Genomic DNA, 60,948 nt, shown 5'->3' with positions numbered 1-60,948 from the left:
GAGAGGAAGTCCTTTGCAGATTACTTTGTGTTCACACAGCTCACAAGTGGTTGTATAATAACTGGAGAAAGTGCTGCTACCAGTAAGGCTCTCCATCAAACGTAAACACCCTAATGTGGTTTCCTGAATCAGATAAGGGGGTTTTCTAGACAGAACTTTGTAACATTTTTTTACCTTTAAGGCAGACTTTCAAGCTCAACACGCCACAACTTTTTCCTTCTTTTCTCAAATCTATCAATTCTTCATTCTTTCAGGTGCATTAGGACCCAGGACCCGGCTTCATCACTCCACTGAAAGCCTGGACTTCCTCAGAGAGAGAGCCGATCTAACTCAGACCATTTACCACTTTCCCTCATAAATCAGATGCGACGGTGTGTGTGTGTGTGGCCTGTAAGCACCTGAGAGGAAGGTCACAGTCGGGCAGGTTACCCAAGCACAACCTTGGACCCTTTGCGGTCTGACTGTGCTTCCATTCCATCCTTGACTCTGGCTGAGATGGGGGTTTAAAATATGATTAACCTTGACATTACCATCAAAGAGAAAACCATAAATATAAACCAATGCAATGAACCGGCAAATACAAATCAGCACATCGACTGAGCCCGGTCCCTCGCTCCCCTCATGAACCCTGGAACAACCAGCAGCAACACATGCACCGTCAATGTCATATACTTAGATTACTATACTATACACACACACACACACTTTTAGATAATAGGTTATTGAGCTTTGAATAAAACAAATGTAAATGATCTTTGGACAATGTATTAAAAGGGCTTGTGTGTATATGTGTGTGTGTGTGTAAGAGGTAAGATGTCCGCTCACTCATTTTGGAATAGCTGGAATATAAAACTGCGTCTTTTGTCATTTTATCTGAATTGATTTAATTTACCGACTTTTTTTTTTTTTTTTTTTTTTTTTTTTAAATAGTATTTATTCATATACATACATTTGATCTATTTTCATATTTGATTGGAGTGGATTGCCACTGAACAAAGTTTCATTGTGTTTTATTATACAATGACCAAGATTATCTTCTCTTTACTGTTATAAATACTGAATTTGTTTAAAATGTAAATTCATGTGTTGGTTATCATCTACACATCTACACAAAGCAAACACAATAACATGGAGACACGTCCCAACACGTTCTGTACACATGACACTGTACACACACACAGCATCCACCTTTGCTGGTGCTCAAGCATAAGCAGTTGCAGGCCTCGATATCACCCCCTAGTGTCCACGTTTGGACCTGCAGTGTGCAAGCGTCCACTGTAGCTTGAGTCAAACCGATGATAAGAGGGACAAAGCTGGTTTCTGAGGTCCGACTGTCTTTAAGAAGAGCTCTTATTGGGCTGATTCTTACTGTTTAAGGACTCTATCAAGCTCTTGACTCTCGCCCCGGTGGTCTCTGATCTCCTCTTCTTGCGAGCTTTCATCCGTGCCACCTGGGAGGGCAGGAGGAGAGACGCCAGCCCCCACGGTGCGGGGGAGCTCCCCTTGGTGCCGCCTATGGGCCCGTTCGTTTTGCTCTGTTGCAGCAGCCAGGAGCTCTCCTGACACAAAGTCACGAAGCGTTGCAACAGGGTGACGTTGACGTTCTTGCTGACGTTCAGCGAAGTTTCAAACGGGTTCTGGATGTAAAGTGGAGACGTTTCTGGTTTGTGTTGCTCTTTCCCCTGGACAGAAGGAAGGGGGACAATTCAATGCTCCCTGTTTTAACCATAACAAACTCAGGCTACTGTACAGGAATTAACAGGCTTCGTCTTCTCCTCGGGGTGAAATGTAGAATAAAAATCCTCCCATTAACAAACAGGCAACATCAGGATGAATACGGATCCACACAGAGTGAATATATGATTGTTTACGCCTAATTAAGCTTCTAATCGGTCTCACGGGTCAAATTGCTCGGCTCGTCCGCGTTTGCATCAATCGCCCGCGACTCAGACAGCTGTCATCCGTCTGTAAACACAACATTCATCAAACGCTGGCATCATTACCAGCCATTTCCTTGTTGGAGCTCAGCCTGGCGTCTACAGGAAAGTGATCTGTTCCTGTCCGACCGCTTCTGCTTGTCTTTTGGCTTTGATTTCTCAAATGGAATTGAAAGCCGTCCAAGTTGCCTGCGGGTTGTTCAGATAACCTAAGGACAACAGCTTCAGCTCTAACAGCGTCAGCAGAGTCCACACAGCAAAGACACTGAAGTATAGGAGAGCTTTTAAAGAGAACGCTGAGCTCTATTATGGGATGGAGGTGTGCTTTACGTACCTTTCTGATATTTATGGACATCGTGCTGAATGAAAACGTGGCGTAGAAATCAAAGAATTCACCCAGCAGTTGCTCTGACAGAATGCAAAAAGAGGAGAAATTAGTACATAGACACATTTCACAGGAACATCGACAGCTATGGAGCTGAGCTGAATAGCCTCAGCTCGTCCTCGTACTGACCGAGTGTTTCAGTGTTGCTCTGAGGCGGAATCTTGCTCCAGTCGCTGACAAACGTGCAGTCGTGCCCCTCGACGGTGCACTCGTCTCCGGGACCTTGTGAGAGGAGAGGAGAGATGCAAGATAAAGGCACTTGATGCATCTTTGACGACCATAAACAACAACACACAAACGGGCCTGCATGCAAGCAGGAGAAGAGCGAGCCGGAGGGAGAGACTGTAAATCTGTGCTGTGCTGGGGGCTGTGTGTGTGTGTGTGTGTGTGTGTGTGTGTGTGTGTGTGTGTGTGTGTGTGTGTGTGTGTGTGTGTGTGTGTGTGAACGGGTGGTAGTAAAATACAATCCTGTCACACTCACCAAGTTGGTGCATATAGTAGGCCTACCCCACTGTCTGCAGCAGTGAGTGTGTGTGTGTGTGTGTGTGTGTGTGTGTGTGTGTGTGTGTGTGTGTGTGTGTGTGTGTGTGTGTGTGTGTGTGTGTGTGTGTGTGTGTGTGTGTGTGTGTTTCTCGAAGGTTATCTACCAGATTGAGGATCCTTTTATTATTCTATATAACTGTGTTACATTCTGCACTTAAGCAGAGGCTGACAAAGAGGAGGGGTGTGTGTCTGTGTGTGTGTGTGTGTGAAAAACTGTTCACAAAACGAGCAGCCCTGCTACCTGCGAGGTCTCTGAGTTGGTCCAGTGTGGGGATGATGGGCGGGCTCCTCCTCTGCAGGAAGAACAGCACCATGATGGTGAGGGAGAAGTTGGAGATCCAGGCGCCGGGGATGCTGCTGGTGATGTTTAAGGTCCGGGCCCAGCTCCTCACTGTGAACACCAGGCAACGCACCCTGGGGTCCAGCTCTCCGTACAGATACAGCAGCTCTGTGCTCTTCATCGCCACCCTGTGGAGAACATGAGGCGGTACACGTCAGTATCTGTTTGAGCTGTTTCATAACCATGTTTGACATTTATATCCTCCTCTTTTATCAACAACAAGCCACGATGAATGACTGGACACAAGGAGAGCCAAGCCTCTGACACTGGGGCCTTTTTGTCTTGAGGGCAGCTTCATATTCTTCCTCTTCCATTTTTGGATCTTAATGAAGAGGATCTACTCACACTCGGTGAGGCAGAGAAGCACGAGAAGAATCCCTGACCTCACCAGAGCTTCTGTATCGACCCTCTGACACCGAGCCAGGAGTTCTTTTCTCACAGTATCTCTATGTGGAATGTGATTCCTTGAAGGTCATTCTGATAAGGAGCACCGACAGGCTGAGAGGGTCTGTTCCCTTCCCTTTACTCGATTCCTCTCACGACGCCTCCATTCAGGGATTTATAAGGAGAACACGGGACAGGAGGAGAACAGGTGCTTCAGGACCGTGAAGGCATTTTAAAATCTAACATCTGGGGAAACCGTCAACCCTGAGGAAGGTTTCAACAAGTACAAGTTCTGACTTTGAATTGGACTAAACACCATCAGAAAATCTAATTACATGCCATATATCTATCTATTTTATATGAATACCCTCAATAAAGACATTTCATTGCATGGAAACATAAAGAGCTGGATTGTAGCTCCATACTTGGACGGTGAAGGTCCTTGATTTACTATTTTAATAAATAACAGAAAATACAAAGCCTATAAAAACCTGCATCTACTTGATTCCAACTCTTCAGAGCCTCACATGAAAATAAGAATAACATATCGCACTGGGTGCAGAATTTCATACACACCAGAGTGTGTTTATCCTGGTTCTTATCAGGAACGTTTGGCTTTCTCCACAGTGACTGGGCTGTTTCTGTTTCTGTGCTCTCTCTCTAAAATAGGCTTTCATACGGTGGACTGTACGTAAACGAGGACATAACATAAGTGACAACATGCAAAATATAAAGTATATGACTCTGACCGTTTGCTCGTGTACGCAGAGAACAGGAAGTTATGGTGACAGAGTGTAATCAACCATGGACCTGACTTTGCATACTGACTCAGGAGGAAAGAGTAGACGGTTACAACATCTTATCCAAATCCGAGCATTTAAACAACACATGCCACGTCTGTGATTGTAGATCTGTAACATGGAACTGTATAATAAGTGTGAATTTAACTGTGAAGTCCGGAATACACACACACACACACACTTCCTTCCACAGTTCAAGTCCACTTCCTTAGAAACCCGAGTGTGGTTTTCTGTAAATGAGCAGGTGTGTGTGAGTGTGTGTGCACGTTTTGCCACCAAAAGAGAGAAAAATGTGTTCGACGTCGGAAAGGAAGAAGTGAAAGAGAAAAGATGTGATCAGAATGTGAATCAGAGGTCACGGCGTTTCCTGCTAAGCGCCGGTTTCTAGTTCGGGTGTTTTGTGACGTCAATGCGGCCAAAACAGTGTGAATGTCAAGCTACAACTCAGAGTTTCACTGAAGCAACAGGCCAGCAGAAACTGTACAGGGACTTAGATACAGATCTGTGCGTCTGTGTGTGTGTGTGTGTGTGTGTGTGTGGCGGTTACCCGTTGTTGGTGGTGAGGTCACACTGCAAACCGGAGGGCTGGTGTGTGAAGCCGACCAGGGGACATCGGGCTTTGAGGATCTTCTGCACGCCGACGCAGCCGGGCACGAACTGATCCACACACGTCCCGATGACAGACAGGATGCTCTGTGTGACCAGACGCTCCGAGCTGCTCTGTTTCATCTGGTACTCCAAGGAGAAGCCGGATTTGGGCTGCACAGGAAGACAACGGGAGAAAGCACGGTCAATACATGTTTATGAAGTGTGGTGCATGACATCATAAAGACTGGAAGAAGAGTCAATCAACAGCAAAAGATTTTTTTAGTATTTGATGCTAGAGAACAATCTGAACCATCCCAGGGTCAGACAACAAGAAACTACATTCACAATTCTCAGGAGTGGCTGAGTGTGTGAATGGCTGAGTGTGTGTGTGTGTGGCTCTGACACTGATCTGACCTGCTGAAATGTAGGTCTTCATCTCTTCACCATGCTTCCAAAGTTTGCAACTTTTGCAATTTTTGGTGTAAATGAGAGAAAGGCGCTCGTCTGTGCTTATTGACGACCCTACAGTCAGCTGTGCTCACTGACAATGGGAGTTCAATCCGCTCAATAGAGTTTAAACAGATCAATATCAGAGTACACACACTAATACTGTTCACACAGATTACATTACAAAAAGGAAGATTATTCTAGAGAAGGATTATCATATTGTAAAAACTCTAATTCAATTTCATCCAAAGAGATGGAAATATACACACACACACACACTCACCAACCAAACATACACAAGCACTCACTCACTCACTCACTCACACACACACTCACTCACTCACACACTCACACACACACTGCATCTACTCCCATGTATCCTTCATGTTAGAGAAGGATTCATTCATCCTCTCAGTCAGCAGCTTCTCTCTTCTCTTCATGTACGGAGCTGAACACAGTTACAAACAAACCTGCTGATCTAAATCCATCTGGGCCGCTTCCTTTACCACAATAAAGAGAAATACACCCTCACCTCCACATTGCGATCCCCCCTAACCCTGCCCTCTTACCGTCTTGGCGTTGTGTCCGTTGATGCCGTTCAGGTCCAGGAACATGTCCAGGTCACAGCCTAGCTTCCCAAAGCCATTCACCGAGGAACCGAAAGGCCTGATGGCACATTCAGAGAAGAAGACGTTGGCGATGTCCTTCAGCAGAGAGCAGACCAGGAAACGCAAACGCACGTTCTCCTCCGTTAACTGGCAGGCTTCGGTCAGCGCGGTCATCTGCCGGTCTATCTGAGGACACACACAGGACGCACACACACATACGGGTTGAGACAGCAGGAGACGACGTGAACTGTAAGACGTTTATAGCAAGGTCGTTGCTGATCACTCACAGTTTCCTCTCTGGAGAGTCTTTGGACGAGCTCGTTGATGGGCATGGATGTTTGTGTTTGGCTCCGCTGTCTTGACTGAGGACTTTGCAAGTCGGAGACAGAGAGACTCTTCAGGGACAGCAGCCTGGATTTAAAAGGCAGGACGGCCTCGTGAACGAAAGAGGGGACGGCGGCTTCTTCCAGTAAGGAGGCCACGCTTTCCTGGCTGGCAAACTCCACCACTGCATACGTTCCCTAAAAGAACACACACACACACACCGGGCAAAGAACGTTAAAACACACTTAGTTATGAACACACACACATTTCTATGGTCAAACTGAATCTCGATGCTTAGTTTGACTTACAAAGCTTTCGTAATAGAAGTATTTCTGGACGTCCCCGTGTCTGGACAGGTACTTGAGGAACTTCTTGTCGGTGGTTCTGCCCTGACAGCTGATGAGCACAGATCTGTCAGCTTGTTCCTGTCCCTCCTTATGGACAGTGTGTAAAGACTTGCGGCCATTCTTCGCTTCTGGAAAACAGAAACACACAAATGCACAAATGCTCTGCAGAACTCATGTGTTTATGATCACAGGAGTGAGGTTGTTCTCCTGCAGAAAACCTCTAGGCTGGACTAAAGTGAAAGCAGCCTGATCCCTAACTCCATTACTTTGTCCCGGACACACTTACCGGCTTCGTCTTTTCCGGGGGCTTGAACTTCCGCAGCGACGTCTGTTCCGATACTTTGTAAACATGTATCAAACTTGTGAGGGCACGTTAACAGGCTGCCCCGCCGTCCCCTCATGTGTAACCGGGAGATCGCAGTCATGATCCCCATGGTGGACGCCATTGGTACTCCGGAGGAAGGGGAAGAGCGCATGCGCGTCGATTTTGTCTACGGCAACTTGGAGAGGCCAAAAAAGCTTCGTTCGTCCAAAATGTTAAAAATCAAACGCAGATAACATTGTAAATGCTTTTATTTTTAATTTAACGTAATGAATAGTAGAAATGACAAAGGTCTCATGAAAGAACTGGGAGAATCCATATACATCATAAAACATTTTTGTAAACGAATATTCAACTACAAATAAATATTTGTGCTAACATAAAGAGTGGGCTCTAAATTAAGCAAATTCCAAATAACTGTGATAGACAGATATCAGACAGTCTCATACTTAGCTGTTCTGTATATCAAGCACACTATCTGCATACGTGCCCTTCATGTTTCTGTTATTAGCAACAATTACAAATGGTCTCAACGAATCTATAATCTGCAATGTCACACTAATACTGCAGTCACACTGGTTTATAGTAATAGTAATAGAAATAATTTAATTAATTTAATTAAATCAATTAAAATGAAATCAAATAAAGTGGATTTTTTTTTAAATAAAACAACATACAATACAATACAATACAATACATGAAATGAAATGAAATGAAATTATAGTATCAGAAATCATGTTACCGCGCGGCGGCATGCACCATACTATTTCGACCAGCAGATGGCGCCCACTCGCGCATTAAATGCTGCGCTGAATGAAGCACCGAACACAGAGTCAACTTGTTTCCAGGAATGGTTCAGATGGGATCAGTTCTTCAGAAATCACATGACGTCACATTATTTGCTCTTCGTATGCGTTTTTAACCAACATGCATTCGACTTCCATAAGACGAATCTTCGAGTGAAAGAAGTCGACATTTAACCTCGACCAGGCTACGTACATTTGTTTTTCATCCGTGAAACCCACAGAAAAGGAAAACGAAAGCAGCAAAGAGTGTGCGTGTAAGTGTGTGAAGTTCAGCCTACGCCGCCCACTGATCGGCATCACTTCCCCTGTTGTTGTGCTCAGTCGCCAGTTCCACTCTATTCAGTGTGTGAGTGTGTGTGACGCTGAGGACACCATGAACCGCTGAGCTACAGGTAAGAGTTGTTTGTTTATGTCTCATCTAACTTTATTAACAATAGACGAACCAGGACTTGGTGACATCTACAGTAGCATCTTCATATTCTTTTCTATTCCACCTCACAAGTAAAAAGGATCTAAACATAAAATTACGATAAAGGCAACCACGTCTTACTTATTCAGATTTGCATACTGCGGTTGGTGTAACAATGTTGATACATGTATGTGTCACACAACTACCACAAAGTAGTGTTCGTCCGGTACACTGACAAACATTAAGGGTGATTTAGTTGTAACGTGCGGTTATAGCTTTCCTGGGGGCTTCCCCTTTTACTGCGAAACTCCCTTCAGCTGTGGAAAGAAAGCAGATCTGCGTGTCCCTCCCTCCCTTTAACAACCTCTGTCAGCAGGCTGAAGCCAAGTGTAAACCCTGATTTCCTTTAAACGACCAACTGACTACACACTCCTCAGATTGTATAAAGCTCTCCTTGTTTCATTGCAGAGATACCAAGACAAAGACAAATACAAGATGGAGTATAAATACGACAATGGACTAGAACTCCTCTTGGCTCACATGGACATAGAAGACATCATCAATGCTGCAGAAACTCTCTATCAGATAGAGGAAGAGGAGGAAGAAGGTGGTTTGTCATTTGAAGAAGAAGAAGAAGCAGCTCTCTTCCATGAGGAGATGGATGAGAACGAGGAGGCAGCAGACTCAGGGGGCTCTGAGGGACCCAGGGGGGCTCAGCAGGACTCTGATGCCGGTGGAGTCGGCGGTGTGAAGTACGGAAGCGTGTCAGACCTCCTGTCCTTTGTGAACCTGCTGTCCAACATGCAGCCAGCAGCTCTGCAGCACCTGCCTGAGGAGATGGGAGTTCTGCTCAATAAGGTGAGAAACTGCTTTGAACAAGGACTTGAACCGGAATAGAGGATCGTCCACACTCCCAGCTCCTTTCCTTTGTATTTACATGTTAACTCTCTCTTCTGCAGAAGGACATGGCTGTAAAAAATGGCCGCTACCAGATCAACATGGACGTTCTTCTATTTCCATGGATTTTAACCTACAAGGATCCAGGCTCGGGTCTGGTGCCTAAGGGTTCATTCGGCAAAGTCCATTTGGCTCAGGACACCAAAACCAGAAAGAGAATGGCATGCAAACTGGTGAGTCCTGCTGAACAAAGACAGGAATTCAGAATGTGTCGATTCCCGTAAACTTTTGGGTCTTGATGCCAAATGCTTCACCTGCCAAATACGTCTGTGATAAACAACTTGCTGTAAGTGTCACGGTGACGTGTAATAGGTAATAGATTCCTGTTTGATCCACCCAAGCAGTAAAAGAGGAATGATGTCCTACAGGAATGCCTTCATTTCTGTAACAAACTTAAAAAACGGTCTTGAACTCTGGATGACATCACTTCTAGTTAGTAAACGTAAAAGGCTGATCGAACCTCAACAAGATGCATCTCTTCACCAATCAATAGACTTTGCTCATCTGTATCTTTCTTCTAGATCCCTGTGGAGCACTTTAAAGCGGCTGACGTGGAGTTCCAGGCTCGGTTTCGCCACGAGAACATAGCGGAGCTGTACGGCGCTCTGCTGTGGGACAACAGCGTCCATTTGTTCATGGAGGCCGGCGAGGGCGGCTCTGTTCTGGAGAAGCTGGACAGCTGCGGACCCATGAGGGAGTTTGAGATCATCTGGGTGACCAAACAAGTTCTGCGAGGCCTGGAGTACCTTCACTCCCACAACATCATCCACCACGACATCAAACGTACGTGCAAAGTGAAGTGACACACACTCTTTTCTCTTGACAGGACAGGAAATGAAGCAACGTCAGATCTTTAGCACCCTCCTGTTGCGTCAAATGTAAGCCACAGCCCCAGAGAATAGCTCTTGAAAGGTTTCCATCCTGGAAGCCAATGAATTTAGATCAGACGTCACCGCGTTACAAAAATAGAACAGAATGAATCTGATTAAAAGAACGATAGGCGGTGTGTTCGTACGTCGCACAACCTGGCTGCTAATGACAAAGAAGTGAAAGGCGCAGGCGGTGGGTGGAAGTCAGCATGTAGAGGGTTTGATGTGAGCTAATTCCAGTCAGTCAGTCAGTCAGTTCGTCAGTCAGTCAGTCGGCCTCCAGCAGCACTGCACAGATCAAAGCCTTCTTCTCTGCATCTGGGAATTTCAGCCTGTTTCTTCTTGCTTCCTTTTATGATGCAATGATGTCACTGTCCTTCCATTTTTCCTGCCTTCACTTCTAATATGTCCTTTTTATGGAATATTTGTCAAGCATGTTTTGGGAAAGTCCTGGCTCTTAAATTATCTGCCAAGTCCCCTCTTTAGAGTGTGTATCACGCTTCACTCACTCATTACTTTGAAGGGTTCAGTGCTCCTCGTCATCTCCATCATGCTTCTGGAAACCATTTAACAAGTCTGGAGACGGCACAGAGGCCACGGGATACGGGGTTAAGATTGGTAGCAACAGTTATTGGGGGATTGCCTCTATGCGTAGTTCAGGGTTAGCATGTGTGTGTGTGTGTGTGTGATCATGCACCCTCTCACTCTTCCCTCCTCCTCCTCCTCCCTCCACAGCCAGTAACATCGTCCTGATGTCAGACAAAGCAGTGCTGGTGGACTTTGGTTTAACGGTGCAGATGACAGAGGATGTCTACATGCCCAGAGACCTGAGAGGGACAGAGGTGAGACAACAAGTCCACTCCACCTCTCTGTTCTTCACCTGCAAGCTCATAATCCAACATTACTTCTACTCATCAGCATGTTTGTGGACATATTTGTGATTATCAGCGTTTGTTGTTGATGTATCCACCTTTTTAAGATAAGATAATGGAAGATTAAGGCTTGCGTCCTCCATTCACTCCCCTGTTTCTGTGTTGTTTACACACACACACACACATTCTCTGGAATAACTGTGGCTCGGCTGGAAAGTCCCAGATGAGAGAGGGAGCCAGCAAATAGACGTTTAGCAATGTAGGGCAGCTCAGGAATTTCCAGACTCAGCCTCAGATGGACTCTAATGTCTGTTTACTTTACAAGCTCTTAACACCAAAGCACATTATCCCAACTCTGTCTCTCTGCTTGTTCAATACACAATACAACTAGTTTGATAATAAGCACGTCTGCCTTTCCCTTCCTCTAGATGTATATGAGTCCAGAGCTGGTTCTCTGTCGGGGACACAACACCAAGACGGACATCTACAGCCTGGGTACCAGCATCATCCACATGCAGACAGGCAGTCCTCCCTGGGTGCAGAGATACCCGCGCACTGCCTACCCGTCTTACCTCTATATCGTAAGTTCTCACACACTGCATTCACGACCGGCTTTAAAGTGACGCTTGTGTCCTTTTACAGCATCATTGTGTGTGTGTGCGCTCACTCTCCAGCTCTCTAAGCCTGTAATCAGCTCCATATACGTACAGTACGACCAAAGCTACTAGTTCGGCTAGAAGTCATCTGTGGGTTTATGGATCATCTTTCTCTCTTTATGCGTCACATTTTAGCTTTGTCATCGTCTCATTTGCAACTGATAGAATGTTACAGCTTCACCTTCTAAACTAATGATTATTATCAGACAGTCTGTTGTTGCTCAGATGTTCAAAGGAGATGTTGGCAAGATTGAAAAGAATTTAATAAAGTTACTAATCGATCATACTGGAGTCTCAGGATAATATCACATGCGCCGGAACTCACGGGTTCCTGCTACAGAGTTTCCACAGCTGAGATTCTCACGAGATACAGCAGACATGATGTGACTTTCAGGCACATTTCTAAGGCCCACTGGTTCTGTCACTCACTTCCCCTTTTTAACGCGTTCCATGACATGTTTAGCGATTTTGGTTAGTTTGTGCCGTTTCTGCTTTTGAAATGGTTTTCATTTAGAGAATGACTCTTCCGCATGAAACTGCCATCAGGGGGAAGTGGGGTTGAGACTCGCTTTGACAGGGTGAGCTTTGATGCTCTTCTTTCTTGTGATACACTTCAAAGAAAAACTGGGTAAATTCTGCTGAAGGAAGTCTATGCAGTCTGTAGTTGTTGTGTAACTGCACACTGTACTGTTCTAACTTGTGTGTGTGGTTTTGTACCCATGCAGTGCTGTGGTTAACGCCAAATTCTGTCTTATCTCTCTCTGTCCAGATTCATAAGCAGGCACCCCCTCTAGAGGACATAGCGGACGACTGCAGCTTAATTATGCGTGACTTTCTGGGGCGAGCGCTGGAGAGGAACCCGGCGCTGCGGAGCTCAGCCTCGGAGCTGCTCAAGCACGTCGCCATCAATCCCCCTAGGGAGGATCAGCCGCGCTGCTGGAGCCTGGACTCGGCCCTGGAGGAGGTCAACCACCCCATGCTACGCCAGCACAGCCAGCATCACACAGACACCACACAGGGTGAGCGCTCGTGTGAAAACAAGGGGTCATACTTTTAACGAACACACACAAACACACCACCCAACATGATTGCAGTATTTAAAGTATTTGCTCCTCTGTTTCTTCAGAATCTTCCATGTACTCTGAAGACTCTGGCCACATGAGAAGAAAGGGCTCCCTGTATGTTGACCTGGGGGCCTTGGCCGGCTACTTCAAACTGGTGACGGGACCTCCTGATTGAGAGTACGGCTACTGCTTGACCACGGGCCACCAGTTAATGGACAGTTACTGAAGATGTGATATGTTAGTTTTAGTTTTGATTACACAGTCGCATAGGCAGGTGACACGGCTTGTTTACGAACTGGGAATGTTTACGAGTCAGGCTGACCGCCAATGAATGTGACGAGCTCAGTCTGGAGTGGGCCGCGACCTCATCACCACGGTGACTGTCACCAGTGCAGGGCAGGAGTGACAGTGGCAAAGACATAACAAGTATAACTATGATTCTTTTCTGTGTAAAGCACAAGTTTTATACGTAATTGTTCTTAATTCTACGTGTTTGTGAACAAAATCAGTGTTGAAGTTTAGATGCGTGTCTTTGTGGTTGACCCATATAAGACCTTTTATTATTGAAAGTATAAAAAGCATTTAAGGGTTTATGATGGGTCTGTTTCACTGTGCTATCATGTTTGATTTGATTATTCCTGTGGAATGTTAATAGCATCGTAGCGTAGTTATATAAATAACACTTCAATCAAATGCATGTGATCTCTGATTTGTGTTTGTTATTTTTGTACATCCTGAGAGATGAAGCATGCTGTGCTTTTAGGGAAAGCTTGTGTCTCTTTTGTTTCCTTTAGCTTTGAGCAGCTGCCAACAAAATAAATAAGAATATGGTTGTTTCATCTGTTCTATTGATGTAGCGTGGAAGTGCGGGTCAGATTCGCTATGTCATGCCTGGGAATTTGGTTTCTGTGAAAACTAACATTATAATGTAGCGTCTGTACTGTGATCTGTTAAAAGTTTATTAAAAAGTCAGATGTACTTCAAACTCTTGGTCTGTTGTATTTCACTGCAGTTGAAACGTTCATGAAGCTGCACGCCGCCTTTTACCATTTCTGACAGCTCATTATCATGTCAACTCAACTTCAGGTTCAAACACGCATCCAAGTGCTTCACCAGCCTAAAATACATCTCACTCTGGGTCAATCTGTCCACAGTCGAGCAGTGAGACAGGAGAGCATAAACCTCTCGAGTGTCAGCAGGTCAGCATGCTGCAGCACAGCTCGTGACACACACACATCCATCTATCCTCTTTATTTCCGGTCATACACACAAGGAAACAGGAAACAATGTTTTCACAGTTAATGTTTACAGTTAAAGATAATAAAAAAAATCACATTAAAAGAAAAGGACTTTATCACAGATAAAAGTATTCCAGTTTTTATAAAGTTCCATTTGTGCCAAAAATACACTGAATGATTTCTAAACACTGTTTCTTTCTAACACATTGTGTCTTACACCATGAGCCCAGCTGCACACATCTGACTGATGGAGACATGAACGAGTGAATGATGGACACTACAGTGATAGGCTAGTGCCCCCTTGTGGACAATTTGGATATTCCTTTAGTCAGTGAACAGATGATCAAAACAACAACAAATGAAGCACATCTTTCTGCTTTTCTTCTGGGTTTGTTAGTTTATAACAGCTTAAAACTGATAGAATATACTTATTATAATCAAATAATTTAAATCTGAATAGTAATCTGCCAGTAAAGCCAGGATTGAACCCTTCTAATTACTTTTGAGGCACTACTAGCACTGTGTTTGCCATCCAGCTGGTCCTATTGCAAGAGGATATGGATGACCACAGCAGTGTTTTTATACTTTTCCTCCTTAAATAAGATTTGGTTCAGGCGATCACCTAATAAGTACATCATTAAGCAGAATGAGGTGGGTTTGTGTTGGAAATCAATTCCATACATGTAGAGATGCTGATGTAAGAAAAATTTGGAGTGGTCGGTCTCTTAATTCTTTCCAGAGCTGTACATGCTTTCTACTTGCTTGTTACTGATTTTGGGAATTTTGGCTGTCAGTTTAAACTTGCAACACATCTTGTCACAGCTCCAAATATGATTCAATAAAACAGCAAAGGATGAACACATGGCCTAGTTGCCGCATTTTCAAGGCAGAGAGAAATGTGTTTTCACTACATTGACATAGATGGAAGCATTAGTGACACAATGGCAAATATCTTTGGCACAAACGTGACAGTAGCTGAACATGTGGGCGATTGTAGACGCCACAACAGATGATCCTCTGTGTACATATACAGTATATGTTACATACAGTGTCAGTATGTCTTGAATACTTGGCTTGTTAACCCTCTGAAGTCACAAAATAACTTGATTTATTAGTTCAACAGTAATAAACCAGCTCATATTAGGACCAATATGAAGACAAACTGAGCATCTTATTTATGGTCACATTTCAGATTCTCCTTCTGTTTGCGCGACGAAATGGAGAACATTCTCAAATGTGTTTTAATCTGTGTTTGATTAAAATGTCTTCAGACTGCAGAGGGTAACAGGCATCAGATGGTTGGGATGTTTAAGTGTTAAAAATGTTTGCAGAAGATGTTGAAAACTTAAAACAACAACAACAACGACAATGTCAAAGCAGCATCAATAATCTTTGGAAGCTTTTAAAAATAATCTAAAGAATCCTAAGGCCCAATCTGTTTTGTTTTCTACCTAATCAAAGACAATTGCATAGAAATAAGCAGACATACTTCTTAAATGAAAAAAAAATCATTTCATCTGTCTGTTAACAATCCTAACGTTAAACAGAAAACTGTTTACTGCTGTGTTTACATCTGTAAACAAACAATCACCTGCACCAGAAAACAGTATCAATTTAAGATTATCGTGTTGTTTACCATTGGTTGATCTATTCAAAGGCCTGCTGATCACTCTCACAGTGCAGTGTGCAGATAGCAGCTCCATCCGTACATTTATGTCCAATCATCTGACACCTTTGACCAATCATTCAACACCTGGATTATAATTTTGCCGCGAAATGTATAATATAATTGTGCAAACTAAAAACTAACCCAGGCCAGACTGTCGTTTTCAAGAAGTTGTATATAATTTTATCTGTATATTGTTTTTCTATTCCAGGAAGATGCAAGTTTTCCAGGAAGAGTGAAACCTGCTATTATTAATATTCTTATTTAACGATTCCTATCATACTGTCTGCTCTGTGATCAGGTTGGATTCATCCAGAGGTTTAGTTTTAGTTCCACCCCCTGTCTGATCCTATTTGTCACTCAATAAACCCATACCTTCAAGTAATGATCCTTGTACATGATGCTCCTGTTTGCTTTGACCTTCAGGGAACACTGGGGTCATTTGCTGTAGGAACATTCTTTCACATGTGTGTAAATACTTTAACAGGTTAATCACAAAATGTCCCTTTGTGATTATTTTACAAATGCCTGCTCTGTATCTGGAGAATATTCTCCATTCATTAACAGGTTCAGGTAAACTTAAAACAACACCTAAAGAACCACATGTCATAAAGACCAGCTGGCTCAGAACACTTGTCACGGCAGTTACACAATAACTGATAATACCTGATATTCGTAATCAATACTGTTATCGATGGCTGATGTCAGCGTCGTGTCCATTTGATCAGAGTCTCTGGTGATCGGTAGAGGAAGATCAGTTTGGCGTAAAGCTCCTCTTCCAACTCCAGCTCACCGGTCTCCCTCACCTGAAGGGAAAGATGTAATCAGATTACCTCACTGCAACGAATCAGATAAGCTGTTGATGATGGTGTGCGCAATGGCAAGAAGCCAGCTAGCAAAGTGACTCAGTAATAATTCCTCTGTGAGCCTGTGAAGTCCTCTGAGACATTTTATGTGAAACTGAGCTGTACAAGTAACATTCACTTTATTCAATCCAAGAAATTCAAAAATGTTAACATATTTATCTAAGCCAATATACTATCTGGATGAAAGTTACCAGGAAGATGTCTGTGCAGAGTTTGAGAATGCGGTCCACACAGGGAAGCTCCTCAAACATGATGGAGTGACTGATTCCACTGAAGAACTCCCGGACAAACTTCCCAATCACCAGGACAACCGACGCATACAGGCCCATGATGCTGTGGGCAAGAGACACAGAGGAGACAGAGAGAGAGAGAGAGAGAGAGAGAGAGACAGGTGAGTGTCTGTGTTCTCAAACTACAGCACCATTAACCTCTGCTTCTACCACAATGATAGGATGATGATGATGATTGGATGAAGGTGTGTGTGTACCCATATCCAGCAAGGAAGCCCAGACTTGGAGGACTGACTTTATCGCTAAACACAAACACTTGAAGCCCCGCCTCCCTCCTGTCATCTGTAGAGGCCTGACCCCCGATGGGGACCAGGCTGGCAACTGGTTGGTCAACAATCCACCACTCCTGGATCTCTCTGCTCTGATTGGTCGAGCGTTCCAGTGCAAGCAGAATGTCCTTGAAGCGGCCATCTGATTGGAGGAGAAAGGAGCGTTTTTACTATAACCATTTTTGTAAAGGATGATTTAAGACTGTAAGTGTGTGTGTGTGTGTGTGTGTGTGTGTGTGTGTGTGTGTGTGTGTACATGCCTCTGTAAAACTGGTCAATGGGCTTGGCGTTGGAGTCGCTGGGAGCTCGGAGGAAACATGGAAACACTTCATGTATCACCCTGAAAGAAACACAGACATGCAAATGAAACAAAAATATCTTTACATACACAATTACATGACAGCCATCTGCAACATCACCAGACTTATTGCAGATTAGACATTGAGGATTGATCCCAAAATTAAACTAGTTGGCAGACTTAACGCAGACACAAGATGACATGTAGACATTGGGTGATGTTTGTTGTCTTAATTTAAAAAAAGGATTGTTGACCATAAAGTCTAAACTTCTATAAAAACACAAATCTGATGTTGTTCTGGATGATTGTATGTTTCTATTTGCATCCAAGGCTGTAGCTTGTTGACTGAAAAAAAGTCACTCCAGAACCCTGTCACCCATGGACGTGACGCCCCGCCCCCTCTGCTTACACAGGAAGTGTTCTCGTTCCATTCAGCAATTGGATGAGCTCCAGTCGAGTGTTGTCGTCCAGGTAGGTCACATGTTTGCCTGATGCAAGCTCCGCCTTCGCACCCAGACTCAAGTTCCTATTTGTGGACAAGAAGACAAGGATGTTGAGGCTGCAGCTCATTTTGTACAGGAATTGATTATTACTGACTATTGATTAGTGAAGCAGCAGCCATGACGGTGCCGACCTCTGGATGGTCCAGGACAACGTGAGGGGGAAGTGGTCCAGGTTGAGGACCTGGCTGAGGTACTGTCTGCTGGGAGGACTGATAGTCCACAGAGAGTTACTGCTGCCCTGCAGCTCCGCCACCGTCACGTCCTCCGGCCCATACGCCTCCAGGAACTGCAGTGCACTCTGGGAAATACAGGCCACAGCCACACAGAAGAGAAAGCGATCTCAGTGTGTTAATACAAGTAAATAAACTGCTACTATTAACGTCAACACTGTGCTGTGTCTGTGTTAGTACTTACAGGTGTGTAGCTGTATGAGCTGATGAAGGTGCTGAAGTCTCCCTCAGTCAGGTCTTTGAGCTGGTTCTGCTGTGCGCTCATTGTGAAAATAGGCTGTCAACAAGAATGAGATGTTAATAATAATGACAGTGGGCCTTTATTTATGATTATCCAGTTTAATATGTTATCATGTATTTAGTTATATGATTATTTGTTAATTTCGTGTTTACAGTATGTAAATAATGTATTTTATCATCATGGTTATTTCCTACTCATTAAGATGAACTCTGTACTTTGTTAAAGACGCATTCATTCCCCCTACCGTGTTTAATTGCTGTTTAAATTAAAAAAATCTGAACACTTCCTGCAAGAACATCACAATAAAAGCCTTCTAGGAGAGCAATATGGCCCACAGAGGAATTTTATTATGAAAGATTAGCAGTTGAGTGTAGAGTTTGATTCATTTTAGGTTGAAAGGAGTGATACGCTTCCTATAGATGTTTCACAACTTAAGTCTTGTTTGGAATAAGTCATATTCTTTGGGAAACTGGTAAGCTTTTATTGTGAAACATTACTCCTAGTCTTTGCCTTAATACTACAGACAGGGGCAGTCCAGCAGTATGTTAGTGTGGGTGTACCTGGAAGCCTCCCAGTGTGATGGTCAGTGAGACATCCAGCGGTCGGTTGATGACTCCAGCCACAGACTTGATGAGCGACATGAAGAGCAGAGGAAACCAGACGATGCAGATCAGCAGCAGAACAATCAGACCTCCCATGCCATACTTCACCACACGCTTCTTCTTCTGACCCCGAGGCTGAGGGTAACGCTGCACACACACATACAAACACAAACTTATCAGAGTTAGAGCTACAAAAAACAAACTCAATGAAACTTAAAACATAAAGCACGGTTCTCATGTTTAGGCCAAACAAAATCAATCTGACATGAACAGGAAATACACTTATCAATGTGGACAACATGTCTCCTTCCTTCTGTCTCACCTTCTCTGACTCTCTCCAGCACTTTAAGACAAAGCAGTGGGCATAAACGTCTTCGATACAGATCCAGGAAGACAGAGACAGCGTGGTGTCTGTCCACACCCAGTCCATCACTGCCCGCAGCTCAGTCAGAAAGGGGACCAAGCGAAACCTGCAGGCAGACAGGACAAGGAGTCAGGTCAGCAGACAGAAATACAACAAGACAGACAGACATACATGTAAGAGTATCCTGTTAAAAATGTCTGTGTTTAAAGGAATACATTTTACAGTACGGGTGGATTTTTAGCTATACAAAATTTCCAATACCAATAACATCTCAATCTTCTACTTCTCATGAGACTGTGAGACTCTGATGCGTTCCTTAGACATTTCATACTCACCCCTGGAACAGGAAGAGGTTGAGGTAGTTGTAGCTCTTGGTAAGGAAGTTTCCGAGAACTCTAGTGGGGTAACCAGAACGAATCTGATAGGCTGACAGACCGAAGTAAACACACTTAACAAAGTACCAGAGCTGAGCAACCAGGTTCTGATTGAAGCGTCTGGAGGGTTGGAGAGAGAGAGACAGAGACAGAGACAGAATAAAGTTGGTTTAATGAAACAGAGGTGACATAATCGTGCATCGTCACAGATTTCGGTGAAATCACATTTTACAGAGGGCGCTAACACGGCCATTTGGTGACCAAGCAAAATAACATCAAAGAGGACGGGAACATGAAGATGCATTACCTCTCTGTGACAGTCGGCAGGATGAAGAACAACCAGAAGTGAATCCCAAAAACCAGAATCACTTGGAAGACCAACTTTCCCAAGACAGTCTTCCTTAAGTACAGAGCTCTGTCTATCACCATGGTACCTGCAGACAGACAGAAAGCTACGCGGTCAAACATGATGACTGACACATATTCAAACAGACAGACAGATATCCAGAAAGAAAGACGTACCAAACTGAATCAGAACCATGACCAGGAAAGCTTCAGGAACTTGGTCTTCTGACAAGGAGGAAGTAATGTCAGCAGCTGCAGAGTGTTTCTGGAAATAGAATACAACCATTTTACTGCATTTGAATAAACAGGTGAAGAATGCTTTCAGTCACTGACAACCATGACTAATTTCTCTTCAAGGAGTATTCACCACAGCGAGAAATGAGGTTCATCCTTGAGGGAAATGAGGGTGTTGACAGTTGACAACAACAAAGCACTGAAGTGAAACAAACCCAGTGCAGCAAGGCAGTACATTCAGATTTACCCCAAAGGCCCAGAACCCGAAGACGATAATGATGAAGTCAACTGTGTCTGCGAGGAACATGAGGACGTAAACGTCAGTGACGGCACTGTACTCAGGCTGGACAAGAGCTCTGAAGAACTGGCAGACTGGGCGGTAGACGGACATGCACCTACAGAGAGAGAGAGAGAGAGAGAGAGAGAGAGAGAGAGAGAGAGAGAGAGAGAGAGAGAGAGAGAGAGAGAGAGAGAGAGAGAGAGGGAGAGGGACAAAATGTTGTGGGTCCGACCAAACCAGCAGGCAACCAGAAAGCACTCCATATTCTTACACCAGCTTCTGACTTCATGATAGCTTATTAACTTCGACTAAGACCAAACACAACATTTCAAACCCAAATGATATCAGACCGGGACCTAGCTCAACGTGATCAGTTGGGTCCAGATGGGTTCTGACAGTCCAGCCGAGCTCTCCATCCTGTTAACATTAGCATTTACCTGTTAACAGAGAAGTTCTTTGCTCTGATGGAAAGTTCTCTGAGCTTCTCCAGCAGAAGATCAATCCGACTGGGCTCTTGAGCCCTGGAACACACGCTGTCTGAACACACACATACATACAAACAGTCAGTATATTGGATCTACAGTCAGTGTGTGTCTGTGTCTATGTGTGTGTACAGTGGTTTTACACCTGCAGGAGAGCGGAGGTGGGTGGAGCTGGAATGCGTCCTCTTCCTAAGTCGTCTCCTCAGGGTGGCGCTGTTAGCAGCAGGGTCAATCTGATCAATGTGGGCGGAGTCACACTGGACTTCGTGGTGACAGGGATGGTCGCCCTCCGAGGTAGCAGTCTGGTCCCACAGCCCGTGGCACTGAGGGGGAGGAGTCACAGACACATGAGGAATAATGTTCAATATTTAGTCCCAAACCTAATTTCACTTTCTTTCTTTTATAGATATAAGCATTACTTTACCTTGAGGATAGCGCGGTGGTAGAATAAAGCTAAAAGCTGCAGCAGGTCGTACAGGACGTAACCTTCTTTCTTCTCAACTCCCAGGATGTTTGGAGGATGAAAGGGTTTGGCTCGATCAACCTCCAGCTTCTGGTTGAACGGAAAAAATCCAAACTGGAAAAAATACTTGACCACTATGGTGACCTGTGAAGTGAGACAGGTGGACACACAGACAGGTTGTGCAATTACCAACTGAGAAACTTGAAATGGTTTACATCACTCTCCTGTGGCCATTAGAGGAACTACAGCAAGACACACTCCTGTGGTGGACGTGAGCGTGTGTGTACCTCAGTGTAGATGATGGCGGTCATCCAGAAAGTCTTGCTGGGTCGGGGGACAGACAGCATTGCCCACAGAAAAACCATAACAGGAAGGACTAGAGTGAGACAGCTGGCTGAGACCATGTGGTTCAACACAATGACCAGATAACAAACCGTCTCTGACCTGTGGAAGAGGAAGAGCAGAAGGAGGAGGAGTATTACCTACTGAAGAAGAAGTGCCAGAGTTATCAACAACCATAGAGAAAGTGTCTGAGTTGTCCAGTGAACGGACTGGAAGTGGCAGTTACCTAGCTGCCAGGATATTGTAGAGGGCGTAGCACAGCTTCAGCAGCTGTGGCTGGTTACTAAAGAAACCATCCGATCCCTCCATCTCCTCATCGTAGAAGGTTCTGTGAAACAGAGTGTGAACGCTCAGGAATTGTGTGGAAAATAAATTTCATATTTTGTTGTAAAATGTTTCTTAATGAACTTCCTGTGGCTCACCTGTTCCTCAGCAGTTCACTGGCTGTCAGCTCCTGCGTGCGTGAGGACAGAGGACAGGAAGTGGATGCAGTGTCTGACAGGACGTCGTTCTCCCCTGCTGCCTGAGTGAACAGTCGCTTCTTGAGCCTTGACCACCGCGATGACGGCCCTGCCTCCACAATAGTATTCCTCGGAGGGACTTCCTCTTGGTCCCACCATCTCGCCTCCTGCTCCTCCTGCTCCCCCTGCCCATCTTCCCCATGCTGAAGGTTCAGGCCTAGGGCGAGGCTGTATGACGGGGGAAGGAGGGGGGAGGAGGGAGAGATTGGGGAGGAAGCGCTGGTGAGGGTGTGAGACGGCTGTGTGTCAGGGGGAGGATGCTGGTTTGATTCATCATCGCTGTGAGAGAGAAAGACAGAGACACGAGAGAGCGACAGGCAGAGGGAGAGACAGAGAGGTGCAGACAGCATGACAGACAAACAGAGACAGGGAGGAACAAAAGGGACAGGAGAGTAGAAGAGAGGGACGGACAGGCAGAGAAAGAGAGAGAAAAGAGACAGGGAGGGATGCAGAGAGACATATAATGAGACATATTTTCTTTTTTAGAAGTGTGTCATTCAGAGGCACTTAGTGTGTCTGTTAACACAGATGATCCCCAGAGGAATTGGTATTACACACAGCTCAGTACATCCAACATGAATGACAGAGGGATCTGACATTTACAACATGGAGATGACCAACCTGTCTGCCCGTCTGATGTCCTCTTCATCTGAGGAAAATTCAACTTTTTCCATTCGGTAGAGTTTGGGCCGCAGTCTATGGATATCCTCTTGGCACTGAGGGCACATTGGCTCTGCTGAAGTGCTGTCTAATGCCACAGAAACCTGTTCTGGAGGAATGTGTCCTCTTAAAACTGAATCTGGTTCTGGTTTGGTATGTTCATTTGCTGTAGAATCTGTTACTTCTTCTGGTTTGGAATGTTCGTGTCCCGTTGGTGTCATGTCTGTTTGTTCTCCTTCTATCACACTCTCCGTCTTGGGGTCTGTCTCTGCCGTGGCGTCCCCTTGTGGCTCAGTATTCTGCGTTTCTAGTTCATCTTCTTCTATTTCCTCTCCATCTGTATCAGCAGACATGGACGCTCTCTCCTCTTCTGTCGCTCCCTCCTTCCCTCCCTCTGTCGAGCTGTGCCCCTCAGCCTCATGAGGAAGGGAGTCTAGGCCGGACTCTCGTGACGTCATCATCATTTGCTCTTGGTAGTAAACATGGATGGCCTCTCTAGAGGGCACATTACCCTGAAAGAAAAATTTGCATTTATGCCCGTTCTGTCTTTGGCTTCTTTGTTCTCCATAGAATCTCATCTCATCTTCATTATCATTGTCTCATCAGGTACATATGAGCTCATATGAAAACATCTGCATTTTAGTTTGCTTCCAAAATGTGAGAAACAATAAATAAAGCAATTTTAAACACATGCTACATAAACTAAAAACATGTACTGTGGTTGAGTGGTCAGCGTACTTGTTTAGCCTGCTGTGTTAGCATGCAGTGCTCGATGCGGAGCACAGTGGAGATGTCGACGTGTTCCTGACACAGGCTGTTGAGCCAGGAAGTTAGAGAGTCCAGCATAGCTGACAGCAGCACCCAGAAGAACCGCAATGTGCTGGAGACCCGACGCAAAACTGTGTCTGATATACAAACACACAGAAACACACCTATAAGTGTCACTCATTAGCAAATAGCATCATTACTAAGAACATCAACACAGAAAAAAGTCCCCAAAAAGTTTTGCTTGATAGAATGTGTTATTATGGTTACTAGATGGAATACAGTGGTGGTTAGTGAGGTCCTCAGTGTTTGCTACAATGTTCCTTCGGGATTCTAACTGTCTCCCTTGTTGGGGTGTTTCAGAGTTGTTGTGTTCCATGGTGGTTGAAGGATGTTCTTAGGTGGTTGTGTAGTAGCTAGCATGGTTGGGTGAGTTGCTATGGTGCTTTGAGGTAGGTAGCTGACATGGCGTTCCTGGGTGGTTGCTAAGTATCTAAAGGTAGTTTCTACAGCTACTAAACTAACAACACAACAATGTTTAATATCTACACCTACCTGGTTCCTCCTCTCTCTCCTCTCTCTCCTCCGTCTCCTCCATCTCCTCCGTCTCCTCCATTACTTCCATGGATCCAGCTGCTGATAGAGGTGCACCAGCAACATTTAAGGAGTTGATAATCTTTACTGGAAATTGAACACTGTTGCAAAACTTTGCTTTAGCAAGAACACAGGAGAAGTGCAGCTTCATTGCAAATTTCCAGGAGACATATTTGTCTCATTTGTTACTTTGAAAACAGTCAACATTTGCACAGACAGAATAAAGAAGCAGCACTCTAGCACACTAGTTCTTCTCTGCCCTCTTCTCTCGTCTCCTCACCTGCTTTCCTCTCTTCCCTCCTGCTCCTTTGTCCTGTGGTGTTCTTGCTCCATAGTTTCTTTGCTTTGTTGCGAGCTCTCATGGCCGTTCTGGAGTCAGTTATCCAGGCGTGGTAGACAAACTGACAGGCAGAGAGGCAGAGAGGCAGATCTCAATACGATGTCTAGAATCTGTTTATTCATTATAAATATGCCACATGTAACGCTGTATATTTACAGTGTCTGTGCCAATGGTTGTTTTGTTTGAACGTGTAAATCAGAACTTCCAGTGAATCCCTGGACCTCCCTGACTCACCAGGATGTGATGTTTACATGCACAAACGCACACACACACAAGCACGATGCTCACGCCACATTAAAACCTCAACATCATCTGTCACCCTGCATCATCATCATCATCATCATCACCATCTTCATTATCATGTTAAGCACCTGAAAGGCCGACTTCTCAGGACGTTCATCCTCTTCCTTCTTCTGCTCTTCCTCTTTCCTCTCCTCCTCCTCTTCCTCACTCTCTGTCTCAAACAGGTAGTAGTCGCCGCTCCTCACCACTGAAGGGCAACGGACACAGTCAGTCAGACAAAAAGAAAGAAAGTGGAGAAAGACAAACAGGCAGACAGAGGGTGAATCCTAAGCAGTCAGACTGATGGCAGGTGGAGGTCATGTGACTCACTGGCTGCATGGTTCTTCCAGGGTCTCCACCATTCTTTCTTTCGCTTGCCTTTCTTTTTTTCATGACCTAGGCAAAAAAACACAAACAAACCCATGGAGACATTACTATCAACATTTTGGGAGTGACGGCATCAATACCATGGTAACAGAAAAGCGGAGGTAGACAGACAGACCTTCAGAATGGAAGCTGTCCTCTTTCAAACTCATCATCTTCTCTTTTCCTTTGCGGAACTTCTGCTGGCGAGATTTAATTCTCTCCATCCTGAAGAACACACAGACATAGTGAGAGTGTGTACACATACAGTATATAGCGTGTGTGTATGTGCAGTGTGTGTGCATATTATCGTACTGTCTCTTCAGCAGGTCCATAGAGCTCTTCTCCACTTCCAGTCTTGCTCTGACAGCTTTTACTGTGGACGCCTCAAAGAGCTCTGCTCCCCTGCAACGCACACACACAACCAACAACTTTAAGATTAAGCAGACATCACACACAATATAAATTAATGTAGAGTACTGGGAAAAACGTAAATGCACTGTACTAGATGGTGGAATACTAAAACAATGTGCGTGCGTGCGTGTGTATACCTAGAGGCCAGCAGTTGTGTATTTCGCAGATCCAGCACTACATACAAGAAGTAGTGGCTCCGGAAAACTCTCCGTTGCAGCAGCAGGAAGCAAAAACAGACGCCGTCCCAGATGATTCCCGCCTCGTCACTTGGCAACTCGCACTGTTTACTGCTTTGCTGCTCCGCTGCAGTCAACAACACAGTGTAAACAACTGGAAAATATAAACAAGTTCAACCAAAGGTAAACTGTGAAGAAAACGGAACCAACAATAGTTTACATACGCTTGGTGTATCCTTTAATAGTGCAGGCCAGGCTGAAGAGCTGGATCAACCAACAGTGATTCAATACCAAAGACTTAATGAAACCACAGGCCAGGATCTGAACAGAAACACAGAGAGAGAGAGGGAGAGAGAGACAGTCAGATATTCAGACAGACAGACAGGTCAGTTAGATGATCAAATGAGTAAACACCATATTGTTTGCATGTGTGTCATACCGAGAGAATATTCTTCATTGTGATGACAAAAACATTGTAGCCAATCAGACAGTCCCAGTAAAGCAGGATGGATTTGACTGGCTTCAGAAGCAAGTCTCCGCCCACCAACAGGAAGTAGAAGCACGCGACCAGGTAACCCATACAGAAGATACTGATCCTACAACACATCACCATCACCATCATCATATCTTCCTGCCATTTTGCTATTCTCTATAGTTACACGTTCTAGAGACAAGCAATGATTCAGTACTACAGAAACCATTTCTGTGTTCTGCACCATCTATTCTTTACTCACCTGGTTGTTCCAGTGATGAAGATGATAGTGAGGACGAACCAGAACATGTAACAGAAGATGATGACCTTCAACATGTCAAGGTAGGACCTGGACACACAGCAGTAAAGTGAAACATCAGAGGGACGAGCAGTAAGGTAGACAGTTTTCATATTAAAGATCCTCTCAAGATTGTGGAGCTGCTGCTGTCAAAGTGTCCTGCTCATGAGGGCCCACAAATGAAACAGCACAGAGCTCTGCTGGCTGCCATGCAGGGTCAGAAGCACATCAGCAGAGTGACAGAGACAAATACTGGCACAGACTGTAGATTATCTGTAACAACATATTTGTTTGATGTAAAAAAAACAGAAGAAGGGTGCTGTTCTCTGATCTCTTAGTCTCTTAGTCTCTCTCAGTTGGAGACAGCTGTTCTACATATAAAATATCGGTCATGTATCAGTACAAGCAGACTGTGTTAGTCTGTTACTGAACTGGATGAAGATCAAACCACAATTCATGAGCAATACATTCCAAATAGTTTACTACCTTTTTCTTGCCACTGCATAATGGAAATGTACCCAGTTCCTCCCTCGGATGACTCAAACCAACACTCTGCTAAGAAACTCTCAGATTTTTGTCTTACGCCTAAATGCACCATTAGTTTTGTTCTCTGCAGGTCTACTGTATCAAGCATGTAGGTGGTTTACCTGCAGAGCATGAAGTCAGGGACTGTGTTCAGTTGGAACCTGCTGATTGGATCAGATGTCTGTCCATCGTCTCCATCATGCTCACTGTTGTCTCCTGCTAGAATCTGGACTGACAACTTGTCCTCATCCTCAAAGACCTGCAGCTGCAAAGAGGCTCCAAGAAGGAGCATGAAGTCATCTGAGGAGAGGAGAGGAGAGGAGAGGAGAGGAGAGGAGAGGAGAGGGGAGGAAGGTTAAATGTGATTCTGCTGATATGTGAAAATGACAATAATTATCATGATGAAGGTCTTACAGAGGAGGAAGATTGGGTTTGGGGGGGTCAGGTAGTCGGGGAGGAAGAGCCATTTGACAACGTTAGAGTCCGTGCTGGAGGATGGAAACCTCCAGGGGTAATCTACACACACACACACACACACAAACAGAGATAGAGAGAGATGCATGAGAGTTATATCACTATCATGGCAACCAAGAACAGTTGTTTTTAATCAATGTTACTTCCAAAGTACCTGAACCCTGCTTCTGAATAAATAGAAAATGTAGTATCACTTTTAATGAGAACGTTATCAAAATTGATTGTTGAATGAAAATTATACTTGAATTTTGAGTTTGCTGCGACTCATACAGTAAAGTTGTGTGTGTGTGTGTGTGTGTGTTTCTATACCTCTGCATGCAGCAGGAGGGAAGCCGATACACAGCAGGTACTGGAAACACAACAGCCCGGACAGGAAGTAGCAGTACTTTGTCCACACAGAGGCCATACGCTTCCTGCTGCGCTGTGACAGGACAGTGATGAGGCCAAACGCCTGGCCGACAGCAAACACATCCATCCTCTGACCGATCACATTGACAGCCAACAGGAAGCATGTCTGAGGAGAGGAAGGAGGAGGAGTGTGAGATTTTCAGGCTGAAATTATAAAATCATAATGGGCCAGATTTCACACTAAATTAGCCAATAATTGATTATTGGTTAACAGCCCTGCTCCAGGTAATGAGATAATGGACTGATGTGAGTGATGTGTGTGTGTGTGTGTGTGTGTGTGTGTGTGTGTGTGTGTGTGTTTGTGTGTGTGTGTGTATGGGTGTATATCTGACCTCCAGACCAAACTTGTAGAAGAAGTAATTCAAGAAGTATTTGGCGCAGTTCAGCACACCGTCGTCGAGGTGACGTCTGGTGATGTCATGGAACAAGGTCCTGGTGGGCGGAGGAGTTTTGTTTCTCCGGAGACGGTAAAGCTCCTGGTGTCTGTAAATGGTCACCTCAAAGGCCAACAGTGCTAACATCATCAGGTTATACTGAGGAAACACAAAGCAAATATTAACATTAGGAGTTCTGCCGTACTACTTTATATTATTCAGGTATTTGGTTTTAGATCGCTTATACTTTATGTCCCATCTCTCACCCTCAGGTAGTCCAGCAGTTTGCCGTCAGTCTTCCGAAGCCCCACCCACTGAGCAGGGTCGACTGGTCCAGAGTATAAGACAGACCCGGTCAGGTTAGTGCTGGAGTTAGTCGGCTACAGACAGTCAGAGAGACAGATGGGTTATTCAGACAGACAGACAGACAGGCCAGAGAGACAAACAGGTCAAAACACCTCCTTCTAAATGTACATGCACTCAATTATCTGTCTCTTCTGCAATTAGAGTCGGTGAGTCTTTCATCTCATTTGTTGTTTCTATGGTTTTGGAGAGAATTCCACTAAAAGTAAAATTAAAAAAATGCTTGATTTGTTTTCATACCATGGTGCAGTTTGCAGAGTATTTGTGTGGCTGCACGGCGTTCAGCTGGTACAGCATCTTACAGACTGCGACCACACATGTCCAGACAGTACACACTCCTGACAGCTGGGGGCGCCATTTCTGGCATGGCAGAGCCACGCCCATACACACGACAAACACCAGGTTAAACACACACACCTGCAAACAGACAGACAGACAGAGAGAGACACACAGTCTTCAGCTGCAGACATATTGTGAGATCATCATAAGATAAACTTATTTCATCAGATTAGATACAAACCTCTTTAACAGCTACCCAGACGATGTAAGCAGTGACAATCTTGACAATGTGAAGCTCCAAGAGCCACCAGACGAGGCGCTGGAGGCGCTGCAGTGAGAGGAGGAGGCGCAGGAACAACACCGAGAGACGATCCACCACTAACCTCCAGGAGACAAGAACTGTGGAGGAGAGAAGAGCAGTCAACATCTTCATTTTTAGACAATCGTGAAATTTGGTGTTTTAATAACCGATCCATGATTTTACCTCTATTTTGTTATTGTACACACACACGCACAATTGTTTTCCCTGGGGGAAATACACTATTAACTTATCTTATTTGGAATGGGTCACTCGTACAACGTGACATATTATATTAACCTGTGATCTGCTCAGACAGGGTTTCCTTGGCAAACATGCTGGGGTACTTCACTTCCTCTTCCTCCACCTCCTTCCTCCACTTCTCCTCTTTCTCCTCCTCTGCTCCTCTCCTCTTCTCCTCTAAATGGGGCTGAGGAGATCCAACCAAAGACAGGTCGACCAAGCTGCCCTCTGAGTGGACCAACCTGAGGAGAGAGAGAGAGAGACAGACAGGGAGAGAGAGAGGGGGGGGGGGAGAGAGAGGTTATACATTATGATATTGTATACACATAAACATGTTGATTCAGTCAAATTATAATTATTTACATCATGCAGACAGTGTGTGTGTGTGTGTGTTTATGCATACCTGGTGATGGTACTGTTGTGTGTGTCGACGACAGTCTTCAGGTCAGTAAGCTGGAGGAACGGCTCATGGAAGTAATGGAGATGTACTATACATACCTATACACACACACACACACAAACACACACACACACACACACACACACACACACACACACACACACACACACAGGGGGAGGAGGAATGAGGAGGAATTGAGTAAATATACTTAAGATAATGCTCATATTGTTCTGTGTGTGTATATGTGTGTGTGTGTGTGTGTGTGTGTGTGTTCACGGACCAATAGGAAAGCAGTAGGGATGAAGATCCTGGTGAAGAGAACTGGAACTGAGAACTTCTCCAAACCAAGATCCTCCAACCTGGAAAAGAGAAAGACAGAACTGTGAGTGTCCCAGCAAAGACAAAGCGTCCCAGGCAGCACGAGCTCAGTGTCTGGGGCAGAGCTGGTACCTACCTGTGTGTGCTCATTCCAGTGTAGTAGCTCCACGTGTGCAACGATGATGGGAACTGGAAGGTGTAAACCAGGATGAGAACCAACATGGAGTATACCACTACTGCTACCCAGAAACCTCGCAGCAAGGCACGCCAGCGCTCATAGTTCAGCTGCGGTAACACAGACAGACAGTGATGAATCACTTCTCGGTGCACGTGGGGATGAAACATTTGAATCAGATGTTCTTTATATCCACTACTTGCAGTTGTTACCTGATAGAGGGCGACGCAGCAGAGGAACATCACCATGTAGATAACTTTGTACAGGACTATTTTCCCCTCAAAGCTAACGAAGAAGAACATCGTCCCACAAACGTAGATCCAGTATTTCACAAACATCCTGTTGATCACAGCGACGAGTGCCTCCATCTGAATGCCTCCTCCTCCTCTTCCCAGGAGCAGCACTTCCTCATATGATACTTCATTCTTCTCCTTGTGTAGCTCCTGCTCATCCTTCTGCTCCTCTGGGGGAAGAAGAAAGGGACAGAATGTGTCAGATTATCATACAGTCAGACGCATCGCAGAGTCAGACAGGCAGCTGTCTTACCTTCCATGTGGACTGTGATGGCAGACAGTTGTGTGTCTGTCTGATTGTTTTCCTGTCTGTCTTTTTTCTCAGTTAGTGCCTGACGCAGCAGCAGCCAGAAGGTCAGCAGACACACCAACTGCAACAACAAGACTCACTGATTAAAAAGTACAAATGACTATTAAATATGACAAAACACTGACATAAACAACCTATGAAAAATGAATTCATTGTCTTATTTAATGAGAAATCCTTCTATGATCCAGTTAGGTGAAATTTCCACATTGATCAGTTTTAAATTTTAATCAGATTAGTATTCAATCATCTTACAAATGACCAACTGTACTTCCAGCTGTGGTTCCCTGCAGGCATCATGCTTGGTGGATCACATGTGCAGTTGTACCTTAGAGGCCAGCTCCTTGCAGGGATCATCCTTCTTGGGGAACAGTCCTGGGACTTCTTGTACTGCAGGGAAGCTATAGACGTACTGTAGGATGACCAGGAGGTTGCCATAGGCGACCAACCATGGTGATGACATCAGTGTGTAGCGGCGACGCTCCCGCATCATCCAAAGGACGCAGGACCACAGCAGGAGAACACATGTCAGCCACGACACGTATGTGATGGACCACGCCTGAAACAATATATATGTTTAGAGAGATTCACAGAGTAGTTTGTTTGTTTGTCTGTGTCTGTGTGTGTGTTCATGTGTGATTTTACCATCATGGCGATCAGAGCGCAGATATAACTCTGCTTCAGTAGGAACTTGAAGGCTATGGAGAAGGTGCTGACAGCCTCTTCTCCCCCCCTCATGATTTCTTCTTCCTCCTCATCTCCTTCCTCCTCATCTCCTTCCACCTCCTCCCCTTCCCACCCATCCCCCTCTTCTTCAAAAACACAGGTCTCCAATGTGTCTGCATGAGAGAAACAAACAATCATTTAGAATGGAATCATTGAAACAGAAATTGCTCAGTTTGGAATGAGCCTGCTGCAAACTGACCTGACTGGCTGAGGGAGTAGTGAGGTGTGGAGTAGAGGTCCAACCCCAGTGCTGTGCTCTGTGTGGGTGGAGCAGCAGAGGAGTGAGAGGGGCTGTCATTGGTTGATGACACCAGTACCTACAGTAGCAAAAGAGTGAAAGAGACATTGAGTTCATTTATCACTGCCTGGCAGCTGATATAATAAAAGCTCCTCCCTCAGCTCCTACATGCTCATTACTAAAGCTGTCAATCACACATCAAAGTCATGATGAGCCCAACATCTGCTGATGAGAAGTGTGTGCGTGTGTGTGTGTTTGTTTGAATTGATACCTCTCTGCTCTCCGGCCTGTCGTGTGCTTTCCTCCACAGCTCTCGCCGTCTCTCAGCTGTGAGGTCACTGCTGACGTCACAGCTAAGGTTACTGCTGGCGGTGATGTCGCCACTCATGGTCGACTCTGCCACCTTCCCGCTCGGCACTTCATCCCCAGTGAACATCTGAGAAATCATCATTAACGTTAGAGTGTAATGCCACAGGAGAATAACTGTGATTGTTTGACGGAGCGTGTCGGGATCAAATGAAACAATAATAATAAACAATAATAATAACTCTAAAATGTATATCTGAAATGTTGAAAGTGTCCAACATTGCGTACCTGGTTCCTCCACAGACTGGTCACAGTGTAGTAAAGCAGGAGCAGCAGGAGAGGACTGCTGAAGTGGAACCAGCTGAGCTCAGGGTTCACCTGCAGCCTCCAGGGGGCAGCACAGTCCACAGACACCACTGACACCATCCCAAACACACTGCAGGGACACAAACATACCAACACTTGAGAAAATACGGAGACAGGACAGAGAGCTGTTTTCTTTACCGCCACTTCATCTTCTAACTCCATTTCCTCTTTGGATCTTTTACATTGAGAAATACATAGAACTGTTTCAGGTGTGAGAGAGTTGGTAATTATTGGCATCGACATCATTTCCTCCCGGCTCAAAAGGTGAAAAGGTTGCATTGTACATCAGAACTATAACGCAACAAGTGTACGACTTGCAAATAAAGCTTTGACAGCTGTCCACCTTTTTAATTGCAAGTTTGAAAATTGGTATTTCCTAATGTTCAACACCACATAAACACAGCATTAGATGCGAGGAAAGAAGGAAAAACTATGAGGGCCAAAGAATAGTTATACTTAATTATAATTCTAGAGAAATGGAACATCCTCACTGCTCCACATCGTCTGAGGTGATCTACAGTCACTTACTGATGATGTCAGATCAGCTGTCAGTGAAGCAGCTGCTTATTTCTCACATCATAATAAAACTGTAAAAAATGTTCCTGTGCTTGTTATCTTAACCCTAGTTTGATAAACATCACCATACAGTATGAACCATGATCTAACTGCCAATGCTTCAGATCAGGCCAGCCATATTGCACATGTTCACACATACATCCAGTTTCCACCATTTATCTGGGTCCAGATCCCAGAGGCAGCCTGCTGAGCAAAGAAGCCCAGATGTCCCTCTCCCTGGCAACATTTTCCACCTCTTCCTGGGGGGATCACATGTCTCCAGGCCATATGGGAGGTGGCCTGTGGCCTTGGGACAGCAGGGCCTAAGAGGCATCCTGATTAGATATCTGAACCAACTCTGCAGACTCCTGATAATGCAAAGGAGCAGCAGTTCTACTTCAAGCTCCTCATCCTGTCCCTAGGAAACTCATTTTGTATCTGTGATCTCATTCCTTCAGTCATGATCACAGCCAGACCAGAACTATCATCTACAAAAAGCAGAGATGCAACATTAAGGTCACCAAACTGGACATGCGCCAATCCTCTGTTCCGGCATGAGAGTCTGTTCATGAGCATCTCCACACGCACAGGGAACATGCTTAACCTGCTGCTGAGGATATGGACACAGCTCTCAGTTTCATCATATAAGGACCGGACGGGTTCTAACACAGGCCCATATTCCACACACTGCATATTCCTTTCTTCTTCAGAGCATTGGAGCATCCTTAAATATGGTGGATGAGACAATTGTCCAAGGTCTTGCAAAGAGTGAGGGGGATGCAACAAGAGTGTGCAGGCATCATAAAGTGCGCTCATGTGCGTGTGTATATTTCCGCATTACCTGGCGGAGGTGTGTTCCGGCGGCCACACCTCCTGCATGGAGGGAAGCTGGTAGCAGTAGAAGAGCAAGAAGTGGGAGGCGGAGTAGATAAGCGCAAACACACACACGCATCTGAAGAGGAGGGGCGGGACTTGTCCTGACCACGCCCACCAGGTGCACAACACCTGGAAAGAGAGGAGGTAGAGGAAGGAGGGGAGAGATGGGAACATGATACCTGGAGGAGGAGGAGAAGAGAGGAATGATTGATAAGATGTGAAATGATTTATTGTGTTATCTTCTATAGTATTACATGGTACTGTGATGTATCTACCTGTCAGTCCCAGTAAAGCCGTCAGCAGCACTTTCCCTCCTGCTGTCATCATGTTTCCCACCATCTGCCTGGTTTTACAAGCCAGTAGCTCCAGTTCAACCAGGAGCCTGGGCCTGCTGTCCTCCTCCACCTCCTCGTCCAGCACCGAGTCCTCCTCAAACATCAGCACCTCGTCCCGCTGCTCCTCTTCATGATGTCGCTCCTCCTGCTGAGGCTGACAACAGCACAGAAGTCGCCAATACTTCATATTCTTTATTCTAAGAAGCGTCCTACTCTATTCTAACAGGGTTAAAGGCAGAAATAAGCAGATTGAAACTGAAATGTAATCATTATACATTGTGATGTTTCTGCCTGTGTGTGTATGTGTGTGTGTGTGTGCTAATGTAGTCACATAATGAGGTTACAGTTAATAAATAGCTTACTGTATTACACACTAATAGACAGCAAACATTGTTAAGAGACAAGAGAAGACAACTTAACGAGGTTATACCTGCTTTCATTATCCTGTGTCCCTGTGTGTGTGCGTGTGTGTGTGTCTGCATGTGTGTTACCTGCGTGTGCGTGTCACTGTTCAGTCTCGCGCTCAGTCGCCAGGTCAGTAGACTGACGGCAAGGACACCGATATCTGGAAAGACCTGTCTCACAGCTGAGCCTGCATCACTGCCAGATAGACTGAGAGAGGGAGAGACAGGCAGAGAGACAGACGGAATACATATTAGCCGCCACGCAAACAGGCAGACAGGCAGGTGGGCGGACAGACATACAGTCAGACATAATACAGACAGTCAGACAGACAGGCAGTGAGGCAGAGAAACAGACAGACAGGATATCTTCACTTTTGAAGGTCTAAAACCCAAACTGCTCTTCAAAACCACATGAGTGTGAAATCACAGAAATTAACAAGAAATCTGTTATGTTTACTTAAAGACTGTCTGGCTGTTCTACTGTATGTGTGTGTGTGTGCGTGTGTGCGTGTGTAAGCGTATATATGTGTGCATGTGTCTGTAAGTGTGTGTGGGTGTTTGCAGAGCCATGTAGCCCAGACAGAGCGACTACTGTCTGAAACACCTACTGTTGATTCACAGTGTGTGTGTGTGTGTGAGTTTGTGTGAGTGTGTGTGAGTGTGTGTTATATCACCATGCGGTTTAGTTTGTCTGTATTTAGGGTTTGTGTAAACAGTAGCAGCTGTGCCGTCCCCTCCCTGCCACAAACCCTGATGTTGTTTCATATTTTTTCATTTTTATCTCCACTGATTAACATCGTGCCCGTCTGTGTGCGACATCACGCCTCCACTGTCTGCCATGTTGGATGGTGTGTGTGTGTGTGTGTGTGTGCATCTATCATAGTGAATGTATTCAGCAGTGGGACGGCCAAAAATACAAAGCATTGATTTATGAGTTAGATAGTTGGATAGCTACAAGTGGTGCTGCAACTATCTTCGCTACTCTTCAGCTGTACAGACCTGAGCTGAGTCTGACATAATAATAACAAGACAACAACATACTGAACTGAATTTACCCTCAGGGATTAATAAAGTATATCTTGTCTTATCTTATCTTTTCAGTTGAATTAGTGATCGGGTGCAACATTTGTTTTTGTTGTTGTATATCTCCATCTCTCCAAGCCACATGTGATCATCAAAACCATCACATTTAACCCGGGAGAGTGGAGGAAAGTGGCACGTAGTGGTTGAGCTTTAGGACCCTGCTGGGGAATCTACCTGATCAGGGTCCTCTAGTGAAAATTCTGGCTACAAGATTCTAGGATTCATGCACAGCATTGAAGAGTTTTATGCTGTGGCCAGGAAGGGGTCAATTTAAACTGATATGATTATAAGTGTTGAACTCATAACTGCTACAAAATGTCATTTTACAGTGATTCTTCTGTCATAACACAGTTTTTCTGGTAAGTTATTTTTAACTCCGCTGTCCCTTTTATACCAAATCTTCTTCCAACGAGCTGAGTCATGACTGAGACGCAGTAACACAACAGAGACAACAGGTTCTGTACAGTTTGATTCCCACACTGACGACATGATCTCACGCCACTGCTGCTCCTGATCCTCCTCATATGATTTCATCCCTTAGCATGTATGAGGAGAGGAAACCATGTTCATTTGATTCATTTATAGCATCTCAGAACAAAAGTAAGTCAATGACACGACTCTGCCTCCTGCACTTATAAGCTCTACGTATGTAAACACACAACATTTCTAAAAAAGATACACAACAATGAGCGACAAATAATCAACATCTGCTTTGACGGACAGCTACGAAAAAGGACCAATCAGCTATCTCTTTCTGAACTATTTTGTAGCCCCGCCCACCAGCAATATTCAAACACATGACCTGAAGCAATCGCAGCGTTTCAGAAACAACAGAACAACACAGCAAGCCACGCCCCCTTGCCGCCGCCCCCCCTCAGTCTGAAACTGTTAACTGATATTTGGGTTTACAGCCTCTGACTCAGCATATACATGCATACATCTGTGTGTGTGTCGCAGTGCAAAGGTGTGAGCTCACACATGCACAGACACATGCACATGCACATGCACACACACACACAGTCACACACACACACACACACACACACACACACACACACACACACACACACACACACACACACACAAATGCATGCACATAAACATCAAACCACATGCCTCCAGTCCCACTCTTTGATGCAAGTCAGTAAAGTTTTAACTGAAAACAGACGGTGTGTGTGTGTGTGTGTGTCAGCAGCAGCAAGACTGACTGGAAGCCGGTCATCACACATTCTAACATAACACAAGTAATCACACACAGACATACACTCTGACACACAGACATACTGTAAATAAATATATAAACATATATCAATACACACACATGCACGCACACACACACTCAAACAAACAGTCACTGGGTTTGACTCAGAGAGAAACATGTCTGCAGAGAGAGGGGGAGAGATCAAGCTACATAATGAAGGGTTAGACGGGGTGTGTTTGAGTGAAACCCTCTGTCTGCCTGTCTCTCTCTCTCTCTCTCTCTCTCCCTCTGATGAGTCTCATCGGCGTGGCCTCATGCAGGGTAGAGAGGCTGCATGCTTTCACTGCAGATCACTGAGATCAGTGTGTCTTCAGTAGAATCCTGCAGCCTGTCAGCCTGTAATTATGTGCCAATACAGGAAAACCAAGAAATGATGGAGGTGAGCCCAATATTCTCAATGCAGAGTGCATTATGGGAAAAATCTAATCTAAACATGTAATACTGGATTAAATATGTCGTGTCACTTAAGTGGAAGAACAGCAGCCAAATACGTGCTAACACAAACAGCTGAAAAGGGAATTTAATAAACTTAAGGGTGTGTTTGTGTTCCTCTGCAGTTTTTGTCATCTTACCTCACCAGGCCCAGCTGGCTGAGCGCCATCTGCCATGATGAACCTGCAGAGAGACAGCACAAGACATGAACACACGCACAGACAGAGACTCACACAGAGACAGACAGACAGACAGGCAGGTAGACAGACAGTGACAGAGACAGACAGGCAGGTAGACATACAGAGACAGAGACAGACAAACAAACAGGTAGACAGATAGAGACAGACAGAGACAGATATGCAGGTAGACAGACAGACGGACAGAGACAGGTCGACAGACAGGCAGGTAGACAGACAGCTGGGTAGAAACTTACAGTTGTATTCAGGCTGCAGTGTTGCTGTTGTCAGTTGGAAGAAGGACTGAAGCAACAAGAAAACAAAACTGGAGACGCACACAGCCGTCACACATCTAGTTGTGTTACCTGGAAAACACACATTATCAACTGTTACAGTCAACTAAGTAACTAACTGTTACACACAGACAGACGTCATTACGCATCTTTGAAGGATGGCGACTTTGAAGTCTTATCCAGGCTGCATCCTGCAGAGGGCAGAGGACTTCGTCACAATGGGCCGCAGGAACACTCAAATGAGGAGACACAATCAAGCCAACGCACAAGCGCGTGCACACACACACACACACACAATCACAAACACGACACCACAGACGATCAAACCAGGCTGGCCACATCCACACAATGCTTTATGCTTATTTACTGTGACACAGTATCAGCTTTAAAAGATTAAATAATGGTGATGAAGAGGAGGAGGAGGAGGAGGAGAGAGAAGGGGAATGGGGGGAGAAGGAGGAGGAGGAAGAGGCTTTAGTGTTTCCTGTATATCAGAAAGAAACCTACTCCCTCCTAGAGGAGAATACAGGATGTGATGTCATACAATGAGTCATTCATATCCTGGGGAAACAGATCCAGGTCCCCTCAGCGACATGATGACCTTTCCTATTCAATTCTGTTTCCTCAGGAAGGATCCTTCAAGTGTGTGTGTGTGTGTGTGTGTGTGTGTGCGTTTAATGTATTTAATACTGACAGCCTGCAGGCATCTCTGTGACATGATTGTACATGCTACATGCCTGCCTGGTGTGTGAGTGTGTGTGTGTGTGTGTGTTCCTGCCTCTGGCTGCCTCAATGAAAAGACAGACATCATCACTCAGCACAGAGGCATGCTGGGTCTGCTCTTCATCCTGCTATAAATGACATAAGTGTGTCAGTGTGTAAGCGTGCGGTTATGACGAAACCAGACATTTCAGGTAGTTTTACCTGGAGGAGAATCCGTCAAGCACACACACACACACACAGACATATTCACACATGTATGAGGCCAAACCATGTGAACATTTTTAGGTGACACACGTCAAATAGATCTTCAACCAGCCTCAAACCCAGGAAAACCAACAGAACATGTCAGAATACACTCCTGACAATCAGCTATAAGGCTTATAATACAAATGCATTTATATAAGAAAAGACAAAATCAAACTGATTAGAGTTCATAGCTCTGGTTGAAGATGTGTCTAAGTTGTTTAGACCTCAGTGAATCAGCAGAATCTTGCCTAAATAACTCTGGCACCGCTGCTTCTGTCCCTATGTGCTACAGCAGATCCAGACCCAGATACTCGTCTAGATCCGCACAAGATCACACCTTTCGGAAGATGATCACACTTGATAATCACACACACACACTTGAGTACTCCTCAAAGAAACAAACACAGATGACTGATTTGACTCCAGTGTTGTTGACGTGCCCTGATTGATAGTCTTCCTCTTCCTCTGACAACAATCTCCATGGTTGCCAAAGAACAACGTGTGTGACTGATTGTGTGCTGAAAGTAGAACCAGCTGATTGGTTCTTGTTTTATTCTCATTTTACTTTTATTGCATGACTTAAATCTAACACAGCGACAGTGAAAATGCTATTAAAACTCATAATCAAGCAGGCAATCAGTGATCACAGGTCACGTAAGTGTGTGTGTGGGTCTGTTAGTACCTGTACTGGAGGAGTTGGTGGGTTCAGGCAGCAGCGGCAGAAGCAGCAGGAGGAGGACGTAGACCAGCGAGAAACCATTGTACCGCAACAAACAAGCTGAAAAGACATCATCAATAAACACAATCAATCACCATCGATACAGCTATGAACGGTGTGTAAAACCAGCAGCAAATAGTTTTGTTTGTTTTGCTCAGAGTGACTCAGCAGATCGGGAAAAAAACTCAAATGTGAACACAAACACACACGCAGTCATAGTTTCAGTCACTTTGATAACAGGAAGTATCATTTTGTTTGTTTGTTTGTTTGTTGCTGTAAATTGTCTACTGACGTTTGAGTCGAGGATGTGTCCTGCATCCATCGGTAATCGATCAATAATAGTACTTATAATGATTGACTGAACATTTTGGGGCTGTTGCTTAGACTGAACTAAACAGTATAATGCTGATATTAAATGATATTTCATAATTATAAGAATTTATACTGAAGCCTGATTAATTGAAAAACAATGAATCGAGTGATAGATGAAGATCAGAAAACATGTTTAGAAGCTGCAATACATTTGACATGCAGTAATCAGATTACTCTCCTGCAGTAATCAGATTACCTATTCCACCATGTTACTGCTGAGAGGATTCATGTTACTTCACTGTATGACAGATTGTTGCTTTTATATCTGACTGTGTTAGGCTTGACTGTGAATGTCCCTGAAGTGAGGCTCCGCTCAGATATCAGAGCTGATATTTGTGTAACAGATTTGATCGTCCGGCTCAGGAAAACGTGTGTGCACCCTTGTTCACCCTCCCTCCCCCCTACATACACACACACACAAGATTGGTTCCGCTCTTGCAGGTAACAACATCTGGCTGACTGCATGTGTGTGAGTATGTGAGTGAGTATGCGTGTGTGTGTGTGTGTTTGGGGGGGTGTCAACAGAACATACACACACCATCCCCCACTCCCTGGAATGTGAGCATGTTTAAAGAGTAATTGAACAAAAAAATGACTCTGTATATTTAGTTATGGAGTTAATCTTCTCCTATTGACCTCAGGAGCTCGGTGTGTGTGATCGCTTCAAAGGTTTGCCACTGTGAACTTTTACATCCGACATAATGACACTCCATTGAAACTACTGATGAGACACAAGCGGTCCAGTATGATAGGATTCATCCAGACGCCATGACAACTCCACCCTCAGCTGCCTACATCACTGTCAGCTGATTGGCCAGGAGCTCCTTTGGATTTGATGTCACAGTGATCAAGAAAATTATGCTTTGTTCTTATTCATTCTAGAAATATTGAGTTACTAAGACTAAAATTCTAACTTTAAAAAAGCATTCTACCTAGATGAAGTACTTTCTTTATAGTTTCTTTTGTCTTTTATCATCATCTGCATGTGATACACCATGAGATCCTTAAAGAAAGAAGTGATTATATCTCTGTTCATATCCTCTTTTACAAATCTGCTGATATTCCTGTTCAAAGTCTCATTCAGATCCAAACTGATATCAAAGTTTTCCTTTTTCTTTATATCCCTGTTCATATTTCCTTGTATTACCGCTCTTCTAATCATTTTAGCATTCTCATCCTCATTCAAATATCAGTTTATATTCACATTTATATTCCTGTCCATGCTCCTGTCCATACAGCTTAATTCATATTTGACTTCATATTTCAGTTTATATCCACATTCACATCCTCATTTATAACTGTGTGGCAATAGAAACACACATAATATATAGTATTCATGTTAAAGACCCCTACCCTTGCCTACAGTCAAAGGTTTACAGGTCTTAAATACACAATGAGAGGTTTTTGCTGGAGGAACTACAACAGTTATTATCAACAATGGATAATGGACCTGATGAACTGATGATGGTTTCAGCGCTGGTTAATTCAATTGTCGACTGAGCTTTTCATTCATCAACTATCTTAATGTTCATCTGTACAGTTTGTAGTGATTCAAATGAAGTGTATGTAAAAACAGGCTGATCAGTTGAGTGGCTTATATTCATGAATAGGACTGCTTTTGTGATACATATCTACATATCTATATACTATCACTACTACTGATTTTACAAAATGTCTGATTTCACTTAATTTCATGACCTTGTGTATTTAGGTTAGAGTAAATATGGGAATAAGCAAATAAAACCAAACAAAAGCTTTTACAATACACTGCCACAAGAAAACTCTTATATAAAATAAACTAATTTGAAGATGTGAAAATGAAGCGTACCTGCAGTCAGACTGAGGGGCAGCAGAACCCTGAAGACCAAACCTGCAGCCCACTCAGAGGACATGATGGACCAGATGCTTCTAATCTGGACTCTTTTAAAACCGCTTCACAGGTCCACTTCTGATTCTGGTTCAGGCTGCTGGCTGTCAGAGGTGAATCCGCCCGCCAGAGGAGCAAATGCTCCGGCTGAGGACGGCGACGGACTCCGGTGCCATCCTCCAGACCGGGACAGAGAGACAGACAGGGAGAGAGACAGACAGGCAGGCAGATGCTGTGGAATGATTCGAACACGTTGTGTTGTCTGTGCCCGTCTCTCTGTGTCTGTGTGTCTGTTTGTCTGTGTGTCTGCAGGAGAAGCTGCAGATTAGGGAGTGAAAAAGAGAAAAAAAAGTTGGAGCGCTCCTTTGTTTTCTCCTCAAAAACTTTCTCCTGCTGTGTTCCTGTCTCACCTTCTGGAGGGAAAAAAATTCAGTCTTTTATTTTCTTCTTTCAGTTTCTGCTCTGTTCATTTCTCCTTTCTTGTCTTGTCTTTTCTTTTACTTTCTTCGCTGAAAAAACACGCCGACAAAAACAGTCACGGAGTCGTGAACGCGCCTCCGCCGTGCGCAAGAGCCACACAGGCGGCTACAGACTGAACCAGAGGCCCCGCCCACCTCTGACTGACAGCCGCTTCAGCCAATCAGGAAGACATCATCCAGCCATATGACCTAACAGACAACAGTACCAAGTACAACCATCGTACTCACACACACCCACAAACAAAATAAACACAAAAAACAAGTTCAAAACATAAATGAATATCTATCTATCTATCTATCTAGCTATCTATCCATCCATCTATCTATCCATCTATCTCGTGTTTGTCTCCCTCTGGCGGTCACTTCTGGTGATAAGCAAAACACTCGCTTGCTTGCTATTCATTTGCGAACTTTATGAATATTGTGGTGTAGGATTTATGGTTCGTTTTCCCGCAAATTCAAAACATTGTCCAAACAGACAGCAAGTGACGAGAGAAAGTCATACGAACGGCTTTGTTCACAACTTGAGCGCAAGAACAAAGTCACGAAAATGGTTTGATCCATCTTCGTACCGGATAAAGACCGTAGGTAATATTTCTCAGGAACACAACTAGAAATACGAATACATTTGGGTTACTAATGATAAATTGTACCTTAATATTGTATAAACATATAACTGTATCGACGAGAGAGCTCTTGGTAGCATTTGGGACCATTACAAGATGTCTTTCCCTGTGCTGAAAGTCAGTGACGTGCAGCCGAGCCCCTCTGCTCTGTGGGTCAGGGAGTGAAAACAAGGGGCCAACTGAAACTGGAACTGAACTGCCCTGAAAAGGTGAAGGGTGAAGGGTAAAAAGTGTAAATAACCATTGAGAGTTAAAATTAGTTTTTCGTTCATGTTGTCCCCGAGTTATAAAATAGTTTTTCCCTACAATATTCCCAACAATATTATGTTAAGTCAATTTCAGTTGCATTACTATGAGCTGGGTGTTGTTTTGTCCATATTTTGGTTAACCCACATAGCATTCGTTGTTTATCATACATGGATACAAACCTTTCTAGCCACTCAGGTTTTCCCTCAAAGACAACATGTGTACACATTTTGTCCAAACAGCACTCAACAGAATGTAGAAGATGGAAGTGGGGATGTGCAGTAGGAGAGTATATTTGGAGATGAGAGGATGGTTTGTAAGGAGGTAGGAGGATTTGTTAGGAGGCAGGATGGATTGTTGGGGTACACAAGTATATATTTATTGTGTTAAGGATGTAGGAGGGATCATTAGGTGACGGGAGAGTTGGTTGAGAGGTAGGAAAGTTTGTGACGAGGTACAAGTGTTAGAAGAGGGGGCTTTAGTAGGAGGTAGGACGGGTTCATAGGAGGCAGGAGGGTCCACTAGGTCCACTAGGAGACAAGACTTTTAGGAGTCAGGGAGATTCAAGAGATTTCTTAGGAGAAAGAAGGGTTTGTTAGGAGGTACAAGAGTTCAATAGAAAACAGGGATTTGTGTGCTAGGCTGGTTTGTTTCTTCGTTTGTATGCAGACAATGACAAAAACATGACTTATCCATAACTGCTATGTACACAAATAGATAAAATATATATTTGGATCAAAACATTTCATGATTTCTATTTATTTTTCTAAACTCCACCCTCCCATATTACAAAAATACAAAATAACACAGACTGTTGTTATGGCAACAACAGGAGAAGCAGAGAAGTAAAAAGACCCGTCAACAATTCCTTCAACAAAAGTCCAACTACCCATAATCACCTGCATCAGGTGACAAGAGGAAGAAAGGAAGGAATAAAACATTTCAGCAAGAATGAAAAATAAAAGCAAGCATCTACAAATCTACAATCTCTATCCTAATCAATGATCACCAATCAATCAGAATCTGATAATAACTTAATTGGACGATGATCTGTTTCTACAGATAGAAATATGGAGTACATGTCTGTGAATAATAAATTATGTAAATCAGACAAAATAAATATATCAGTATCACAACATTTCCTATAAGTATTGATCACTTTTCAGTATTGACTACCTATCAGTACCACAGATCAAATTCTACATTCGATTCTTCAGATCAAATGTTGTACAGTCTTTAGCGTATCTGAAGGAGGTGGAGCCAGGGGCCTGCTAACTGGCCAATCAGAGCAGCTCATACTGCCGCAGGTGCATTCGCTGGATGATGTCACGACAATCGTTGAACACACGGCGGATGTTTTCCGTGTCGATTGCACACGTGAAGTGTGGATAACAGTGATGTTTCCCGTCACCACTTGCTGTGCTGATCCTCTGTACGCACGCACGCACACGCACACACACACACACACACACACAGTAAGGATAAGGGTTCACACAAAGACAGAAACATTGTGGATAGTTCTTCATTTAACAGTCTCACGTGTATAGATCACAATGTGGCAAGTGACCTTTGTACCAATGGTGTGATGCTCAGCCGTGTGTCATGGCTGCATGTAAACACTGTATTTACCAGAAACTCATCTCTGATGAAAAACTTTGCTCTGGTCACTTTGGGATCTTCATCAGCATCTGGAACAGCTGGACACACACACACGGACACAAACACGTTATTTACAGTGAGGTGTAGTTTTCTTTCAACTCATATGACGTAAGCAAATAGCTTGGTGTGTGTGTGTGTGTGTGTGTGTGTGCGTACACTCAGGGGATACAGTGTAGGTGGTGTATTCTGGGAAATAATCCTCCAGTTTGGATTTTCCAGCCAGAATTTTGTCAGCCAGCACATCCTGTTTGTTCAGGAACAAGATCACTGAGATGGTCTTCAGGAACCTGATAGCCAATCACAGCACAGCACAGCCGATCACAGCACAGTCTAGACTCTAGACTGTGAGCGAGTCTGTGATCACAGACTCGCCCCACACACTCCACAGTCCTACAGAACGCTGTTGTAATGATGTGAGTTTAGCAAATAAAGCTTCAGGGTTTTTCCCACCTGTTGGTCCAAATCGATCTGAAGAGATCCAGTGACTCTCGCAGCCGATTGGTGGAGTTGTCCTCTCTGATCACCATGTTATAGCTGCTGCTCGCCGCAACAAAAATGATGGCTGTCACATCTGATGACGTGACAAACAAGGAGGGTTAATTAGGTTTGAGTGCTGTCACGTAAATCAATACATCCCATTTGACTGATTTCATTCATTCTGTGTTCACTGAAATAACTGAACTGAAACAATATACTGCTTTGTTCTCACCATTAAAGCACTGAATCCACTTCCTGCGCTCGTCCCTCTGTCCTCCTACATCAAACATACTAAGAAACACACACACACACAATTTTGCCTAAGATACAGTTGCATGGCCGTTAATGAACTTATTATATTGTGTGTTCAAATCGGTTTGGGGAGATTTTGTATTTTAATTTTCGTGCAAATCACACAACAACTGCACAATCAAAGCATCTCAATTGACTGATGAGTGACCAAACAGCTCATCTGTAAAAATCTAATTCTAGGGACAGACTCAAGGAATCCAAGGATTCAAGGAATCCACTATAAAAGGAAGTTGGCACATCTTAAATGACTGGAAATGACTCAGACTTACTGGAAGTTGACTTTGTCGACCTGAAATCTGGTTTCAATAATTCCTGATGTCAAAACTCTGCAACGTAGCAAATCCTAAAGGAGGAGCAGAAACAAAGGTGTGACCGAAACATTTCTGATGTAACTCATTCAGCAATATGCTCAACCAAAGCAGCAATGTGTCCCTGCTGCCCTGGTTTGAGCAAAGTTAGATACATGAAAAATATTCATAATGCATCTCAATATACATTTAAAAATAATGTTTGTTATTACCTGGTCAGTAGGAGTGTAATCATTCTTCCTAACTGCATCCAATTTTTCCAGGAAGCTATAACACACACACACACACACACACACACACACACACACACACACACACACACGATTATGTTTTTATGTTTTAATTGTACTATGTGTGTTTCCATTTGGCAAATTGCGATGCAAGGTGACCTTGAGTGCCCTGAAATACTAATATGAAAAAAACACATTATTGTTATAATGATTATTATTTCTTTGGATCAATTTTTACACCACATCCATTAGCTCCATCCACTGACCCTGATGACCTTCTTGAGCCCTCCACTCAGCTATGTTTACACATTTTATTTACTTAATGTAAAGCCTGAATGGCAGATGGTTTTTACTTGTCAGTCTAGACTAGAGGAAGGAAGGAAGGAAGGAAGGAAGGAACTTTCAAAGTTGAAACACTGGCGCTGCTCTCCACCCACCACCTGAGCTATGATGTCCATCAGAGTTAGTGGAGCATTCTGATTGGGCCACAGGGATTTGGACTGTCATTCCTTGTGAGGAGCCAATTGGATGACTGCATGTGTGTGTGTGTGTGTGTGTGTGTGTGTGTGTGTGTGTGTGTGTGTGTGTGTGTGTGTGTGTGTGTGTGTGTGTGTGTGTGTGTGTGTGTGTGTGTGTGTGCGTGCATGCGTTGGTGTTTTCCTCACTATTGGGCACAGTCAATGAGCTGGTACTCATTGGCTCGTTCCAGACAAGCCTTCACACCCTCATCCTCCCACAGCTTCTGGGCATGTTGAAAAAACTCCTGGAAAAGAGGGCGGACAAGAGAGAGGGAGAAAGATAAAGTGTGTGTGTGTGTAAAACAACAGTGTATAACGCTCTTTCCTGTTTGAGTATTAATCTGTCAGGGGTCACTTTGTTTACTTTATAGCACATTGTTACTTGTTTCTCATTTAACACACCATTATTAAGATACAAATGGATTGGACTCAGAATTAAATGAATTTATATGTAATCTGAGGTCATGGTATTAGAACCAATTTAGGGATTCACTGAGTTTCTTTCCATCAAACTGAGCAAAATGCAGAAACACTGCCCTCCAGTGGTTCCCCCTTTACTGTCTGACTGTAATGCAAACACAAACCAAAGTTTAAATTGTATAAAATACACCTTAGTTGCCTGAAATCTGTAATTACATAAACATTCACACGACCTCACGTTATATACAGCTGTTCAAAATTTCACATTAAGGGAAAGAAGAATGTTGACATGCAGGAAGACGTTGTTTTGTCTCTTTTAGTCCTCAGAGACAGGAGATGCTTGGATAATTAGGCCTCAGGTGAGACACTAATACACACACACACGCACACTCCTCCTGTGTGAATTCATTCCCATGCTAACTCATTACATCATGTCATTAACACCATTAAAACAAACAAGCTCCTAAGCGAACGCTCACTGTATTCGTCTCCCTTAAAAAGACACATTTCACTCTTTTCAACCCTCCTTTTTTCAGACAGCTTGCACAAGGTGTGTGTGTGTGTGTGTGTGTGTGTGTGTGTGTGTGTGTGCGCATTACCTCTGTGTAATCAATGTCAGACAGCGGTGCAATGCCCTTGATGTAATCCACGCTGGGTTGGTTGCCAGGGTTACCCAGGTCAACTGGTGGAATCAATGTGGACATGGCTGACACGATGGTCTGAAAAACACACACACACACACACACACACACACACACACACACACACACACACACACACACACACACACACACACACACACACACACACACACACACACACACACACACACACACACACACACACACACACACACACACACACACACACACACACACGTTGTAAAATGCTTCAGACTGACATGGACACCTGAACATTGTTAAAACTGTAGTTCCAAAACCATTTCACTTTACTTCCTCCATCAAACTTGACTTCATATTCCTCTCGAATCCCCCACATTCATGCTTCCCCTGGAGGTCAGTGACAGTGGAGCCATCCCTCCAGAGAGCATGGTGAGCTAGTGTCACATCTCTTGTGGTGATGGTGTGTGGTGTTGCCAGGTCATGGAAACCTGTGAATGAACACTTCTAATGTGATAGCTGTGATTCACAGCTGATCTTTACTCTAGAGCTCTGAGATGTTTCTCTGTTTGTCATGATGGTCACACTTGGCAAGTGTATACAGGAGGCAGTGGCTCAGTGGGTAGTGCTTCTGCTTGGGAACCGGAGGGTCGCCGGTTCGAGCCCCTGCCGAGGTGCCCCTGAGCAAGGCACCGAACCCTCAAGTGCTCCCCCCTCTGCGAAGGGTGGTAATGTAATGTAAGTCGCTTTGGATAAAAGCGTCTGCCAAATGATCGTAATGTAATGTATAATGTAATGTGTCACTACAGGTAATCCAGTAAAACCCAAACTTGACAAAGTATCTGTTGCAAAGTTAAAAATCACTGATCTACGACTACACAAATACACATTCTGGATGAATACTGAAGAAAATGGTGGAACCAAACCTGGAAGTGAAGACATAGAACACTCAAAGCAAAGACAGGATGGATGATAAGTATGGATGCATAGAGACCTACCACGATGGCATCCTTGACATTCTTCCTGATATCCTGAGCCTTCTGCTGCTTCTCTCTACAAACACACACACACAGAGGATGGGCTGGGGAGCTTACTCACCTCTATCATGACTGATAAACCATTAAGATTCAAACATACTGTGTGTGTGTGTGAGTGACTCACTCGGCATTGAAGCCATCTACGTGCAGAATCCTCATCTGTTTAACGATTGTGCTTTTACCCGATTCTCCTGCACCTACACATGGGATCAAGAACACACACACACACACACACACACACACACACACACACACACACACACACACACACAATCAGTGAAAGTAGGATTTACTTAACACAGTATTTATTACTATCAAAAGTATTCACTGGTTTCATATGAGAATTGTTTGGCTATTTTAATGACACTCAGAAGTATTACATAATCAACCTGATTTTGTTATCAATCGGAGCATGTACAATATATGATCAAAAGTATGTGGACGCCTGACCCTCGTCACTGTATGAGTTTGTTGGACATTCCATTTAAACACAGTGGGTGTTGATATAGCATCAAGCTGAGTTTGGAGAGAGTTTGGAGCGTTTCTGTGGGAACTTGTGCTCATTCGGGCCAAAAGAGCATTTTTGAGGTCAGGCACTGAAGGCCTGGCTCGCTATCCACGTTCCAATTCACTCCAAAGGTGTTTCATGGGGTTGAGGTCAGAGTTCTGTGCAGGCCACTCGAGGTCAAACTGTCTTTATGGACCTCCCTTTGGGATGATGGTCTGGGCTGTTATTCAGGGTTTGGCCCCGGCCCCTCGGATGCAGTAAAGGCTGAGCTTGATGCTGCAGCATACAGAGAAGGTTTAGACGGTTATGTACTTCCAGCTTTGAGGCAACAGTTTGGTGAAGGCCTCTTCCTGTTCCAGCAGGACTGTGCCCCTGTGCATAGAAGAGCTGAAACAACCCAGACCATCATCCCTCATTCATATATCAGACTTCCAGATAGTAACGTGTGAGTAAACATTCCAGGGAACACACGTCCAGTGCTCCAGAGTCCAGTGGCCGCCTGCTTTGCACCACTGCAGTCTACGCTCGGCTTTGTGCGTAGTGAGCTTAGGCTTGTGTGCAGCTGCTTGCCCATGGAAACCCATTTCATGAAGCTCCAGGTTGCTGGTGTTGCTTCCAGAGGCAGTATGGAACTCAACAGAGGATAGGCGACTCAGCAGCCCCGCACTATGAGTTCCTAGATGCTTCTATTTCACAATAATAGCACTTACAGTTGCCTGTTGTAGATCAAGCAGGACAGACATTTTACATAGTGACTTGTGAGCTCAGTATGAATCATTCTACTGCCAGTGTTTGTCTATAGAGATTACATGGCGATGTGCTTGATTGCATGCCCCTATTGGTAATGGGTGTATGGGTACATGGTGGTGCCCAAAACAAGGGCATGACCTCTGGCCCATTTCAAGGGTATTCATAAATGTGACATGCTAGTCGAGCATCAATGAACTGACGCCTTTTTGCTAAGCTAGGCTAGTAGGTTCCCCCTGCTGCTAGCCTTTATGCAAAACAAGGCTCAGGGTCTATTGGACCATAAACACATTCTGAGTCAACGATTATCTGTTTCTAACAAATAGGACAGACAGACAGAAAAGTGTGGACAGACAGATCTTACCAAGCAGTAGCAATCTGTGTGTTGCCTTGTACGCCTGTCTCTCTCTCTGCAGCTGTCTCTCTATCTTCTTGTTGGCTTCTCGCTTTACTTTTTCATCCAATCGCTCTTCCTCCGTCTGGCCACCAAGGCAGCCCATTTCTATCGGGACCACTCAAACCAGTAAGTCACCAAGTATTGAACCAGTACATTTCTAATAACCAATATACAGTAGGTTCAGCGTAGCCCAGTCTGCAGAGTCCCTGGGGCCTGTAGCACCAGGGATGTATGACATCACATAATAAGAGACACAGAGTAAATATAAAGTATGTAGATAGTATTGAACAGGATCTGACCTTGTGCTGCTGCTGCGGTGTGGTGTCGCCCTCTGTCAAGTCCAGATCAGATAGACAGCACAAATCTCTCTCTCTCTCCTTCCATTGAATTCCACAGAAAGAAACAAGAAACTCTTCAACCAGTCACTGCCTCGTCCACCACCAGGAGTCCAGCCAGGTTCAGCCGAGTCCACTTCAGTACAATTTCTAGGCCAGGTTCCAGGGATCTGAGTCACTTAGTTGAGGCTTACTTGTTGCTTTGATGAAAGAGACTGTAAGACACCTGAGGTGTGTGTGTGAGAGTGCCAGTCTCTCTCTCACACACACCCTCTCTCTTGCTCACTCTCTTCCCTCCCCTTGTTAATAGCTCCTCATTAGCGCCTCTCTGTCTTTTCTTTTGGGGATTTTCATGTTTTCATGTCATGTTTGCTGCCTAACGAGCAATTTCTCACAAACACACCCATCAGTCTGAACTGAGCCATGAACAGATACGACCTTTGGCCTTAGACAGATGCACTTATTGTACAGCTAAGAGTGTGTTACTGATTCAAACTGAGGCTTAAAGTGTTCATTAGCATATAAACAACAAACATCCACATTTCAATAATTTTCCAAATCATCCTGACACGCTGGACCCCATTCAATTCGCCTACCGGCTAAACAGATCCACTGACTGCTGTTTGTAGACTACAGCTCAGCATCTCTTAACAACTCCCTTTGCAACTTGATCCCCGACGGGCAGACCCCAAGTGGTGAGAAAGGGTAATCTCACCTCCTCCCAACTGACCCTGAGCACTGGCGCCCCCCAAGGCTGTGTACTCAGCCCCCTGCTATACGCCCTGTTCACACATGACTTTGTGGCCACTAGAAGCTCTAATGTCATCGACTGTCATCTTGAAACTCTATTTGCATGATAAAATAATTCCATATTTTAACATTGCACACAAAGCTGAATGAAATCTGGATTTAATGCAGGATATGGGGATTATTTTTCTCTACACCACAACTTAATTTTGCTGATTCATTCAATGATGTGAAAAATAAAATAAATTACAATGACTTTGAACACAAATCTATTCCTGTTTGGATCCTCTTGTGCTCATTGGCTGGAGGGATGTCCTGCCATCATCTCATCTGTCCTCTGTCCAGCTGCCAAAGACCTCAGCCTGAAGAAATAAATACAGATCCTGGCAACATGAATACAGATGTGGCTAAGAGCGTTGGCACCATTCTAAATTTAAAAAAAGAAAACGAAATATCACTAAAATCCGTTTATCATCAATCAATTTTGTAAAGGCCATTTCATTTGTTTATCTATCTAAAATATGTTACATAGAAAATCAGAAGCAACATGTCAGTATTATTATATATTGAATTTGAAGTTTCAATTAATTTCAGATTCGTTATTTTTTTTAATTGGAACCATTGCTACCAAACACTGGTAGCCGTGTCTGTATACTTAAAAACCTGATCCTGACAGGGTGAGCATTTTTAAACTGACCTCTGCTGCTGTTCGTCACAGAAGGAGGTCATACGCTGGACTTCAGACTGGAAAAAGGTCTACAGGACAGACAGACAGACAAACAGACAGGCATGCATCGGTCAAGACAGATGCTGCATTACTGATGGTAGCATTTGCGGTGTAGTACCTGTATTTGTGTGTTTATTGTGGTCAGGTGTGTCACGTGTTCCTCCAGTTGATTCAGATGGTCACCAAATTTGCTCTCCCAATTTTCCAGCAAAAGCAACCTACACACACACACATGCACACGGACTGGTATTTGACATTTGAAAGGACCAGCATACCTACAGTACCAGATGTCCCCTTATATTTCTGGGCAGGCGATGGATAAAATGATGCAAGTTAATCAGTTCCCTTGCAGTTAGATGCAGTTAGGCTCCCTCCCTAAAGACTGCTTAGTAATTCTTAATGACCAGGAAACTCACTTTCTCTTCAAACGTGGTACATTTTAAGGTTTTCAAATAATTTCGATAATTATATGCTCCTTTGTGGGAGTCGCCAACAGTTGTGTGTTGTGGTACCTTTGCTGATGGACGGCTCTGAGGAGGGCAGAGATTTGCTGCTGACACTCATTCTGTGACGCATGAACCTCAGCTTCTACCTTCTGCCAGCAGACCTGTGCAGATTTTTTCCCCTTTATAGTCAATAAAGGGAACACTGATTACAATGAAAATAATCAGTCACAATTCACATTTCAATCACAATTGTTATGCTTGTACACTGTGTGTGTGTGTGTACTGACTGTAAAATGTTCCTGTAGTTTTTCTCTGAAGGTTTTGAAAGCAGCAGTGATCATAGATGGGAGCTCCAACTGCGACTTTATTTTCGCAACCACATGCTTCTCTGACTCCACCTCCTCCGCCACAGGCCCCTCCTCCTCCACCACAGGCCCCTCCTGTTCCGCCACAGACCCCTCCTCCTCCGCCACAGACCCCTCCTCCTCCGCCACAGACCCCTCGTCCTCCGCCACAGGCCCCTCCTCTTCTCGCCTCTCTGATGGCATCAAATAGGGTAAATTGTATCTCTTAATAGTTCCAGGGCTGTTATTTTTTCCACATTTCCCTCTCTTCCTTGCATCAAAATGATGTCAAGTATTGATGACAGCAGCACAGCTCAACTTTCGATGCATTGGCCATTTCCCAGATGACAGTAAAAATGTGAAATATTGTCCTGTGATTATTATTCACATATCATCTAAGTGTCCACATAAACAATTGTCCCATCCACCATTTTATTATGACTCATGTCACCCAGTTTTGTGGGAACAGATCAATATCGCAGTCTTCAATCTGATCTCCACTGAACAATACTGATTTTAAACAATGATGGCTAAGACAAAGTAAAATGTAGATATTGAAAGTACTTTTACACCTGAGTTGCTGCTGTTATTTTTTAAATCACAGGTTTGATCAAAGTCCTGCAGTGATCACTGTGTCAGTGCAGTCTGCTATCAGATCACTTTAGCATTAAGCTTAAGCAGATTTTCCAGTTAAGTGGCAGGCTTGTCACCCAAAGGAAGGCCTTCTTGACCCTCCATTCAAGCAATATGGGTTTTAAAACAACCATAAACATGGGGGAGCAGGTCGATTTCCAGGTCACACAATCATCAAATAACAATTGAGTAAGAGCTATGGTGCACAATGAAAACATCCCTGACCCATAAAGAGAAGAGGAAGAGAAGGAGCCTTACTTTGCAGCACAGAGTCCGCCTCATGCAGGGGAGACTTCCTCTTGTTGACCGACGAGCTTTCTGTTTTCTCTGACATAAAAAGTAGAGTTCAATCAGTCAATCAGATATCCAATATCAAAACTGCTGTATGTGCCTGTGTGTTGGTGTGTTGATGATGAGGAAGATGAAAAATACTGGCGGTAGAGTCGAGACCTGATTGGGGAGCTGCTCTCTTCCTGTCAGTGCTGCAGACTCCCTGCATAACAGCAAACTCAGGAGAATTAATACAACAAAACGGGCCCAATACAAAAAGTCCTGATGGATTTTCATTTACAGCGACGTTCAGACAAATGTACAAGCTGAAGTTGTTATTTTGCTCATCTCAGTTTCCATCAAGAAATACTTAGCACAAAGGGAAACAAATCCATCTGCAGACAGCTCCACTTCAATTAAACAAATCAAACTGAATTAATCAATCAGCAGCTGTGTATGAGTTTATATTTAGTCTTTAAGAAGACAAATTGACCTTTTCTTTATACTGGACTTCCTGTCTGACTGCTTCTTCGGTTTCCTCATTGATAGAGCTTTCGAGGTCCACTTCCAAAGGAAAACCTGAGGGGGGTTGGACAAAGACAGATGGAAAGGCCTGTTGGACCTAAGTCTGATCTGAGTCATACATGTCTGCCTATCTGTCTGACCTGAGTCATGCATGTCTCCCTTCATGGGTGTGGACTCTCTGATCCGGTCAAACAGAAGCTCTGCCATGCTTCTCCTTGGAATCTGATGGCAAGGGAGAAAGAGACAGGGGCATAAATAATAAAAACAAATCAATAAACAAAAAAATATTTCAATTACCATCCTCTTTGATTCATAAAAGCAAATAAGTTACCTTGTTTACTAAAGTGTAGATACAGCAGAATAATTATCTGGGTTACAGCAGAATAGTTAGCTTGGTTGCAGAAGTGTAGTTACCTTGATTTCTGAATAGTCCTCTCCACTGCTGGGTGATGAAAGAGGCAAAACTGGACAATCATGAGACAAAAAAAATGAATTTGTTTCCTGCAATAACATTTGTACCTGTCAGACACATTTTGATAATGTGACGTACAAACAAGCTTATAAACAAGAAAACATGGAAGATCCAGAGATTGTGGAGGCGTGTGTAGGCGTTGATGGAGAGAGAGAGCTGTTCTCCTGTCGGGTTTTGTAAACAAGCATTGATGTGGGCGACTAACAGGTGACATGAGAAGCTAAGTGACCATCCTCAGCATGGACACTCACCCTTCAGCTGACTCTTGGTTTTCACTTTCTTCCAGGTAAGAGAAGAGGGGGTGAGGACGAACGTCTCACCTCCAACCTCAGGCTGGAGCAAACTCTTTAGTTTCTGTCATAACAGTCAAGAATCAAGCTTCCCCAAAAAATATTCCCACTTTTTTTTCTGAACAAAATCATTGTTTCTCCAATATCCTCATCAATAAGTAAGATGGGTTGAACTGAGTATATTCCGACGGACAGGCCTTTGCAGACACACAGGTACCTTGAAGACTCTCCAAGCAGCCTCCTCCACCTGTGTGTGATGTTCTGAGCAGAAGGTCAACCGCACCGTCCGCCCCGTGCAGTTGTTGTGCATGATGGGATCGATCAGGTGGACACTGAGGATGGTCTTCGCCGCGGTGCATTCTAGGCAAATATGCAGTATACTGTTGCATTGATTCTCTACATCAGAATATTAATATTTGCACATTTGATTTGCTTCATTTTCATTTACAGTTTGGATTTACTGTTGTCTTGGATCACAATTATTCTTCAACTGTAAACTACGCAAATGTTGAGACAAATAACAAATTTGCTGATTGGACAGTGTGCTGGTCCAACCAACGAGACTGATCGAGCCTTCAGAACCATCAGGATCTGACCAGTAAAGGGATATGAGCACCACTGTGACCTCAGACCTTAAAACATCCACAGTGTGAAAACTGACCGCCGTGTTTAACCTGGAGGCTGTAACGATTCACCGCTTGTTTCATCAAATGTATGGAACCCCAGAGAAAACTCTGCAACACACACACACACACACACACACACACACACACACACACACACACACACACACACACACACACACACACACACACACACACACACACACACACACACACACACACACACACACACACACACACACACACACACACACACACACACACACACACACACACACACACACACACACGTTAGGTGCTGAAGTGGTGCTACATGGTAACTGCAGTGCTGTTTGGTGAAATTGACGCACGTGAGGTTCGTCCACAAAGAATGAGACGCATTCAGATGAGATGTTAAAATCGATCCAGAAGTCATCCAACTTTTCATCCTTTGGACGAAACAGCTAAAGAAAACAAAAGTTTCAAATTCAACAATTCAACACAAATCGTCAAACGATTCAGTTTTTATTTTTACTCCACAGAATGTGTTTTACCTCAGTGGAGCCAAGAAAAGCTCGGAGACAAGGAAAGGTGTACACTCTGAGAGACAGACAGGATAAGGGAATTAGTGAAACATCATTGGGCGTTATTTCAGATTACTTTACATCCATATACAATATATTAATCACCTCCTCGGGCCTCCATGGTTACTGTTGACAAAGTTTAGGAAACTCCTACAGTCCTAGAGATGAAGGAAGACGGTTACACAGAGAGACAAAAATGCCGGCAGCGAGACAGACAGACAGACATGAGGGCAGACAGACAGACAGACAGACATGAGGGCAGACAGACAGAGATAACACTCACCACCTCAAAGTCAGCATCTCGGATCCTGCAGAAGGCTCTGCTGATGTCACTGCAGGAGAACCACCCATTGGCTCGTTGCTCCCTGTCCTTCCTGGGAGTCAGACGGCACAAGGCCTCTGATAGGCTGACCTGCAGCTCATAGTCTGTAACAGGAAGTGTGGCTATAAAGATAAGTGCTCAGCTGCTCTTCCTCCATCAGATGGCACAGAGCCGTCCATCAGCAAAGGTACCACAACACACAACTGTTGGCGACTCCCACAAAGGAGCATATAATTATCGAAATTATTTGAAAACCTTAAAATGTACCACGTTTGAAGAGAAAGTGAGTTTCCTGGTCATTAAGAATTACTAAGCAGTCTTTAGGGAGGGAGCCTAACTGCATCTAACTGCAAGGGAACTGATTAACTTGCATCATTTTATCCATCGCCTGCCCAGAAATATAAGGGGACATCTGGTACTGTAGGTATGCTGGTCCTTTCAAATGTCAAATACCAGTCCGTGTGCATGTGTGTGTGTGTAGGTTGCTTTTGCTGGAAAGTGTCAGCCCTATGTTTCCTCAGCCCAATGGTCCCACAGCCCTATGTTCCCTCATTTCTAATAAGGCCCTATGTTCCCTCATTTCTAAGATTTTTTTCAAAATTAGGCCCTATGTTCCCTCAGCCCTATGTTCCCTCATTTCTAATAAGGCCCTATGTTCCCTCAGCCCTATGTTCCCTCATTTCTAAGATTTTTTTCAAAATTAGGCCCTATGTTCCCTCAGCCCTATGTTCCCTCATTTCTAAGATTTTTTTCAAAATTAGGCCCTATGTTCCCTCAGCCCTATGTTCCCTCATTACTAATTTGGGTTAGGGTTAGGGTTATCTAATCTTAGAATGAGGGAACATAGGGCCTCATTTTGAAAAAAATCTTAGAAATGAGGGAACATAGGGCTGAGGGAACATAGGGCCTAATTTTGAAAAAATCTTAGAAATGAGGGAACATAGGGCCTAATTTTGAAAAGAATCTTAGAAATGAGGGAACATAGGGCCTAATTTTGAAAAAATCTTAGAAATGAGGGAACTTTGGGCTGTGGGAACATAGGGCTGAGGGAACATAGGGCTGAGGGAACATAGGGCTGAGGGAACATAGGCATGCTCCTGTGTCTATCATGGCAACGGTTTTATGCCAGTCTGTTTGTGCCAGACTTAGAGGCGGAGGGAGAAATGCCTACTGTTGCCTTCTTTGTAAATATTCTGGAGAATCAAATCATCTGATACTCCAACCAATATTGGCATAGAGGGCACAGCTAGAAAAAATTAAATCACACAACTGCTCTTTCAAACACAACACCAGCACCTATCTCTATCATTCATTGTATGCAGGTGAAACGAAACCCAACTTTGCCTTTATGTCTGCCCTCTAGTGGTAAAAAGTGTAAGTTAGTCAGACAGGACAAGATGATTTGCTCTACTTATTCTTGCTTTTGATGGCGTCTTTCATGGCCAGACTCACCTCCGGCTGTTAGAACTGCTGCTGCCATCTGATTGCTATGGAAACATAAACGGACACACAAGGAGAGACACAAAGACACACAGGCAGGTAAAATAGCAGGAAGAGAGGCTAAGAGACAGGGGCACATGCAGACAGAAGGAACAACGAGACAGGCAGGTAGACAGACAGGCAGGTAGATGGACTATTTAGTGACAATTTCACATGTTGAAAGTTCACACAATTACATATGATCACCACATTCATAATTATAATTATACTAAATGTGTTTCTTGTCAATCCACGGGTGAATGACTGAGAGTGTGTGTTCAGTGTGTGTCTGTGCCTCTTACAGCATGACACCATGATGTTCATCATTCTGAATCCGTTTTCTTTCTGGTTTGCTCCTCGACTCCAGAATGCTGTTAAAGGTTCTGATAGCCTGAGCAAACAAAACGCGCACAATTGAATTACAAATACTGAGACAAACTGGACACAAAGAGCAGCACAGACTGATAGAGCACTCAAAGAATTTGGACACTTCACGGTCTCCACGGTTACCTCAAGTCTGAGTCCAAAGCTGATTCCTGTTTCCAGAGCCGAACGACCTAACTGAAGAAGAACCACAGACAGCTGACTGACTGTGAGAGAGAGAAAGAGAGAGAGAAAATTAAGCATTAAAGAAAACTAAAGTGCAGACCAGACTGAAAAACAGCAGATTGAAAATATAAACTTTTACCAATATATAAATATAAAGTGGCGTGAGTGCTGGTGCTTAGTCGAGCGCAAAGTTACTGGTTAAGGAGCCTGATGGCCTGGGGGAAGCAACTGTGAGTCTGGTAGTCTGTGCCCGGATGCTCTGGTAGCGTCTACACGATGGCAGCAGAGTAAACAGTCCATGCACCATACCATGCAGCAATGCAGCCAGAGAGGATGCTCCCAAGGGCACACCTGTAGAAGTACCCTTGTACTCGAAGAGGTAGACAACATGCCAAACTTCGGCATTTTCACTGCTGTGTCCGAATATCTAGACCAGGTGTGCACTGATGTGCACTTAAAGTGGACATCAGTGCACATGGGGGCATGCCCCCCCAACTGCCATTTCCTGTAGTCCACAATCATCTCCTTTGTCTTGCTGACATTGAGAGAGAGAGGGGTAGTTTTCCTGGCACCAGGTTGCCAAGGCGCTGACCTCCTCTCTGTAGGCGGTCTCATCGTTGATGGAGATGAGACCCAGGATGGTGGTGTCATCAACAAATTTTATGATGACTTTGGAGCTTTGTGTGGCCACAAAACAGGGCGTATAGCAGGGGGCTGAGTACGCAGCCTTGGGGGGCTCCAGTGCTCAGGGTCAGTGCAGAGGAGGTGAGGTTCCCCCTTCTCACCACTTGGGGTCTGCCCGTCAGGAAGTCCAGGATCCAGTTGCAAAGGGAGTTGTTAAGACCCAGGATCCTCAACTTGGGGACAAGCTTGGCGGGCACAATTGTGTTGAATGCTGTCTACAAACAGCATCCTCAGAATGTTGTTTGTAGAATTACAGAATTTCCCCCTTGGGGATCAAATAAAGTGTTCTTTCTTTTCTTTCTGTTGTACAGATAACTTATCCAGGTGGGAGAGAGTCTATGGGCTATTGAACTACTGAACAGAATTAATTTCAGATTATAGAATGACACCTGAAACAAACCTTCAATTGAAGATTGACCCAGCAGCTGAAAGACAGACAGACAGACACAGTCCATTAGAAGTGATTAGCATACAACCTCATTATCTGGACCCATTTCCTGATGTATAGTGATTGATCTCAGTAGGAGGGTCTTGTTTGGTTTTAGTTCTGTGGGAAATAATTTTTAAAATAACTAGTAACTAGATTTTGTTTTGCACGTACTGTCAGTGTCTACATTACAGATCAACTCCTGGTTCAAAATAAGTATTGAAAGGGAGCAAGAAGAAGAGGCGGGTTGAAGAATGTGCCTCAGCTTCTCTGCATTTAAACCTGGGTAGTTGTGGCTGAGATGTGTAAAGCCTTAGAAATGTTACAATTTAAAGGACACAATTTAAACTGTGCAGAGCACAAACACCAAACAGTGTGTTGACATAATCATGACAGGGAGTTTTTATTGCACCATACACCAAAGCAAATTCCTTGTAAGTGAAAACCTACTTGGCAATAAAAACGATTCTGATAAAGAGAAACAGGCTTGACATAGAGGCATTTGTCGTCATAATTTGTCAAACAGACTGTGAGTGTATGTATGTACGTCAATACAACAAGCACCATTCTTCCAATCGCCTCCAAACTTGCCAGAAACAGGGGTTCAGGGCTCCTGCATTGCGTAGGGTGCTATTTATTTGATTTCCTTTTTTTTTAATGTGCATTAACAATTTATAGAAGAGGGAGACATGAAGCCACCCTAGCGTGTCACAGTTGTTAATGACATCATTCATGTCATGATGTCATCTGAATGTCATAGTTGACACAGTACTTTGAGAACACATTGGAGAAGAAGTGACCGTCACTGGCGGCGAGCTGCAATGCAGAGGGCCAGAGATTAGCTAGAGCCAATGAAGAGCCACA

At 44.2% G+C, this 60,948-nt stretch overlaps 5 protein-coding genes across 7 annotated transcripts in view; 1 reads left to right on the top strand and 4 right to left on the bottom strand.

Moving 5' to 3' along the window:
- Positions 1-925: 925 nt before the first annotated feature.
- Positions 926-7,196, bottom strand: mtpap (mitochondrial poly(A) polymerase). The gene is made up of 9 exons (XM_076158392.1): positions 6,990-7,196; positions 6,665-6,831; positions 6,320-6,553; positions 5,994-6,218; positions 4,937-5,148; positions 3,107-3,333; positions 2,452-2,544; positions 2,272-2,345; positions 926-1,682 (listed from the first exon to the last, which is right to left on the bottom strand). The coding sequence occupies exons 1-9, from the start codon at positions 7,177-7,179 to the stop codon at positions 1,338-1,340; spliced, it is 1,767 nt and encodes a 588-aa protein (XP_076014507.1). The 5' UTR covers positions 7,180-7,196; the 3' UTR covers positions 926-1,337.
- Positions 7,197-7,967: 771 nt separating this feature from the next.
- On the top strand, positions 7,968-13,643 carry map3k8 (mitogen-activated protein kinase kinase kinase 8). The gene is made up of 8 exons (XM_076158256.1): positions 7,968-8,223; positions 8,709-9,098; positions 9,200-9,370; positions 9,719-9,980; positions 10,802-10,908; positions 11,367-11,519; positions 12,364-12,613; positions 12,721-13,643. The coding sequence occupies exons 2-8, from the start codon at positions 8,736-8,738 to the stop codon at positions 12,831-12,833; spliced, it is 1,419 nt and encodes a 472-aa protein (XP_076014371.1). The 5' UTR covers positions 7,968-8,223; positions 8,709-8,735; the 3' UTR covers positions 12,834-13,643.
- Positions 13,644-13,912: 269 nt separating this feature from the next.
- LOC143006959 (piezo-type mechanosensitive ion channel component 2-like) lies at positions 13,913-42,612 on the bottom strand. The gene is made up of 56 exons (XM_076158339.1): positions 42,026-42,612; positions 39,790-39,885; positions 38,103-38,210; positions 37,810-37,852; positions 34,981-35,101; positions 34,430-34,643; positions 34,120-34,333; positions 32,646-32,793; positions 32,323-32,487; positions 32,013-32,130; positions 31,733-31,926; positions 31,416-31,646; positions 31,034-31,151; positions 30,700-30,950; positions 30,449-30,597; positions 30,275-30,353; positions 29,998-30,092; positions 29,652-29,836; positions 29,295-29,452; positions 29,015-29,191; positions 28,678-28,791; positions 28,370-28,570; positions 27,939-28,143; positions 27,570-27,671; positions 27,278-27,455; positions 26,595-26,681; positions 26,300-26,456; positions 26,085-26,181; positions 25,822-25,987; positions 25,586-25,675; positions 25,410-25,498; positions 25,238-25,303; positions 24,997-25,115; positions 24,566-24,686; positions 24,247-24,327; positions 23,665-23,831; positions 22,888-23,438; positions 22,168-22,545; positions 21,972-22,073; positions 21,691-21,847; positions 21,365-21,547; positions 21,086-21,263; positions 20,896-20,995; positions 20,426-20,573; positions 20,122-20,209; positions 19,907-20,033; positions 19,561-19,719; positions 19,184-19,331; positions 18,820-19,008; positions 18,203-18,295; positions 17,920-18,086; positions 17,695-17,811; positions 17,248-17,327; positions 16,916-17,129; positions 16,620-16,761; positions 13,913-16,368 (listed from the first exon to the last, which is right to left on the bottom strand). Exons 1-56 carry the CDS (start codon positions 42,087-42,089, stop codon positions 16,267-16,269), a joined length of 8,391 nt encoding a protein of 2,796 aa, XP_076014454.1. The 5' UTR covers positions 42,090-42,612; the 3' UTR covers positions 13,913-16,266.
- Positions 42,613-44,136: 1,524 nt separating this feature from the next.
- Positions 44,137-51,067, bottom strand: LOC143006724 (guanine nucleotide-binding protein G(olf) subunit alpha-like). Its single transcript, XM_076157969.1, has 13 exons — positions 50,948-51,067; positions 50,616-50,753; positions 49,121-49,193; positions 48,958-49,012; positions 47,939-48,058; positions 47,067-47,164; positions 46,384-46,438; positions 46,133-46,206; positions 45,784-45,842; positions 45,525-45,645; positions 45,231-45,361; positions 45,045-45,112; positions 44,137-44,845 (listed from the first exon to the last, which is right to left on the bottom strand). The coding sequence occupies exons 2-13, from the start codon at positions 50,749-50,751 to the stop codon at positions 44,699-44,701; spliced, it is 1,137 nt and encodes a 378-aa protein (XP_076014084.1). The 5' UTR covers positions 50,752-50,753; positions 50,948-51,067; the 3' UTR covers positions 44,137-44,698.
- Positions 51,068-51,378: 311 nt separating this feature from the next.
- Positions 51,379-60,948, bottom strand: part of sycp2l (synaptonemal complex protein 2-like) — a 16,680-nt gene continuing 7,110 nt past the window's right edge. For 2 of the 3 annotated variants that reach the window (XM_076157962.1, XM_076157964.1), the window contains exons 6-26: positions 60,058-60,082; positions 58,935-59,014; positions 58,727-58,815; positions 58,398-58,432; positions 56,907-57,049; positions 56,729-56,781; positions 56,594-56,639; positions 56,411-56,503; positions 56,099-56,171; positions 55,655-55,797; positions 55,399-55,501; positions 55,090-55,139; positions 54,816-54,897; positions 54,644-54,729; positions 54,331-54,373; positions 54,139-54,207; positions 53,191-53,441; positions 52,970-53,064; positions 52,576-52,675; positions 52,428-52,486; positions 52,072-52,157 (exon numbers count right to left, since the gene is read on the bottom strand). In XM_076157962.1, the coding sequence (XP_076014077.1) occupies positions 52,088-52,157; positions 52,428-52,486; positions 52,576-52,675; positions 52,970-53,064; positions 53,191-53,441; positions 54,139-54,207; positions 54,331-54,373; positions 54,644-54,729; positions 54,816-54,897; positions 55,090-55,139; positions 55,399-55,501; positions 55,655-55,797; positions 56,099-56,171; positions 56,411-56,503; positions 56,594-56,639; positions 56,729-56,781; positions 56,907-57,049; positions 58,398-58,432; positions 58,727-58,815; positions 58,935-59,014; positions 60,058-60,082 (1,788 nt within the window). In that variant the 3' untranslated portion in view covers positions 52,072-52,087. Of the gene's footprint in view, positions 52,158-52,427; positions 52,487-52,575; positions 52,676-52,969; positions 53,065-53,190; positions 53,442-54,138; positions 54,208-54,330; positions 54,374-54,643; positions 54,730-54,815; positions 54,898-55,089; positions 55,140-55,398; positions 55,502-55,654; positions 55,798-56,098; positions 56,172-56,410; positions 56,504-56,593; positions 56,640-56,728; positions 56,782-56,906; positions 57,050-58,397; positions 58,433-58,726; positions 58,816-58,934; positions 59,015-60,057; positions 60,083-60,948 lie in introns of all 3 variants that reach the window. The other variant, XM_076157963.1, reaches the window with a different exon arrangement.

The sequence above is a fragment of the Genypterus blacodes genome, unplaced genomic scaffold (assembly GCF_046128005.1).
Source record: "Genypterus blacodes isolate CSIRO-AG114 ecotype Tasmania unplaced genomic scaffold, CSIRO-AGI_Gbla_v1 ptg000076l_1, whole genome shotgun sequence".
NCBI lineage: Eukaryota > Metazoa > Chordata > Actinopteri > Ophidiiformes > Ophidiidae > Genypterus > Genypterus blacodes.
The sequence above is the reverse complement of the archived record's forward strand: the minus strand, read 5'-3'. Positions and strand labels throughout refer to the sequence as shown.

Bases quoted from the DNA above. Each gene is read 5' to 3' on its own strand.
- mtpap (XM_076158392.1), bottom strand. From the start codon at position 7,179: ATGCGCTCTTCCCCTTCCTCCGGAGTACCAATGGCGTCCACCATGGGG. The intron at 6,832-6,989 runs GTAAGTGTGTCC...TCTGTTTTCCAG, and splicing joins CCCCGGAAAAGACGAAGCCG to AAGCGAAGAATGGCCGCAAG. The intron at 5,149-5,993 runs GTAAGAGGGCAG...CTTCCTGTGCAG, and splicing joins ACGGACACAACGCCAAGACG to CCCAAATCCGGCTTCTCCTT.
- map3k8 (XM_076158256.1), top strand. From the start codon at position 8,736: ATGGAGTATAAATACGACAATGGACTAGAACTCCTCTTGGCTCACATG. The intron at 10,909-11,366 runs GTGAGACAACAA...CCCTTCCTCTAG, and splicing joins GAGACCTGAGAGGGACAGAG to ATGTATATGAGTCCAGAGCT. The intron at 12,614-12,720 runs GTGAGCGCTCGT...CTGTTTCTTCAG, and splicing joins TCACACAGACACCACACAGG to AATCTTCCATGTACTCTGAA.
- LOC143006959 (XM_076158339.1), bottom strand. From the start codon at position 42,089: ATGTCCTCTGAGTGGGCTGCAGGTTTGGTCTTCAGGGTTCTGCTGCCC. The intron at 26,182-26,299 runs GTATGACACACA...GTTTCTGTTCAG, and splicing joins CAATGAAGAATATTCTCTCG to ATCCTGGCCTGTGGTTTCAT. The intron at 21,264-21,364 runs GTAAAGTAATGC...CCTCCCCCTCAG, and splicing joins ACCACCGCGCTATCCTCAAG to TGCCACGGGCTGTGGGACCA.
- LOC143006724 (XM_076157969.1), bottom strand. From the start codon at position 50,751: ATGGGCTGCCTTGGTGGCCAGACGGAGGAAGAGCGATTGGATGAAAAA. The intron at 49,194-50,615 runs GTAAGATCTGTC...TCCCATGTGTAG, and splicing joins ACACAGATTGCTACTGCTTG to GTGCAGGAGAATCGGGTAAA. The intron at 47,165-47,938 runs GTAATGCGCACA...CCTCTTTTCCAG, and splicing joins CTGACATTGATTACACAGAG to GAGTTTTTTCAACATGCCCA.